This window comes from Kogia breviceps, chromosome 10 (genome assembly GCF_026419965.1).
Source record: "Kogia breviceps isolate mKogBre1 chromosome 10, mKogBre1 haplotype 1, whole genome shotgun sequence".
NCBI classification, from domain to species: Eukaryota; Metazoa; Chordata; class Mammalia; order Artiodactyla; family Physeteridae; genus Kogia; species Kogia breviceps.
The window spans coordinates 101,835,159-101,896,106 of NC_081319.1; the positions used below are offsets into that span (position 1 = coordinate 101,835,159).

General features: G+C 43.0%; 1 protein-coding gene across 5 annotated transcripts; it reads left to right on the plus strand.

Annotated features, from left to right (window-relative positions):
• Positions 1-33,605: 33,605 nt before the first annotated feature.
• On the plus strand, positions 33,606-60,403 carry EEF1E1 (eukaryotic translation elongation factor 1 epsilon 1). Of its 5 annotated transcripts, XM_067006784.1 has the most exons (5): positions 33,607-33,755; positions 37,633-37,833; positions 43,999-44,094; positions 51,125-51,206; positions 51,969-58,839. In XM_067006784.1, exons 1-5 carry the CDS (start codon positions 33,669-33,671, stop codon positions 51,995-51,997), a joined length of 495 nt encoding a protein of 164 aa, XP_066862885.1. In that variant the 5' UTR covers positions 33,607-33,668; the 3' UTR covers positions 51,998-58,839. The 5 variants fall into 5 exon arrangements, with proteins under 5 accessions (XP_066862884.1, XP_066862885.1, XP_058932739.1 ...); XM_067006783.1 differs by having other exon boundaries at positions 33,606-33,755; positions 51,125-58,839; XM_059076756.2 differs by lacking the exons at positions 51,125-51,206; positions 51,969-58,839 and adding an exon at positions 58,890-60,403 and having other exon boundaries at positions 33,612-33,755.
• The last annotated feature ends 545 nt before the right edge of the window (positions 60,404-60,948 follow it).

Below are 60,948 nucleotides of genomic sequence, written 5' to 3' on the forward strand. Positions count from 1 at the left end.
CAGTGTGGCCAAAAAAAAAAAAAAACAATGAATTTGCAGAATTTTTAGTAAGTGGAATCACGGGAATTAAGGAAAGTGAGCACTAGAAAAATCAAAATGAACAGACCATTCTACAAAGAAAAGCCAGAATCAAGTTTTAAAGAATGTGACATGGGAGCTTGGAGCACCGTGGAAACGTTTTCCATGTGATTGTGGCGGTGGTTACATGAATTTATTGATATGTTAAAATTCATAGAACAATCACCGAAAAGGAGTCAGTAAATTTTTTTCTCAGCAGCGCAGAGCCCATGTTTCATTTAATTATTTCTGTCTTTTGTTCATTTTCTCTCAGTTTTAGAATTCACATCCTAGGCTCTCCACTGGCCACTAGAGTGATACTTGTACTTTTAGAGGATGAGAAAAATAGCTAATATCCATCGTCAAGTGTTAAACAAACACCAAACAACATCTTTAAGCAACTGAAAGAACGTTCCTCTAAATTAAGCACGTGATAACGACATTCCACTCTTGGTCTCCCCTGGTTCCACTACTGATCTCTTCCAAGTTTTCAGAGAAGCGAGCACCCAAGAAACATTAACCACCAGACAAAGACAAGCATCTCTCTGTTCCAGAATATGCCTCTCGTCAGCTCTCCCTAGGATATATCAGACCTACATTTAATATACCTGTGACAATAGCAAAGCACCTCCAGGTTATGATGTGAAAGGTATAAGTCAGAAATCATTCCAGCTTTATTTATTGTGCTGTCATTTACTGTCGTGTGGTAAAGCCCAAAGAATCTAATTCCCTTTGCTACTGGGATTGTAGCCGCGTGTCTTTTTTATGCAGATTTCATCTTTGAAAGATGCTTCAGCAGGCTCTCATTGTCACCCGGTGTCACTGATCTGGTCTCCCCACTGTCTGAGTTCTCACATGAAAACAAGTGAATTCAACCCAAGACGTCTTACTGTGACCCTGTCATCTCATTTGGTGTCTGCCTGAGATAAATCGAAATACAGTGTTTTTTATGTGAATCTGTTTACATCTATCCTTTATTACATACATTTTTAAACTTACTTGTGTTATTCACATGTTGACATCAGTGCCATTCCAGCCCACATGAGGCAAGAGGAAAAATGAATAACACTGATCCTGTTTAAAATTTTCATATTTTGTTCATCGTGGATTTTTTCGCATTAATTCACATTTTAAAAAATATTGCCTCAGAACATTATTTGTCTTAATTACTGAGTGTTTTGGCAGCTCCTTACATTTGCAGCTGAGGAGAATGCCTCGCTCTCCTCAACCTGGTCCCAGTATAAAAAATTTAAATGGAAAGTAATGGAACCACCTTAAGAAAAAATTCACGAGACTGAAAAATATAACTTATTGATTCTGCCATTCAGAATTGTGTTTTGCCAACTGTATTCATTTCCTAAGGCTGCCATTACAAAGTGTTACAACCTAAGTGGCTTAAAAACAACAGAAATCTGGAGGCCGGGAGTCTGAAATCAAGGTGTCGTCATCACCACGCTCTCTCTGAAGGCACTGTAGAGCGAGTCCTTCCTTGTCTTTTCCTGGCTTCTAGTGGGGCCGGCAATGTCGGGCGTTCCTGGGCCTGCAGCTGCATCATTTCACGTTCTGCCTCTGGCATCACGTGGCTTCTCCCTCTGTGTCTTCCCAACATCTTTTTAGGAGGACACCAGGCATATCAAGGTCCTACCCTTCCCCAGTATGACCTCAGCTTACTGAGCCAGTGGGGCTTAAGCCTTCAACACGTCTTTTTGGAGGACGTAATTCAACTCCTAATACCGACCGAAACAGGTGAAAACCCTTCTTTGAAGAGTTGGCCTGCCAGCATACCAAGCTGCTTGCATGGGCTTTGTGTGGGGTATGGCCATGTGTTGGTGACAAGGAAAGGTCTCTCTAGCCACCTGATGACCCCAGCCTGCTCTCTCAATCACTCAATACCTTCCCTTCAGGGCCCTCCTACTCACCTCCTCCTCCTCCTCTGCTCCTACCTGTTGCCTGTTAACACCTGTCCTCTCTCACTCTGTTCTTATCTCCAGCACAGCTTCCTAACCTCCTGCCTCTTCTCAGTTCCACTGCATATCCATCTGCCCCGTGGATGAAAAGCCTGTGGCCTCAATAGCCCACCATTCTTTGACCAGCTCCATCCTGTTCTCATTCAGTTAATCTGAGCCTCCTACTCAACTCATCTGCCTAAACTTTGCTGAAGTTGGGTTGTGGAAACCTCGTGTGAGATTCTCATGCCTTATATCCATCTTCTGATGGCTTGTTTTCCTACTTCCACGGGGAAAATTTCCAAAACTCCTAATGCGAGCTACCATCAGACTCAAGATCCCACGAGAGTTGCAGGGAGCAGGACAAGAGAGAGGGTTAAGACTTAGAAATTCAGCATCTGCGCTTCAGCCCCACACCCTGGCTTTCCATTCTTCCCGGACAGCCACCACCTTTGAGCAGTAAACCATTTGTTTAATCACTTTGCTTTTTCCTGACTGCTGGCAATGAAATGCTGCACTCTCTAAAATAATTTCCTGACTATTTGCTAAGATTCATCTCTGACATTTCATTAAATATGATCATTTAACTGTACAAGTACAAATGCATTTTTAATTTAGCTTACTGCAGATATTACAGATGTGGGGAAATGAATTCACATTGCTCTAGGACAAATATATCATTCATACATGCATGCGACAAAAGAACAAATTATTAAAAATTACTGAAACTTCCACGAAGATTTATATTTAACTTTCCCATTTTCAACCTCTGTGTGACTGTGGAAACAGATAGCATGTCACTTTGTCAGCCATGATTCTATGAAGAACGTGTGGGCGATCCCATAAGGATCTCGATCAATGGCCTTGTCTCTGTCATTGACACTCTGTGGCAGGAAAAGAGCTGCAGACGGTGTCAAGTGCAAAATCAGGAGGTTAGCAGACTTAAAACAGAAGCAGGAGGTAATGTTCCTGCCCTACAAAGGCAAAACAGCAATAGGATGTGTGTCTTCTCTGCCATGTGCTGTAAAGCCCATCATAACAAATGCCAAAGTTTTATTCAATAGGAAAGTGCTCAGATGTGAACTGACGTTCTTGAATGTCTTCTTGGGATCTACTGTCATTGAATTCAAAGCTGACTGAGGAAAGAACGAGCTTGGTTTGGGGCCTTGAGCTATGAAATCAAGAACTTACGAGTCATAAGCTAACACTTACTATCTCATAGGGTGTCAGGTGTTCCCACAGAATGTCCTTTTATTACTGTGGAAAGAAATAGGCTCCTTTTCAAAAATCCCTATGATATGTTTTAGACAGAGGACAAAAGCAAAATAATAGAGGTTTGAAGCAGTTCCCTAGAAGAAAATTTATCCCCAAAGTGGAAGTGAGAAGCTTGTTATTTCCAGATATCAAGAAACTAAAAGAACTCAAATATCCTTCACATTTAAGACACCAATATAATAAAAATAGTAGTGTCCAAGACATCTACTAATTACTTTCCAAGTCATCTACTAGTGATAAGATTTGAGGTTTGGAAGGGACCTCGGGCATCATGTGGGTTATACCGGATTCAGTTCGTGTACAAACGAGAAAAACGAGGCTCAAATAATTCGCATAGACGCATACGAAATTGGTGGCCAAACCCAAACTAAAAGCCAGGGCACCCAATTTCTGGTCATCGCGTGATCCTCAAGGAATTTCTAAAGGCCAGGTAGGCAGGGAATGTAAGCCTCCCCGCTATGAGGATATTAGCAAGCTGAGCAATTAGCCATCAGCTGAATGACCTGCGGCTCACCTGACACGGGCAGGGATATGAAGGGTTAAGTGATCATAGGGCGTCAGAGGAATTTGCCTCATCAGACCCGTGGGGAAAAAAAAAAATCTAATCTCACAGACCTCTGCACTCCCGGTTTAAGCACTCTGTTAGCTGATGTCTCTGATGGTTAATTTTAAGTGTCGATTTAATTTGGGGGCATCCAATATGCCACGGGGTGCCCAAGTGTTCGGTCAAACATTATTCCGGGTGTGTTTGTGAATGTGTTTCCGATGAGATTAACATTTGATTCAGTAGACTGAGTAGAGCAGGTTGCCCTCTCTGAGGTGGGTGGGTCTCATCCAATCAGGCGGCAGCCTGAAGAGACAGAAAGGTTGACCCTCCTCTGAGTTACAGGGAATTCCTCCTGCCTGGCTGCCTTTGAACCAGGACTTTGGCTTCTTCCTGCCTTCAGACTCAAAGTGAAATATGGGCTCTTCCTTCAGTCTCAGCCTAGAACTTCATCATTGGCTCTCCTGGGTCTCCAGCTTGGCAACGGCAGATTTTAGGACTTATTCCTATAATCCCATGAGCCAATCCCTTATGATAAATCTCTTTCTCTGTGGAGAACCCATTGGTTCCATCTCTCTGGAGAAACAACAAAGTCCCTGTAATCTTTTTTTTTTTTTTTAAATATTTATTGATTGATTTGGCTGTGCCGGTCTTTAGTTGCGGCATGCGGGATCTTTAGTTACAGCATGCAGGATCTTTAGTTGTGACATGTGAGATCTAGTTCCCTGACCAGGGATCGAACCTGGGCCCCCTGAATTGGGAGTGTGGAGTCTTAGCCACTAGACCACCAGGGGAGAACCCTGGCATCTTTAAATTTCACGTCTTTTATAATTGCTTTTTTTCACATCTTTACTGGAGTATAATTGCTTTACAATGGTGTGTTAGTTTCTGCTTTATAATTGCTTTCTTCAAATTTCCAACTCTGGAGAAACTTTAACTCAGGCAAACATTGCAGACACCCAAAGCCCAAAAGCGGTTTGGGAAATAGAAAGCTTGCATGCCAGAGTTATTGGATGATGGTTCTAAAACTGATGCCACATAAAAATCTTCTCATTGTGTCACAAGAAGAAGACTGTCATTTCCAGGCTCAGTTTACTGTGAAGCTGACCGTCGCAATCAACTTCTTTTCCCAACAGAGGTGGTTTTGAAATATCACATTGAGTGATCACACCACTTGCAGGTTGCCTGGCACTGCTCTGGTCACTCACATTTCATTTGGACTTTCTCTCTTCTGATGAACCAAACGCCTTTCTCCCTCACCAAGCTGTGAAGGGGGATGTTTCTAGGCACAGTGTGTTAAAATACAGTTGGGGAGAGGTGGTGGCCCCCAAGTTCTCTTACTTTTGAGTGGTGGCAGCATTGCTTTGCTGCGTGATGAAGCAATTAGGCCAGCCAATAAGAGCTCAAATTTCTGTGATCCAGGCTTGTAAAATCCCACCATTTACAAGCATTATTATTCTGCTTCTGTTACAAGTGATGGCATTGAGTGAGGCTGTATGCCTGTGAGGACGCTGCTCATCCACATTGAGGGGGAACAAGGGGTGTCTAAGCATCCCATAGTGATAAGTGAGATTATCATTGACAAAGTTGTGGGTTTTTTTTTTTTTTTTTTTTTGCGATACACGGGCCTCTCACCACTGTGGCCTCTCCCGTTGCAGAGCACAGGCTCCGGACGCGCAGGCCCAGCGGCCACGGCTCACGGGCCCAGCCGCTCCACGGCACGTGGGATCCTCCCGGACCGGGGCACAAACCCGCGTCCCCTGCATCGGCAGGCGGACTCGCAACCACTGCGCCACCAGGGAAGCCCAAAGTTGTGGTTTTTTTTTTTTTTTTTTTTTTTTTTTCGGTACGCGGGCCTCTCACTGCCGTGGCCTCTCCCGTTGCGGAGCGCAGGCTCCGGACGCGCAGGCCCAGCGGCCACGGCCCACGGGCCCAGCCACTCCGCGACACGCGGGATCCTCCCGGACCAGGGCACGAACCCGCGTCCCCTGCATCGGCAGGCGGACTCGCAACCACTGCGCCACCAGGGAAGCCCAAAGTTGTGGGTTTTTTAACCACAGGAGCTAACATGCCATTTGTCAAAAGCCGAACCATGATCTGCTAATTCAAAGAGATTTTGCATGCAGTGTGCCAAAACATCAAGAGAATAATTCTGTCTCAGCAAACAGCTGGACCCTGGACAGACGTGGACATCTCTCCTATCATCAGTGTTTGCTTTCCAACTTTGTAGTGTGCAAGTCTGCCCCTGAGGCCAGCATTTCAAACCCATCGTGGTGAGGTTTTGCATCACACCTTCAATGTAAGAAGTCTAGGGGCAGGCTCTTTCGTCTTCTATGAGAACAATAGCGTTGCCTCCGTTACTTCTAGGGTACAGAGGAAACTTGGACCCTCTGCTAGTTCCAACAAATATTTGCCTTCTTATCATGAGTGGTAAGGAAGGACCAGCTGTCCTCTGAGGGAGGCGGGAAGGATGGAGATGATTTGTTCACCTGAAATAAGACACAGCTGTGGCCTCCTACAGCAATGACCCAAGGAGAAGTACCGGTAGGCTTAGCTTGACTACATCCCTATCCTCTCCTCCTAGAGAGTTTCAGTGCCAACCTCGCTCAGCAGTGAACAAGCCTCAAGTAAAAGGAATGCCTGCGGTTTTTCAGCCTTTAGGCAGTTTGATCCAAAACTGCCACATTTACTCAGCTGCATCCCATTCCATATATTGACAGCTCCACACCTCCACTCATTCATCAGTTACCCTCTCAGGCCCGCCCCTCTTCTCCAAGCGTACAGTTCAGTGCGGCTATCATACCAGCCCTTAGACGTCTGATCTCCTGTCTCCCCCATCCCTGAGCCACGACAGGTAATGACCTCACTGTTTAGAATCGACTCCCCCACCCGTGTACTATGCTTATAGGTAGCTCCTTCCAGAAGCGAGTCACCCCTCGGACAGTAGATGTGAGTGGTCACACAGCGGAAGGCAGTGGGCTCTCGGAAGGAGGAAAGTGAGTTTCCCATCCAAGCATAAATCCACACGAGGTTTCCCCACCCATTTAAGCAGTCAGACCAACGTGAAAATGTACAGAGTCAGCAGAGCTCATCGCTATGGGCTCAGCCTCCCCCTTCTGTGCTCCCTTTCCTCCCCCAGAGCCCTGCCTCTCCCCATCCCTCTTGCAGGAACCAAACCCTCACCGCCTTTCCGCCGATCCTCCAACTTTCTAGCCGCTTTTGCTTTCGGGAAGGGGTGTACTATCAATTCTCCACCCCGCAATGCGACAGCAAGTTGTGTTGTCTCTAATGACCAGACAGTTTTCATTGCCCAGTAGGTGCATAGCCCCACCGAATGAGAAAAGCAGGGGGGAGAACAGAGCCCACCACGCTGAGTCCAGAAACCTGCACATGGGTTCCGCCACGTGTACCAGCTCTGCAACTTTCCCTCGAGGATGTCAGTTTCCTCTAACACATCAGCACTGGATTGGGTGGTACCTAAGGGATCTGCCATTGCTGTGTGCCCACGGACTTAAATCTGCATAGTATTTTCTACTTTTCAACATACTTTCATTCACGCATTCAACATATATTATCTCAACTTTAGCTTCAAAACAGCCTGTGGGGGCTTCCCCGGTGGCGCAGTGGTTGAGAGTCAGCCTGCCGATGCGGGGGACGCGGGTTCGTGCCCCGGTCCGGGAAGATCCCACATGCCGCGGAGCGGCTGGGCCCGTGAGCCGTGGCCACTGAGCCTGCGCGTCCAGAGCCTGTGCTCCGCAACGGGAGAGGCCACAGCAGTGAGAGGCCTGCGTACCGCAAAATAAATAAATAAATAAATAAAATGTCAGAAAGGTAAGAGGTAACTGTTTTCTTTTCAGGAAAGAAAAATAAGAACAATGACAATAATAATAATAAATAATCCAATTCCGATTTGGATCTCAGTTTTCCTCAAAGCTTTGTTTTTTGCGTTGAAGCAGAGTTGACTGACGATGTTGTGTTAGTTTCTGGTATACAGCAAAGGGATTCATTTACACATACATATAGATTTTCTTTTTCAGATTCTTTTCCATTATAGGTTATTAAAGGCATTGACCCTAGTTCCCGGTGCTATACAATAGGACCTCGTTGTTTAGGTAAAAGGTAACAACTAAATGTTATTGCTGGGCCACAAATAAGAGATGTGTCCACTGAGTTCTACAGTGTGTCGGTACTTACGGTAGACAGAAATCACCAGGAGAAGAAAAATTTTTCACTCATCCCGATCAAGTCAAATACCTTGTCATGTATCCAGGGCTACTTTTGAGCACCAAAGACATGACCGGCTCAGTCTTCTCATGACTGTTGTCCAGGAATCAGCCAAACAAAATAATCCTACTTTCATAACAATGACTAAGATACTTTTAATACAGGTGTTAGTACAGCTGAAATGCCCTAGCAAGCAAGACATCTGTTTTCCTTTTCTAAAGTAATTCCTAATATGGTGTCCCAACGCTTCCCTAATTCTCTCTCTGACAAACTGGAGGAGGAGGTAAGAACATTCTTCTGACCTGCTCTGGAAGAAGTACACAGGATTTGTAGCTTTCCTTCACGTCTCATATTGTTTTAAGAAGTGTTATATGTAATAGCAATGTTTCAATTATTTCTGCAATCCAAGCTCTTATTTATTCTTCTCCCCAAATTTCATAGTTGAGTTTAACATATGTGTGAATCTTAGTTGCCTTAAGTTGAATGACTTAGGGAGGCAAAGACTGTGTACATTTAATTCCATTTTTATGGTATTCTCATGCCACGTCACATACACACAGGTACCTAATGGCGGTGGAAACAGGGAGGAGGCTCGTGAAGAGGATGTTGATGAAGCTAATGCAGGTGATGATGGAGATAATGAGGAGGAGGATAGTGAGGACGAAAAGGCTGACAAGGTTCATGGTGATGAATGATCAGTTCTTCCTCTCCGACGTCTTCCATAAGCCACTTTTCTATGGCTTTCAAATGTCTTTCCTCCTCGGTGACACCAAGTTTCTCTAAAAGGCTTTAACGGGCCCTTCAGGATGATTTGGGATGAAAGGAAAGGAGACGTTTTCCATAGCTCAGAAAAACTCTTGCATTATCACAAGGAAGTTTGGCAAAATCAAACATCAGGTGGGGTCAAGGAGAAATTGCAGAAGAAGGATAAATCGTAACAAGCCTCAGAGGACCTCCTCTGAGTAGAAGGACCTTTAAAATAGAACAGAGACATACATGTAAGAAAGTCAGGTTTTGCCAGTAAATGTTTGAAATCTGAGGAGATGCTAAAGACACCGTCCGACAACGATGCTCTTGGCCTGAGAAGGCAGGGCTGGGCTACCTCTTCCCATCAGGCCGGCCAGAGCTGATTAGCCGTGACAGGCAGCTCTGAATAATTGCTCTAATTGCTTCAGTGAGCCCTTTACCTCGTCCTAAGAAAGGAATCATGCCTCAGCCAGCTGCAGAGGCCAGACACCCCTAACCTGACATCTCTAACAAAGATGCGTTTATTTCCATGGAAGCATTATTTGATGTTGTTCATCAGAAGCAGAGATGCGAGAGTTCAACCGAGACCTCAAAGTTGGCCGTAGATAAGGGCCTTGTTAAATGGCTCGGGAGTTTGTATTTGCAGGTTGACTTGATGTGATGACCAGTTAGTGGAGACTGATAATCCCAAGAAGGGCAAAAATATGTCACCCTGAATTGGGTTGTGGATTCCACTCTCCCAAAGAGCAGGAGATAATGAGGGCAGTGTGTCATCAAAACTTTTCATGTCAACTGTAGAACACATCCTCTCTAAATAGGAAACTGTCAGATCCACTTAAAGCCACGAGCAACAGGGACCTCTTTCCAGCCTATACCTTCTCGTTGGAGATGCCAGCTTACTTTAGAGGGCTAAGTGGTGAGAGGCTTCACTTGAGTCTTGGTCTCCTATGCATTTGTTTGTTTTGCTACAAAATGAAACATAAACGATAAAACTTCTCAACCCTTGAGGAAATTTTCTGTGGCCTTCCCTAATACTTGAGCATTTTTGCCTCACTACTCAGATAATTTCTACAGAGGACAAAATTATTTATTCTGAGTCTAAGCAATGTGTTACCCTAACTGTCCATCTAATGGAAAGGAATTTTCATGGAAGGAAGCATTGCGTAAAAATGTCTGTAATGTGTTAGAGACTACGGGAGCTCAAAGAGGTCAATCAAAGTAATCTTTTAGTGTAATGAGATCACCCGTCCATTCACCAAAGTGCAGACTTCTCTTCATTATGGAATTTAGCATATCTTGTTCAAGATAATTATTTTTGTACCAGTGCCACCACAGGAATTTGAGGTCCAAGAGGGCTGGAACCAGTTTGCTCACTGTATAATCCTAGTGCCTATCCTAGTACCTGGCAATTAGTTAAATTAACAATTAACTAAAGTTGTGCTTTTGAATTTCCTTATTACATTGATACCATTCCTTTACTCTTTTTTATTCTCTTTCTTTCTCCCTTCCTTTTTCCATTCTTCATTCACTCTATTGCATTTATTATGAGACTAACGTGAGATTTTCCTTGAGTATGTCAAAGAAAAAAAGTGAAAGAGAATGGATATTTATTGAGGGACTTACTATACGTTTGGTGGGTGCTAATATTTTCCACACAGTATCTATTTCAGCACTCACAAAAAATACTGAGAGGCAGCTAATATTACCCCAGTTGAGTTACGAGGGCTCAAAAAAGTAGGGACTTTCCCCCATGCCTATTCAAACTCCAAATTGCATAAGCTTTTCCCTATACCAAACTGCAAGAAAAATAACAGGAAAGTTGGGGCTTCCATGGCAGCACAGTGGTTGAGAGTCCGCCTGCCGATGCGGAGGACACGGGTTCGTGCCCCGGTCCGGGAAGATCCCACATGCCGCGGAGCTGCTGAGCCTGCGCGTCCAGAGCCTGTGCTCCGCAACGGGAGAGGCCACAGCAGTGAGAGGCCTGCGTACCGAAAAAAAAAAAACAACAACAACAAAAAACCAAACCTTCCCTCAAAGCCATGAGGGAGTTTGGGTCTTTTGAGCATGAGCTGCCCCTTCTCCTTGCATGGCTTCGTGCAGTGAACTCTGTAGTCTCCTTTATCACAACCTGGTGTCAGTAGATTGGCTTTGCTGTGTGTCCAGCGAGCGGACCCAAATCCAGGTTGGGTAACACACACTTGCACGGGGCTGTGTGTTCACTGCGGCGGGCAAGACAAGTTTGCTTCCCCGTTGAGCGTGGTCAGGTCTCAGATCCCGCTGGAGCATTTGGGTGACAATCTGACAGTTACCTCAAGAAAAGGACATTAAAAAACATAAAGTGACGTGAAGCCATTGCATTTTTTTCTCCAGCACAGAAAGACTGCCTGGAAACCCTCTGCAGCTGCGAGACGCAACAGTAACATGAGCCTGTGCTTCTACATAAGCCAATACCTTTTCATGGGGATTTTACTCCAGTCAGCGCCCCGTCCTCTGACTTCCACGCTGTGTCACGTGGAGAACGCACGATGTCATAAGCCACTCCAACAGGGAATCTGATGAATTGATGGCAAGATATGCTGCCTTTGGAAGGTAGCCGTTGGCTGTATTCATCTATGGATGAGAACCGTAGGCAAATTCCATTAACGTTTGAAATGATATTAATGTACCTTCTGTGCATATACACTGAGTGGCTAAAGCTGACGGAGTTCAGCAAGAAGCAAGAAAGTTGGGCCCCTCACTTATAATTCATATGCCAGGACCATGCAGGGTTTTCATTATTTTTTATGTATAGATCCAGTATTCATAAACTGCTTCAAACAGATTGGCAATAATAAATAAACAAACAAATTAAATATCTAAAAATTTGGGAAGTGGAAAGCAAGCTCTCTAGGGGAAAACATGCTTCTCTATGATATGGGAAAGATGATTCTTTGGGGGCTATGTTTCCATTTCATACTTAACCGTAAACCTCCCTCTAAAGAACTTAAAGAAACCATTCAATCTCCCTTATAAATCTAGGTAATTATAAGTAACATGGAGCAGTAAATGTCATTCCTCTAATTGACTTGTTTACTTACTGGGACTAGTGTTGTTCGCAGGAGAGACAACTAAGCCTTTCTCCTTAGCGTAAAGAGTCATGATCCAAAATCCTCTTTTCTGACTCTTTCAGCATCAGATGTTTTGGCCTCTTTTGTGTCTGCCGTCTCTATTTTTCTGATCAAAGTACCAGTTGTGCAGACCTTGCTTTATAAACTTACAATTACTGCCATCATAGGAACTACACCCATATCACATGATCAAAGCCCATTTCTTTAGCTGCTGCTTCCTTCAATAACTATTCCATCAGCATTCTAGAGACAAAACAACATAGCATGTTACTATGTATAAACTAGATAACTAATGAGAACCTGCTGTATAGCACAGGGAACTCTACTCAGTGCTCTGTGCTGACCTAAATGGAAAGGAAATCCAGAAAAAGAGGGGATCTGTGTATACGTACAGCTGATTCCCTTTGCTGTAAAGTAGAAACTAACACGACATTGTAATGCAACTATACTCCAATAAAAATTAATTTTAAAAAATAAAATAAAATAAATTTTTTTTTTAAAACAGCATAGCATGAGGATGCATGCAAAGGAACAGAAGAGCGCGAAATATCAATAAGAAGGAAGCATTTTATAATCACTCCCGAGAACCAACTCATATAAGATACTAATGAGTAACATGCAGGGAATTTTAACTAACAGGTATCCAGATCATACTGATACAAATAGATGCCAGAATCTAAATATTACAGCTCCTTAAATAGGACAAATATATTGATACATTGCTACTTTATTTATTTATTTATTTATTTTTTGCGGTACGCGGGCCTCTCTCTGCTGTGGCCTCTCTCGTTGCGGAGCACAGGCTCCGGACGCGCAGGCTCAGTGGCCATGGCTCACGGGCCCAGCCACTCCGCAGCATGTGGGATCTTCCCGGACCGGGGCACGAACCCGTGTCCCCTGCATCGGCAGGCAGACTGTCAACCACTGCGCCACCAGGGAAGCCCCATTGCTACTTTAAAAAGAAAAAAGATTTTGTTTGCTTGAGTTTTGCAGACTTTTACTGAACTTTCTGTTCAGTGTCATGAAATGTCATAATTGTGTCATCCAAGCTCCTGTAAACTGGATTCAGCGATTCCCACTCACATATTGCACAAAACTTGTAATCAGATCAGCTCAAGTTGATAAACATCTTAAAGCAAATTGTCCCGGTGCTAAATTCATCTCTATCTATTTCTTGCAAAGCAATGAATTAATGCATCTTGCTGGGGGATCCTTAACATGTCTCCCACTGAGCTGAATGAGGATGAGATTAAAAGTTGTAGAAGGGAGACTGATGGGGCCACATACAAGACGAGGTCTGAGAGGGAAGTTCCCAGGGACAGGTCTCTGTCTGGAGAAAGCCATCTCTCCTTTCTCTCCTGGCTGCCTCCTCATCCTCAGTTTTCTTATCTTACCTAAAAGCCTGGGAAGCATCCATTTCCACCCAGAAGTCACCTGGATGCCAAAAAACCAAATTAATTACTGTTTTCAGGTTTTCCATTTCTATGGAAAGTTGAAATATTTTTAAATCCCATGTTTGGTATAATATTATTTTATGACACAATAGACATATTCATCAGACCAGGTTATGCTGGGTAACAAACTATCCCCCAAACCTCATATCACATGTGCCTTCTGATCATTTTTATTGTCCAAAACATGTCACATGAACATGGGGAAATTATGATTCCATCCCCAGAAGGGCTGTGCACATTTGTGTACAATAATAAGATCTACAACAGTGATGGACAACTTGACAAAATTTTAAATGTATGCGTTTTAATCTTTAAGTTACTAACTCATTGAGATTTTTTTTTTGGCATCATAATTTATTTTTTAATGGAGTGTGGGTAGGAAAGTCCATAGAACATACAGAATTTCTCATTAAGTTAAAATAGAATGCCTTTGAGATAAAATTTTACTGTATATTAGCGATTTCTATTCTTTAAGAAAAGAAAAGCAAGTCTGCATAATGATCTTGGATGCCCACTTATGGCATAAAAAAAGGATTTTGCGGTGCTAGCCGTATCTTTCTTCTAACAAATACCTAGACGACTAAAACAGACCCCTCTGACCCATCCTCTGCAGGACAGCTGAGTCACCTGCTCAAAAGGCAATCTGACTGGATCCTTCCTGTGCTTACAGACTTCCGGTGGTTTCCCATTGACTGGCTGCAGTTACCATGGTTACTGTGGTTTCTCCAGCCCTTCTGATGTGGTCCCAGCTTCCTCCTCAGCCTCATCTTTTGATGCTTCCAGCTCCACCTAAGCACACCTTACCTCTACCTTTAGTTTCTCAAATAAGCCTGCCGTTGGGCCTCTCACATGCTGTTCTTCGCCTGAAACACATACTCCTCCTTTCCACCCCCAACCCTCAAAACCCTCTCTGCCTTGGCCTGGCCGACTCCATCCTTCAGGTTGTAGTTTGAGAGAAACTTTTCACAGGAAGCCTTTCTCAGGAACCGGAGGCTGGGTTCAGAGCCTCTGGTTCACATACCTCTAGCAGTCGGTAATAAGTGCCCTACCACGGCCCTTACTACACTTTAGGCTAATTGCTTGTTTAATTGTTTCGCTCCTTCAACAGACTCTTAGGTGAAAGTACTGAGAGAACCAATGGCCCATGCAGGTCTGGGGTCAGTTCAAAGAGATCTCAGAATTCAGGGACCACAGCATCCCCCAGGGAGCACAGACCCGAGACCCATGGGGGACCTACCATACTTCAGCAGATCCCTCTCAAGGTAAAAAGTGACCAAGGAGCGGACATCTCAGCCCCCAAGAGGATTCATGAGCTTTTCCCTTCATTCAGATGCCATCCTGAGCACAGTCAGTGGGAGTCCATCAAAGGTCACTGTCTGAAGGGCCGCACCATCTTGGCCTTCTTCATATACACCCCCAGCACCAAGCACAGACCTGGCGCGGGGTCCCCTGTAACTCTTTGTTAAACGTCTGACCGTGTGAATACATATCAGGTGACAACGGTTAAACCCCTATGAAATATGCAGGGCAGGTATCATTTGGCCAAGGAGGAAACTGAGCAGGAAAGAAGGGATTGCCCCAAAGTCACAAAGGACAAAAACACGGGTGCTCCTGGTTCCTCCCGCAAACCAATTCTGTCCAGCTGGGTGCCTCTCTTAACAGACTGAATGTTTATATCCTCACAAAATTCTTATGCTGAAGCTCTAACCCCCAATGAGATGGTATTTAGAGGTGGGGCCCTTGGGAGATAATTAGGTTTAGATGAGATCATGAAAGTGGCGTTCCCATGATAGAATTAATGACCAGAACTAACTCTCTCTCTCCATCTCTCTGTCTGTCTGTCTCTCTCTCTCTTTCTCTCCCTGCCATGTGAGGAGCCTTTTCCAAGCCAGGGAAAGGACCCTCCTTACCAGAAAGTAACCAAACCTGCAGCGTTTAGACTTCCCAGCCTCCAGAACTGCGAAAAATAAATGTCTGTTGTTTAAGCCCCCCACCTGGGCTTCCCTGCTGGCGCAGCGGTTGAGAGTCCGCCTGCCGATGCAGGGGACGCGGGTTCGTGTCCCGGTTCGGGAAGATCCCACGTGCCGCGGAGCGGCTGGGCCCGTGAGCCGTGGCCGCTGAGCCTGAGCGTCCGGAGCCTGTGCTCCGCAACGGGAGAGGCCACGACAGTGAGAGGTCCGCGTACCTGAAAAACAAACAAGCAAACAATAAGCCACCCCCCTATGGTATTTCGTTATAGCAGCCTGAGCTAACTAATACAGCCTTCAAGTTTACCTTTAATTTACTTGAGCTGTTTATCACCACATGATATAGCACCATATTTCATAGAATCTAAAACACTATCTATTGGCAACATGCACCTGTATTTTGTGTATCATTTTTGTGTATCATTTTTGTATCACTAAGGGGAAAACTACTTCCAATTCCACTGGGACACAATGCTTCCTTACCACATACAAAATCATTTTTTGCTCATTAACAGAGCTTTTTTAGACAGAATTAGGCATAGATTTCATCATGGATCCCCTTTGCCCAAACATTTTTAAGAAGTGAAATATATCAGTTAAGATTTTCCTAAAACTGGGACTTCCCAGGTGGCGCAGTGGTTTAGAGTCTGCCTGCCGATGCAGGGGACACGGGTTTGAGCCCTGATCCGGGAAGATCCCACATGCCGCGGAGCAACTAAGCCTGTGCGCCACAACTTCTGAGCCTGCTCTCTACAGCCCGCGAGCCACAACTACTGAAGCCCACGTGCCACAACTACTGAAGCCTGTGCACCTAGAGCCCATGGTCCAAAACAAGAGAAGCCACCGCCGTGAGACGCCTGCGCACTGCAATGAAGAGTAGCCCCCGCTCGCCGCAACGAGAGAAACCCTGCATGCAGCAATGAAGACCCAACACAGCCAAAACAAAAACCAGAAAAAAAAAAGAAGAGTTACTGTGAACTGATTTTTCTTCCTTTTATTTATCTGTACTTTCTAAATTTTTAACATGAATTTTTAACATGATATTATTATGTCATTAATTTTATAATAAAAGTATAATATCTGTACATTTGCTTTATTTTTATGTAGTCAAAGCCTAAAGCTATCCATACTGCAGAGGAAAAGCCAAATAATTCAATTATCTTTGCATTAACCCTATTTTCAATAATTTAACTTTTAAAGTGTCTTGATATAAGGTTTCTTAAAAATGCTATCTATAGCCTGAGGACTCATGGAAGGAGACCCCACATTCAGGTACTTTGGGATCCACCAAAATCTGTCTCTGCAGCCGAGACCTGGGCCCTGGCTCTTGTGGGCTTGGGCAGACTTTGCTCTCCCAGGCTCCGTGGTCTTCTGGGAGGCTCCCTGGACATCCCCCAATTCTCTATCATCTCATGGTTCTGAAGAGGGGAACTACAGGCCATCAGTGAGTCTATCCCATGCTATTCAAAAAGGCATAGGAAGCTAAGGAAATTGGGGGATATATTTCAGTCAAATAAATCAGCATCCCAGACTGCTCAGCTTCAATCTAGACCAGGGAGGGGGTGGAAGGGGTGTTATGGGCTGAATCATGTCCCCTTCCAAATCACAGGTCGAAGTCCTAACCCCCAGAGCCTCTGAATGTGACTGCATTTGGAGGTAAGATCTTGAAAGGTGATTAAATTAAAATGAGGCCTTTAGGGTGGGTCCTAATCCAATCTGACTAGTGTCCTTATAAGAAAATGAAATTTAGACGTAAAGGCAGACACCAGGGCTGCACACATGCACAGAGGGACGGCCATGTGAGGACACAGGGAGAGGACGACTATCTACAAGCTGAGGAGGAGAGAAGTCTCAGAAGGAAACAATCCTGCCGACACCTTCCAACACCTTGATCTTGAACTTCCAGCCTCCGGAACTGTGAGACAATAACTTTCTGTTGCGTAAGGAACCCAGTATGATATTCTGCTATGGAAGCCGGAGCAGACCAATGCAGGGTACACAGTTAGTGACCCCGTGTCAGCAGGACTCTTCTTTTAACACTTTGTTGTTTGTTTTTAGCAACTTTGTGCACTTTTATGACTCCAGATAAACTGCTTTGTATGTACATATATGTTTTTTAATTGAAGTATAGTTGATTTGCAACGTTTCTTGTTAATACAACCTGAAGCTCAGGAAGTTTCATCTGTGGCCTCTGAGAGCCTGTGCATGATAGCAAGTGGTGGCATAAGTGCCTTCTACCTACAGATGGTTCGCAAGGTTCTCTTTTAGCTCTTACTCTTAAACCCCCCCCCCGGCCCGCCCCCATACCACACCTCCAGGATTTGCTAAAACTTTGTGACCAAGAGACTGATTTGAAATCTCAAGTCCAGCTGGGACTCTGCGATGGCCCAAACAGATCAAGAGTAGGCACAGAAAAGGATACAGGGAATAAGAGATCTAGAAAATACAGCACCCAGTTAATCCCATTTATAGATACTGTAGTTCTAAGTTAGCTGTACCTAAGGAAATGGAAGTGAAAGCGTATAGCACTGGAAAAGGAAACTGACGGATTGTTAGCCTGACTCTCACCATTTGCCAAACAGAGATAATAGATTCATTATCTCGAGTCCCGCCCCGCCCCCATCCTTAACAGTGTGGGTTTGATTGCCCTCTTGCCTACAGGTAATTCTCCATCAAAATTAAATCTGTCAGCTAGTTCTCAATTTTATAAACTACACAGGCGGGGGGAGAGAGGAGGCTGGGAGGAGGCTGGCGTTGGGTCTGAGGGAGGTTGCCTCTCCGCAGGCTGCCAGGCTGCTGATCCAAAGTCCCTCCGAACCAAGCGTTTGGAAATACGCTCGCATTCACGGTCCCATAGTGACATCAGCTGGTCAGTTCCCGAACAACAGCCTAGCCAGGGAGGAACAGGCTCCAAGAATCACTGGGTAAATGTATCTTTTCAGCAGCTGCACAGTAGCTAGATTTTCAAAGTCTTTTACAATGATTCTTCCAAATATGTAATATCGATCGCTGGCGGTAAGTACAAATGGAGAAGTAAGCTTTCAGAAATGGGAGTTTAGAACCTTCCAGTGGCAACAAGTATGATCATCAACCCAAGTAAAGTATATGAATTTTGTAGATCATGAATGGATTTTAATTTGGAAATATAAGGTCGAAACCAAACACAGTCTGAGATGGATTCCCGGACAATATTAAGACATAAAGTGACTGTTTTTGGAGAGTTACAGCTATTATGCCAATTAGCCCGGGCCCAGCATGAAGTACAAGACAACTAACAATTCAGGAGAGTGGGCATAAGAAAACACAGTCAAGTCTATCTCAGTTAGACCTCTTTTACTGGGTTACCAGAAGGAGGGCTTTGGAGAGGACTTGTGGCACGGTGCTGACAGTTCCTTCACCCTGTGGTTTGCTCTTTTTTTTTTAACGATACAGGAGGTTCTGTGGTTGGAGCCAAACAAGAATGCAGGTATACGGGCTTCCCTGGTGGCGCAGTGGTTGAGAGCCCGCCTGCCGATGCAGGGGACACGGGTTCGTGCCCCGGTCCGGGAAGATCCCACGTGCCGCAGAGCAGCTGGGCCCGTGAGCCGTGGCCGCTGAGCCTGCGCATCCGGAGCCTGCGCTCCGCGACGGGAGAGGCCACAACAGTGAGAGGCCCGCGGAACGCAAAAAAAAAAAAAAAATGCAGGTATAGAAGATTAAGAAGCGGGTGAAGAAGGCTACGAACATCGTGCCTCTAATTCACAGTGGGAAGCAGAGATGAAGAAGTCTTCTTGGGATCCACAGAGCACAGTTTGAGAGCAACTGTCTGTACCCTCACGGTGCTCGGGAGGGCCAAATATTAAACGAGACGATCTAGGCACTCGGGAAATGATTTCTTTCTTAATTCCAGGTAAACTCATTTTAAAGGTAAAGGAAATATTAATATATTGGTAAGGAAGGAATAAGAAGGTTGATTTAAACTGAAGAAGCCTTAAAAATTTAGATATTAGAATTAGATATTGGCTGTGGGAATGTATTATCGTAAAAACACAACCAATTACTCAGTATTTCAAGTCGATTTTCTCACGTAGAGGAGCTCTTAAGTGTAACTGCTGCCCACAATAACAAGGATCTCTTCCTCATTATCCGTATCAGCTGTAGGTCAGCAGGTGTTCTATGTGCCGTGTTCGTTCGGATTCAGGCTGAAGAAATGCCCCGCGTGTGGGGCACGGTAATCCTGTGGCAAAGAAAAGAGCTAAGACCAAACCATTCGATGGCTCTTAAAGCTTCCGCTCACATTTCATTGACCAAAATAAGTCAAACGTCCACCCCTGACGTCAGTGGGGTAGAGAAGTATAATCCTCACGTAGGGAGGCCCTGCAAGCCCCATGGCTACAGACAGGGCTAAATAATGCTCTTATAGAGAAGGCAGAAAAACAGCCAGGGACAACAATACAATCGACCAGTCCACTAAACTCCCAGGAACGGGCACAACGTCTTGTACAAAGTAGATGCTCAATAAATGCTTAAAATAGCGTGTGACATGACCATGTTGACCATGAATTCACACTAAATGTAGATCAGTTCGTCTTTCCTGGTGCAGAGTTTTTTTCCTTGGAGCGTTAACACAGTGACTTCCACTTTGCTACCGTAAATATCCTACTAAGAATGAATCTCACCTACATCATGTTGAGCCAAAAAAGCCAGATGCCAAAAAGTACTAACAGGTGAAAAAGGATAAAGAAATTGCGGTGCATCCACCCAGAGGCCTACCACCAGCACTAACAAGGAATGACCTACTGCTACACACAACAGCATGGGTGCGTCTCAAAATAATTATGGGGAATGAAAGACAAAGAAAAGAGTACACTCTGTCTGATTCCATTTATATAAAATTCTAGGAAATGCAAACTAATCCGTGGTGACAGAAAGTGGTGGCCTGGGGAGAGGAGAGGTAGCGTTGGGGGATAGGGTAGATAAGGGAACTTTGAAGGCGATGAACATGTTAATTATCTCGATTGTGGTCATGGTTTCATGGGTGTATTCATCTGTCAAAACCCATCAAATTGTACACTCCAAATATACGCAATCTACTGTATGTCAATTATGCCTCAATAACGCATAGAAAGTAGTTTTTAAAGCATGCTTACCGGGCTTCCCTGTTGGCGCGGTGGTTAGGAATCTGCCTGCCGAGGCAGGGGACACGGGTTCGAGCCCCGGTCCCGGAAGATCCCACGTGCCGCGGAGCCACTCAGCTCATGCGCCACGACTACTGAGCCTGCGCCCTAGAGTCTGTGAGCCACAACTACTGAGCCCGCGTGCTGCTACTACTGAAGCCTAGGTACCCTAGAGCCCGTGCTGCGCAACGAGAAGCCATCGCAATGAGAAGCCCGCACCGCAACGAAGAGTTGCCCCAACTCGCCGCAACTAGAGAAAGCCCGCGCGCAGCAACGAAGACCCAGTGCCGCCAAAAATAAGTAAATAAAATAAATAAAATTTTTTTAAAGCGTGCTTACCCCATAATTTATATGAAGTTCAACAACAGGCAAAACCAATCTCTGGTGGTTACTCTTGGGCTAGGTCCTGACTGGAAAGATCACAAAGGATTCAGGTGATGTTGCCCTCGAGCTGGATGCAGGTCAGAGTTACACAGGTGTGTTCTATTGGTGCAATTTCACTGAGATGTATGTTTATGCTGGATGAGCTCTTCTGTAGGCAAGTCATATTGCGATAAAGTTGTTAAATGTGCCGCTATTTTTTAAATGCATACTGATCATCTCAACAGTGTTAAAGAAAGCCATCCTCATAAACAATTTATGACAGAAAAATAATAGTTGTGTGATTGCCTTATTTATCACCTCCTTTGGAAATTCGAGGGCTGTGAGTGGATTTTTGTCCTGCAAGTCTCCATGCCTGAGGACAGACCACAGAGCCTAGAGACCCGTAGGCTTGTAGACCCTGGAAGGGATCCGTCACAGGGACAATGCAGGCAAGTGTCGACACAGTCACCATGAGACCAGTGTCTGTCCCCAAAAATGTGCCAATGATGGTGGCTCCCGCCCTCTTCCGTGTCCCTAATTCTAATTACTCTTACCTTCATTGTCTTCCTAGGCAGGGATGCAGGGAGATGCCACATATACGCACAAGGGGTTCACATGTACCCAAGAGCAAGCCAGCTATGCCGAAGCCCCACCGATGGGATAACACGATCGCAGACAGCTGAGCGAAGACAAGAAATGAAAATTCCTAGACACTTTTATGAACCCATCTTTTTCACTATTTAATATATTTTTAAAAAAAGAAAACCTTATTCCCACTGACTGATTACTTTAAGGAATAAATATAATGTGCTGTCAATGGTTGGATGGTTGAAGGGGATTCTCTTTCCCTTGCTGGCAGGCATGGTCTTACATAAAAACAAATCAAAGTTTCAACAACCCTCTGCCCCCCAAAAAGGAGAGAAAATCAGTCTGAGTTTCAAATGGCTTTGATCTTTGTGTTTATTTTATAAACTACTACCTGGTCCCTATGAATGTCCCTATGGATAAAAAACGAATCCAAGTGTCTCAAATTGTGTGTTTAAGTAATTTTAAAAGACAAATTTTCAAAATGCCATTGATCTATGGTAAAAAAAAAACTATTACTCTCTTCTCATGCATAAAACTTTCAGATTCCCCACGAGGCTCCATCTAATAAAAGAAAAGTGAAAGTAACCATAACCACTTATGATCACTATATAAAATGTGAAAAAAAGAAGACTAAAGGAATGAACTGAAAATCCAATTCCGCATCAAACAGCCACTCTACCCCGTGCTGTGCTACAAACGACATAGATTAATAGAGACCTGAGTTGGGTACGAGAAAGCGGGGTGCTGCCCTAACTAAATCCTAGAACATATGCCAGTTTTCAGGACAGAGTGTTGGTAGAAGGCCTGAGGGCCTTCGAGAGGCTTTTGCAAGAACCTTGGTGATGGCCTCCAGGAGGCTGTTGGTGAGCTTAAAGGAAAAGAAAAATGTTCTAGGAAACTAGAGGAAAGGGGACGATCGTGATGCCGTAGCCGAAAATGTAGTAACACTCTTGTTGTGGGAATGTGGAAATAGAAAACGTACTTCTCAAAGAGATAATCTAGCTAAGGAGACTTCCAAGCATAGTATGGAAGGTGCCACTGGCCTCTATTTGCTGCTACAGAAAAGGTGAGTAGAGAAATAAACCCAATAAACTAAAGAACTTCTAGATATAAAGGAACCAGGACTCGCTAGGCTCAAAAATAAAACTCTTTCTCATTCCCAGACTTTCCAGGTAGCAAACAGTGCTAAGATTAAGAAATACCTTTCGGACAAAGATCAAATCCAAAGTATGTCAGGAAAATATGGTCTAAAAATGAAGCCAAAGGTGTGATTGTAAAAGCTTTTGTTAAGATCTCAGAAGGCGGCACCCATTTCAAAAAGAAAAAAAAAAGGGGGGCTTCCCTGGTGGCGCAGTGGTTGAGAGTCCGCCTGCCGATGCAGGGGACGCGGGTTCGTGCCCCGGTCCGGGAAGATCCCACGTGCCGCGGAGCAACTAAGCCCGTGAGCCATGGCCGCTAGGCCTGCGCGTCCGGAGCCTGTGCTCCGCAACGGGAGAGGCCACAACAGTGAGAGGCCCGCATACCAAAAAAAAAAAAAAAAAAAAGTCTAAGGGTCTAAAGCCTTAACAGTCTAAAAAGTCTAAACAGTCTAAAGCCACTGTTCCTTGGCTGCTTTACAGGGAATCTAAGGTGCAGAAGGGTTTATTCAAGAGATTTCAAGTGTTTCTTTTAGCTAATGGAATGGATTTCAAATCAGTTCACCGAATAACCTGTGAATTTTTTAAGTTACATTAGATTGAATTGAGAGCATAGACGTACAACATGCAATGCTGCCTTTGAATGCTCAAATTTCTATGGTTAGAAACCAGAGAGAGAAATTATTCAAACACGGGCCACATTTTAGAGAAAAGGAAGAGGCTGTTTCAGAGGGTGGAGCCAGAGCTGCAGTGAATCTTTCCCAGGCGTTCGAATTGAGCCCTAATCATGGAACTGCCAACACGTGCCCAGCTGGACTTTGGAATGTTACAAACCTGCAAGCTGTGTGCCTTCACCTTTTTTAAACAGAAATGTCTATAATGGTTATCCCATGCCTATCCCATCGTTGGGTGTTGGCTAAGTGGGGTTCAGATAACTTAGTTCACAGGTCTTTCTGTCAAAAGGAACACTTCTCAATGAGTTGTTCCAGAAGAATAATGTTAAAAATCCTCATCTTCAGCAAGAGGGAGGGGATATGGGAACATATGTATATGTATAACTGATTCACTTTGTTGTAAAGGAGAAACTAACACACTATTGTAAAACAGTTATACTCAAATAAAGATGTTTAAAAAAAAATCCTCATCTTCACCTGGACCAGATTTAAATGACAGGATACTGGACATTGACTTGGAGCCTAGTGTCATAATGGGATGATGCTTCCGGGCAAGTATAGTTTCCGTGTAGGAAGGACTTGCATTGCTGTGACCAGAATGCAATCTATGGAGACTCCAGCAGATTGCATTTTCCAAAAATAACTGCAGCAATAGTTTTAGTCCCACATGGTCTTCAGAACCTTGCAACTACTCTTCAAGAGGTAGAATGTGATGAGAGTGATACTGTGAGACTTCCAAGGCTTGGTAATTTTAGAAGGAAATTTTTCAAAATATCATTGATCTGTATGAAAGCTACAACTCTCTTCTGATTCATAAAGCTTTATTTCCCCACTAATCCCCACCAGAAAAGTGAAAAAATTAAAACAACCATAATAATCTATGGCCATCACTTGAAATGGGAAAAAGACAAAAATAAAGAACTAAAAGTCCAATTCAGAACTAGATCTCCACCATTTATCTGGCACTGGATAAGATGGGGTGTGCACAGATACATGAGAAGCAATCTCTGTCCTCATGCAGTTTGTCTGATGGTGGCGTGGGGAGAACAGAATGTCAGCCTTTAGTAGAACACAGTGGAAGGAGAACTATAAAAGATGGCTGCATAAAATTCTTTAGATCTGAAATCGGAATGCAAATAATTCATTTGTGGAGAAGATAAAAATTAGTTCCAGAGAGATTATATTTGAATTAAGTGTTGAAGGATGGGTAGGAATTTCCCAGGTAGGCAAAAGTCATTCAAATAAAGGCATTAAAATAATTAGGTCTAGGTTTCGCTATGTGTGTGACACAAAAACACAGTCAGTTCTAGGTTTTGCTATGTGTGTAACTGGCTTAACAAAACAGATTTTTTATTTCTCTCTCACACAGAGGCATCCAGAGCTGGTAGAGCAACTCTGTAATCATCAGTGAGTCAGTCTTCTTCTATCTTGTTTATCTGCCATCCTCGATGTGTGGCTTCCTCCTCATGGTACAAGATGGTTGTTGCAGCCCAAGCCATCACATCCACATTCCAGCTGCAGAAGGAGAAAGGTCAGAGAATGGTGAGCTCCTTCATATGACACTTTAACTTCAATCCTGCTAACCAGAACTTGGCCTCACCTAGATGCATGAGAGACTGGGAAATGTAGTCTTTATTCTGGACAGTCATGAGCCTGTGTAACAATCAAAGGTTCTATTACTAAGGAAGAAGAGAGGAACAAATACTGGAAGATACTAGGAGTCCCTGCCACAGCTGTGGAGGTATTAAAGTGTATGACCCATGGAAGGAGCTGGGAGAAATTCAGCATCTTAAGAGCATAGAGAGTGTATATAGTGAGAAAGTGAAATAGTACATGGGCAGATGGGTGGTGAGGACCACTCGATGCTGAGCCCCTGGCCAAGTTAGGGAATTTTAGGATGTTCTCTACACATTAAGGAGTCACATGGAGATGGTTAAGCAGATAAATGGCACGATTAGCGCATTGTTTTTGGAAGATAACTCTGGCAGCAGTGAGGTGATGGCTCTCAACCTAAAACACAGCAAATAGAGGTAGTCCAGGTGGAGTCGATGTCCATCACATGTGGCCAGCTGGCATCTCTGAACACCCTCCCTGAATTTCGGTAATTTCCCAAATTTTGAGTTCTACGTTCTCAAGGTGGAAGCTGGAAACTCTCAACCCAGATCCCCCTGGAGCTCTACGACCTGGATTCCACTTATCAGCTACCTAAGCCTTGGGTTCAGAGCAAGCAACCTGAGCAGGCAGCTGTGCTGGGCACCCAGTCTTCTGCTAAGTGCAGGAGTAGAGGATCTGGATCTCCTAGGAGCAGAGGTGATGGAGTTTCAGCGTCTAATCCTGAGCAGTGTAGAAGCGAAATGGCATGCAGTGGAATTTCCAAAGTGAATTCTGCTTTGGACAAACGCCCCTAACCAATATCATAGTTTCCTGATAAAAGGGAAAGACTCAGTTAGTTGGCAAGTGATTGTTTTCCTTTTGCCCTTCCTTCCTACTTGGAATGCAGATGCAATGGAGATATGGCAGCCACCTTTCAACCATGAGGACAAGGGCAATATGTTGGAATAACAGAACAGGAAAACAGAAAGAGCCTGGGCTTTTGGGAGGCATGGTAGGGTCGCTGTGTACTTCCGTCAACTGCTTGCAGACAGAGACTTCTTCTTATATGAGAGACTGAAACCCTGAAGAGAAATGGGCTGGTTGCAAGATGATAAATAGTCACTACTTTGCTGCCTTCGTTTTAGGGGATACTTGAGAGAGGGTGAGTCTATGTTGAACCAGAGAGAGAATGCCCTCCCTCCAAAGGGAGCAACAGCTGCTCAACTCCAGACACGTGTCCCCAAGCAGGAAAGGATGCTGAGTGTTGCCAGATTTTCCTGTTCTTAAAGGAAAGCCAGAAATCTGGATTTCTATGTAAAATTTCTTGATTTTAAATGTTGGCAGCTGATTCAAGTTTTTGAAACTGTGTAGTTCAACATCGTGCTGGATAAACAAACACATCTGTAGACTGAGGCAGATTCACTGGCTGCAAATTTGTGGCCCTGTTGTTTCAACTATACAGCTTACACTAGGATGAAAGTTTGGCCTTAGGAAATGGATAATTGTATTTGCTTTATCAACGACTCATCAAAAAAAAATGGAGAATAATGACGTGTAGTGGCCAACCTGGTGAGCACTGAAATTGGAGCCTTGGTGTCTCCCTTGAACTACTCCCTGGAATTAGCGATGCAAAGCCAAAATGTACTGTCTTCCTGGAGCCCTTCCCCCTGGACTGGTGTTCTAGACTGAATAACTCAGCCTCGGGGAAATATACTGGTCAGAAGAGAGGGACCAATCTCAGTGAATATAGGATGGGGTTTTCTGGAAGGTCGACGGACAGACACGTCATGGAAGTTTAAAAAAGAGGGGCACCTTCGCGAAATTGTATAAATGTGCGGAGGGAAGAAATGAGATGAAGATCTGGGAATATTCATGAGGGTATCCTGAGCATCCTTCTGGGATAGGGACCAGTTCTTGAACTAAATGAAACAGTCAAATTTGGAACATAACGTTAGGCTTCTTTCTCTTGTAATTCCCTGTAGTTGCCTTGACCCTTCAGGAGGTGTACAAGAAAACAAAGAAAGAGGGCAGAAATGAATGTGCAGCCTCTCAGAGCCAGGAGGCAGCTGCCGTCTTCAGGGAGCGTGCAGCGTCCCCTCCCGGCTCCCTGGACTGGACTGATGTTGTCCATGGGAGCTCCTATCTGTGCACAGCAGTCCCCTGCAAAGTCCTCAGCAGCTGGTCAGCCAAAATGCCACTGCCCAGGCAAAAGAAAAAATCTTTACCCCTCCACAGGCACAAGGAGAGCAAGCGACACTTATCAAGGAATTGTAACCAGCATAGGAATGAATAATAGTTGTCCACACCAAAGCTGGCAGAAGAGATGAAGAGGGTCAGTGGCCAAGAGGACAGCTCAGGAGGGGCACACATCAAAATCTTCTCTTTCAATTTATACGGAGAGAATGGCCCTTCAAGACAGGGAGGCTTAACGTTACCTATAAAATGGAATCGTGGGACCTCAGGCATTATGCAGTCCATCAGTTTCCACATCCATTTTTCACAGTAGCACTTCTCTTCAAAAGAAATTTTATAATTGTTGAAACTGGGTGACCATTAATAGGGATTTATTATATTCTTCTCTCTGCCTGTGTGTTTGTTTGAAATTTTCCTTGCGAACTCCTTTTAAAGAAAGAGTGCACTGAAATTTAAAATACGAAACAAATTGAATGCATGCAGTTTAAACAGCACCAAATTATTCTGTCAATATTCTGCATACTTGCTAAGAATCATTGCCTAGGAATTCTTGGCAGGTGATCTGTCATTGCTTAAATACCTACGATGACAAGGAGTGCACTCACTTTGGACAGAGTTGGATGGCTCTGCTTGTGAGAAATAATGTTGAAATTGATCCAAAATAGGACCCCTTATAACTTCAAATGAGAATCAGACAATTCCTCCACTAAGAAAGTATATTTATCCTTTTTGTTTTATTCAGTGTGGTTGCAAATAATCCCCCCCCCCAAACTGACACAGTTCGGTATTCAGTAGCACAGCCGCATATGCTACAAAGTCTGCTAGAGAGCTGCTAAGGGCTATGTTTCCATCCTCTGGGTTCAAAAAGATGTGAGCAAAATACTTAAGTAAAATTAAGATACCTACAGGCAAAACCTGACAAAGTGCTTCACACTGTGCTACATAATAGATTGAGATCCTTTTTTTTAATATCATGGCACTCCATATCTTCACCTACCTGTCAGCTTCACATCATTTGTTATTAATTTAACACCAGAGAGCCTGGAAAGAGCTTCAAGCTAGTGAGAGCCCACAAATCAGGAGCAAAGACAGCAAACCTCCTTGGAGGTTCTTGTTCACAAACTAACGGAGTTTAACAAATGCCCCTCAGTTTGGAGGATGCTTGATATGAAATCAAACGAAGTAGAAAGACGAGTTTCAGTTGCCTAATTTAAACCAAAAACTGGGAATAATATATAGGCAGCCAGGTAATCTATGGAATCCTAAGCAGCACTGGAAGATCAATTCTTCTCTTTCTGATTTTCTTTAGCATGTCAATTGCATGGACCTATTCCCAGCATCCTCTGATTCTAAGACAGGGACATCCGTGGGCATCTCAACAGGACGAGTTGGAGGAAAACAGTGTCTGGTTTGCAGACTGATTTTTACAGCAGTGCTTCCTCACTAAGAACCTCATCTGGCTTTCCACTGAAGCTCTGTATAAAACACGCTCACCCCTATACTAATCAAAGTCCAGTCTCAGATGAGTAAGCTTCATTCCGATACATGTCCAAATGCCATCAAAAAAGAGTTAAAGCAAAACGACACTTGAGCGTCAAGCACATGAAGAAGACGTCCCTCTACTAAATTTCCAGATCAAATCCCATCTACTTAGGCCGGTATGCATACATACCCATGTCTGTCAAAAGCCAAGGAAAAAATCCAAAGAATGGCACTGACCGTAATGTGACAGCAACTGACTACGATGCTCACCAAACTTATTTCCTCTTCTTCCAGCGGCAACCAGGATGCTTGCAGGAAACAGAATCCAACTCTGATTATTCAAGAGACTTTAAATGAAAGGACTACGTACAGAGGCACGGAAAGGATTGAGAAAACCCAAAAGGGTTGCTGAGGCGCGCAGGAACTAGCAAGAAGAGAAAAGTACGACAAGCCCGAGCTTACCAAGGACTCTCAGCTAACACAGGCTGTCTTCTCATCATCCCACAAATACGAGAGGGACTCCCTCTCAGGTAACAGGTTGGCTGTCTCAGCTGGTGCCACTTCTTCAGGCACCGAGAGAACTTGAAAGAAAGTCTGTCACCCGCACACAAGGGACTCTGGGGAGAGAAGAATAGGTTCAGGCGCGTCGGGAAGGGCAAGCAAAGAGCAGAGCGTGAGCTCGGTCTTCCTCGTGCCTGGGGGCTAGAAGAGGGCTCGCATGGCCAGGCTGGGATTGTGAGTTTCAAACTTCCTTCCGGTTTTAAGAGCTCAGGAAGTGTATGGGGTTTTCTTCGGTAAAGTAGCAGGTTTCAGGGAGGTAGAGCGGCAGTGGTGGAAGCCTAAATGCTATCAACTGTCTAACATCAGAAACAGAGAACAGACTTGTGGTTGCCAAGGGGGTGGGGGAGCGCTGAACTGGGAGTTGGGGGTGATGCAAACTATTACATATAGAACAGATAAACAACAAGGTCCTACTGTAGAGCACAGGGAACGATATTCCATATCCTGGGATAAACCGTAATGGAAAAGAATATTTAAAAAAATTATAGGGGCTTCCCTGGTGGCGCAGAGGTTGAGAGTCCGCCTGCCGATGCAGGGGACACGGGTTCGTGCCCCGGTCCGGGAAGATCCCACGTGCCACGGAGCGGCTGGGCCCGTGAGCCGTGGCCGCTGCGCCTGCGCGTCCGGAGCCTGTGCTCCGCAACGGGAGAGGCCACGACAGTGAGAGGCCCGCGTACCGCAAAAAAAAAAACTATATATGTGTATAACTGAGTCCGTTTGCTGCACAGCAGAAATTAACACAGCATTTTAAATCAACTATACTTCAATTAAAAAAACCTTTTTTATACATCAAAAACAGGGTTAGATTCTATTGCACAGCCAAATAAAGGAAGGGAACAAGGTATAAAATCTCCACACGCAGGAATCCCCTGGCTGGCCATTGGTTAGGACTCTGCGCTTCCTTCCACTGCCGGGGGCACAGGTTCTATCCCTGGTCTGGTCGGGGAGCTACGATCCCACAAGACGTGCAGCAGTGACTGAGAAATCCTCCAATAATGAGGACGATGAGGAGGCGGATGCAATGAGATGATAAACGGCCACTTTCTGAGCCCAGAGCTGGTGGTTCAGGAAATCGGTGAACGAGGGATTGGGGGACTGGGGCAAGGAAGTGATTTCTCCTTTAGTAAATTTTTCCTTCTAGTAGTTTTCGGAGTCATTTTCATTTGCACAGACCTACCCACCAGATATGGATTCTCTGCTTTGGGGATTTTCACATTTGCTTTAAGGCAGAGCGCTACCACATCCGCGCAGCGTGCGTCTTGGTCACTGTGACCCACTGACCATTCATCTTCTCCTTCAACCAATGAAGTGGTCAAGGGTCCACTCTGTTCAGTCCCTCGTGCCAAGTGCTGATGACTCAGGAATAAACAGGATGCCGTCCACGTCCTCAGCAAGCTTGCGGTGGGCACAGAGGGACAAGAAGGCAGTTTCAATACAGTGGAGCACTTCTCGTGCGGGGAGCACTCCCAAGGCTGCTGGGAGAGCTCAGGCTCAGCCCCAAGAGAGGACCTGGGGTGGCGTGGGGGGGGGGTGTCTGGGGAAGGAGCATAAGAGTTACTATAGTGAGTTCAGTGCAGACACGTTGAGTTTGAGGCGCCTCAGAGACTTTGGAGTAAAGACTTTTTTTTTTGCAGTACGCGGGCCTCTCACTGTTGTGGCCTCTCCCGTTGCGGAGCACAGGCTCCGGACGCGCAGGCGCAGCGGCCACGGCTCACGGGCCCAGCCGCTCCGCGGCACGTGGGATCTTCCCGGACCGGGGCACAAACCCGCGTTCCCTGCATCGGCAGGCGGACTCTCAACCACTGCGCCACCGGGGAAGCCCAAGACTTTATTTTTTATGTGAATTATAGTTGATTTACAATGTTGTGTTAGTTTCTGGTGTAGAGCAAAGTGATTCAGTTATATATACATTCTTTTTCATGTTCTTTTCCATTATAGCATATTATAAGATTATTTAATATCGTTCCCTGTGCTGTACAGTAGGACCTTATTGTTTATCTGTTTTATGTGTAGTAGTGTGTATCTGTTAAGCCCAAACTCCTAATTTATCCCTCCCCCTCCTTTCCCCTTTGATAACCATAACTTTGTTTTCTGAGTCTATTGCTGTTTTGTAAATTAGTTCACTTGTATCATTTTTTTAGATTCCACATTTAAGTGATATCGTATGATATTTGTCTCTCTGTCTGACATACTTCACTTAGTATAATACTCTCTGGGTCCATTCATGTTGCTGCAAATGGCGTTATTGCATTCGTTTTTATGGCTGAGTAATATCCCGTTGTATATATGTGCCACATCTTCTTTATCCATTCATCTGTCGATGGACACTTAGGTTGCTTCCATGTCTTGTCTATTGTAAATAGTGCTGCAGTGAACATTGGGGTGCATTTATCTTTTCAATATCTTTAAAATCACCAGGGGGCATTTTTTAATACCAATGCCTGTTCCACCCCAGACAAAATAAATCAGGATCTCCAAGGAGTATGGCATGACCTCTGCATTTTTTAAAACTTCCAGGTGATTCATGCACAGATCTATTAGCTATGTAGATTTGGGCAAGTTAACTTAATATCCCTGGCATATAAAATGGAGTGTGGTAGACATCTCTCACTGTCATGCCTGACCATCAACATTTTTCTTATTTAACAGTTTTTGTTGTCATTGTTGTTGTTGTTAGAATTAGGCTTGAAAAAGAAAGATTCATACATTGTAATTGATTGATATGTCATTATAACTCTTAACATTCATCAGTTCCACCTCCCCTCTGTCTTTTCTTTTTTCTTTGCAAGTTACCTATTGAAGTGATCAGATCATTTGCGCTATAGAGTTTTCTGTGGTCTAGAATTTGCTGATTGCATCTCCATGGTGTCACTTAACATGTTCCTCTTTTCTGCTATTATTTCCTCTGAAGTGGTTTTGGTAAATCAAAAGGCTTAATCAGATTCAGACTCAATTGGCAAGACCACCTCCCAGGTGATGGTTGTACCTCTCTCAGAAGCTCCCTCTGTCTCTCTGCCTCTATTTGTGTGATGTGAAGTTATTGATAATCATTGCCTGGATCCATTATTTCACTGGGGGATGCAAAACAATGCTATGCTATTGTTTCATCTTCATTTATTAGCTGGAACATTTCTATAAAGAGAAACTTGGCCCTCATCACTATTTGGTTTCCCTGAGATAGAGTATCTATAGGATAATCAAGAAAAAAATGTAACTTTGTTTCCTTTATTTTAACACTTTTCAAAATAATGAATTGGTAAAGACCAATGACCCATGAAAGTTGTTCTGATTTTGTTCTTGTTCAAAAAATAAATAACAATGTAAAAACCTTCAGGACTTGAAGGGAAGAAAGAAATGTATAACTACTTTAAAACAAACAACTTTCTTTTAAATTATAAAATCTATCTATAATATTTCAAGTCGAAGTGCATAAATTAAAAAGTGATATTCCACCCATATATCCAATCTTACTCTCCCAGAGTTATCAATTTTACCATTGGGTGCATGTCCTTTCTGATACTTTATACTGGAATTCAAATCAAATCTCAGGTTAGGTGATTTAGGTCAAAGCTTATCTTAAATATAATGCCCATTGGAATTAGATAACTGTACAGATGTTTTTAAATATTTTATTGCAAGCAAAACACGTAAATAGATGAGTGAATTCTCTCAGAGGACTGGCCTTTTTGGAAGGAGTGAAATAGTTATTCAACTCTTTGTATAAGGAAAATAAACAGATAATTAATGCACAACAATCCACTTATACTGGAATACCCCTTTGTCTTTTGTTTATGTCGATTTGGCCAAATTTTCTTTTCTTTACATTTATGTCTGCTGCCATAATTAACTCTTTACGTATTTTAGGGTAGGGAAGGTGTCACACAGCGACAGCATTCCCCACTAAACTATATCTCTGACTTAGTGGTGAACTACCTTGTGTTTCCTTTCCATTTCTCTCAGACTAATACACACGTTGTTTTTTCATTCTTCATTGTGGAAATTATTTTTCATAAAACTTTTGGAAATATTCTAAGTTCATCATATACTACCCATTTTCTACTTTGAAGATGTTAGAATGTCTTAGGGAGAAAGCGTTTTGTGCATTGTTTATTTATATACCAAAAGCTACATAAATTGTATCACTATCACACATAAATTAAACATAAATATACATAAAACACATAAATATATATACATAAATTATATCTCTATTATATCTTTTGGTATTGCAAATAAAGATCATTAAAACTAGTAATGGCTGAGTGGGCTATACAAATTACTTGACACTATCTAACGTACCCAGTGTTCTTTGATAATCTTTAAATTCAGAATTCTACTGCTACCCCTGAGCTGGAGCGCTGAGGTTTGCTAGTTCCTTCTCCACCTGTCACACCACCCCCGACCCGCTTTCGCCCCCGCCCCTCTTTCGCCCCCGCCCCCGCCCCTCACTTAGCCCCGCCTCTGCACACAGGCGCACCTTCCACGCCCCCCTCCGTTCAGCCAGTAGCCGGTGACGTTTGTGAGAGTAGGACGTCCCTCTCAGCCAATGCAGGAGACCCTTGCTGACCCGGTCCCGCCCCTGCCGAGAGCTCGGCCGGAAGATGGCGGCGGCCGCTGAGTTGACGCTGCTGGAGAAGTGTCTGGGGCTGAGTAAAGGGAACAAGTACAGCGCTCAGGGCGAGCGCCAGGTGAGAAGCCGAGGCAGCGCGGAGGGGGAGAGGTGGACGGGAGCGCGGCCTGCTGAGCCGGGGTGGGACCGAGCCGGCGGGCGGAGGCGGCGGAGCGAGGTTGCCGCGCGTCTCCTCCCTACAACGTGTCTGCGCCGCCGGCTCTCCTCCTGCGGCCCTGGCTCCCAGAGGGAGGAGGGGGCATCTGCTCCTCTCGGGCTTGGCCTGAACTTTTCCTCCTGCGAAATTGTCATCATCGTCCCATCCTGGGAAAGCAAGGGGGTCCTCAGAGAGCCCTCGGGTAGACCGAGCTGGAGGCCCCGCGTGTGCGTTCAGTGACAGCATTTGCTGTAACAGTACCTTTCATTCAGAATTACGCAGCGACTGCGGAGAGCAAACGGGGTGCCGAGTACACCGTGCTAGGCCGGGGGATACGGAGGTGGTCGAGGCGGACATGCCCCTCCCCTCAGGAAGCTTGATTTTTAGCTGGGTGGACAAACATTGCAGCTGTGTTAGTTACAGTACTGAAAAGTGCTGCATTGCAGCGTAGACGTGTGAGAGATCACGTAGTGGGTCCTGGCGCAATCTGGGAGATTCGGTTTTTCTGAGGCCTTGTGAGGTCAAGGTCAGTGTGCAGCGTGCAGAGATCGAGGGGGGAAGTTCCGCTGTTGGAGGTTAACTGGTGGGGTGTAAGGACTCAGATTTCTGAGGGCTTTGAAGGACGTTTGTGTTTTATTAGGTGGGTGGTAGCGGTGGAGGAATCAATGTATATTAGAGGAAAATGTAGGAAGACAACTTCGGATTATATACGTTTTTTGCCCCTTTGAGATTTTTTTTCTAGTTGATACTTGGTTTTTGTTGTGACTTTTTCTGTTCTTCATTTGGTCCATCTTAAAATCTTGTCTCCAGAGCAGTCGTATTGTCGTTTTTACACGTAACTTAGATTGAAGTCTGGAAAGGATAACATGACTTGCCTGAGACCAGCCCCACCGATGGGTGCAGGGTAGGCATTGGAGCCAGAGTGGCCGAGTGTGGCCAGCTTGTGCTTTTGCCTCTGTACTCCTGCTGACTCCTCCCCTTCTGCCCCTACTCCCTGGTTTGGTTTCTATTTCTGAGGGAACGTTGCCAAACATGAATCTGGCCTTCAGGGAGCTTATGATCCAGTATGAGAAGTAGTCCTCGACAGTTCATGTTAATCAGAACAGAAGAGCTGCTAAATGGAGGAAAGCGTTGCTGAGGAGTGTGGAAGAGAAAGTTAATTCTGACTCTAAAAATGAGTTTGTAAACTACATGAAAAGCTGGCGTTTAAAGTGTGTAAGACCAGTAAATTACGAAAGATTGGGTAATTGGGGGTAACAAGTAGAGCAATACGACGGACGGTGCAACGCAAAGTAAACCCAGAGTTGTAGTTCGAGGCCTCATTGTGAGGGCTGTGGGGTTCAGAGTGTGGTTTCTTATTTTACTTTAGTGAAACCTTTCTTTTTCTTTTTCTTTCTTTTTTTTTTAAGCAGAGGACAGCTATTGAAGGTTTTCGTTGATGTGTTTGGGGAAAGGGATGAGGATATATGGTAAGATTTATTCATTTGGGGGGGAAGACAAGTGACAGCAGTAGCCAGCAATAAGGCATTCTCTGCAATATTACCGATAATAAAAATTTGAAAACAATCCAGGAATCCAGCTCTAGGAGAATGGTTATGAAATTATGTACATCAGCACATTTGGAACATTATTTATGTAGCCATTGAAAGTGATCGCTTTGAAGACTATGGAACCTTAGGGTGAATGTGAAGTGGTATGTGTCCCGTGATTGCAGCTGCATGAGGTGTTGTCTGCTTAGGCTGCGCAAAGGAAAGAGAATGAACTCTCCAGCCAGATGGACTTTATTGAAACCCTGACTCTGCCGTTACAAACCTGGTGACCTTGGTTCTTTATCTGTAAACGGAGGAGGAAATGACTTACCTGTCTTAGAAGATATAATGATTAGATGAGAAAGTAACTGGAAAGTTTTTGAGTGCCTGTGATAGGATTGTGGATAATTTATTTTTCCAAATAATTTTCTAGAATTGTCATTTTACCCCCAGAGTCAGCAGTTGTGAGTCCTTTTCTTTCCTCTTTCTTTCTCTCTTTTCTCCCTCTCCCACCTTTTTTCTCCCTCCCTCCCTCTCTCCTTCCTGTCTGTCTTTCCTCCCTCCTTCCCTCCCTCCCCTCCTCTCCCCCAGCCTCTCTCTCTCTCTCCCCCTTCCTTCCTCCCTTCCTCCCTTCCTCCTTCCCTCCTTCCCTCACTCCCTTCCTCCTTCCCTCCCTCCCTCCCTCCCTCCCTCCCTCCCTCCCTTCCTCCTTCCTTCCCTCCCTCCCTCCCTCCCTTCCTTCCTTCCTCCCTCCTTCGCTCCCTCCCTTCCCCTTCCTAAAAGCACGCGCATCTCCGTGAGTGACCTGACATAGATGCACACGAACACAGTCAAGGAATGGAACATTGGCAGCATCCCCAGGGAGTTGCTGTTGTTTTCGTTTAATGCGTTTTTTAAAGGAGGTTATTGGTGATCTTAGAAGTAACGGTTTCATTTGAGGGTGAAGGCAAAAGTCAGAGTTCAAGGAGATAAGTAGTGAATGGAAAGTAGCCGGTGAGGAAGTGGAAAGCTGAGACTACCTCTGGTTGCTTCCTTTAACGTTTAGGAGGTAACCTTTGAATCTGTATCCATAAAATGTTAATCTCCCCGTATACTTCACATGGTCATTTTGACCTAGATGTAAGTGTGAAAGGGCCCTGAACAGTGAAAATCGCTATCCGAGTTCAGTATACTATTTGAACTGAACAGATGGCCGAAAAGAGCAGCCGTCTTCCAGGGGAAATATTCTCTTTTGGTTTCCTGAGGGTCATGTAGATTGTATACTTGTTGTTTATAATTGATCAGTCTCCCCATTAGTGATACCTTCCATTTTCTTTTAAATTTCTCAAAATGCTTCGTTTAGTTGCACATCAAGAACATTTAAATTAATTAGCAATTTCTTATAATCTGAGCCTTCAGATTGCTGTTACAGTAAGGGAAACTTAAAAAGTAGGATTGTTTTTCAGGTGATTACCTGAAACCCATACTTTATTATTAGACTTTTATAATCAGTAACCTCACTCTAAATGACTCCAAAATTGATGAATGTGCAATCCATGGCAAGGAAATCACCATCACATCCACACCTAGTTAATGAGATAACTATTTATATTAGATCACGTATCACTTAAACCAGGATAGAACTCATTTGGTGGTTCTAGCTGTATCAACATGAATTCAGTGTTCACTATAACTGTTTCTTACTTTTGTTGTTACAGAAGTTGGGTTTATTTAAGCATGTTCATTCACCTTGCTAAATAAGGTCTGAGTAGTCTTGATCAAAATTAATGTGGTATTATTAGCATTTCCATTTTCTCTTTTTGTACATATGTAATTATAATACAGAGGCATCATTACTAATTTTTGCAATGTTATTACCAGTTTCATAGCATCAAGCGTCTATTATCAAATGTAAATTATGAGGCTTCCCTGGTGGCGCAGTGGTTGAGAGTCCGCCTGCCGATACGGGGGACGCGGGTTCGTGCCCCGGTCCGGGAAGATCCCACATGCTGTGGAGCGTCTGGGCCAGTGAGCCGTGGCCTCTGAGCCTGCACATCCGGAGCCTGTGCTCCGCAACAGGAGAGGCCACAACAGTGAGAGGCCCAAGTACCGAAAAAAAAAAAAAAAAAAAAAAAGTAAATTATGTAACTCTTATTTTCCTGACTCATTTGTAGGTAATTTAATATCTTAAGGGTATTTGAAAAGTTTGGGATTTAGCGATTACTTAGAATTTACAGTCGTGATGGTATTTGTTTTTAAAATTTATCTGAAGAACTTTTTTTCTTTTTAAGATTCCAGTTCTTCAGACGAACAATGGTCCAAGTCTAACAGGATTGACTACCATAGCAGCTCACCTAGTCCAGCAGGCCAACAAGGAATATTTGCTGGGGAGCACCGCAGAGGAAAAAGCAGTGGTTCAGCAGTGGTTAGAATACAGGGTAACTCAAGTAGATGGACACGCCAATAAAGACGAAATCCGCACTGTTCTGAAGGTATCGCCACGTCTCTTGATAGGTTGAAATGTGTGAACTCTTAATAACAGGGATGACTCTTCCCTGAGATTCAGTTACTGAAGTTGTTGGCTTTCTTTACTTGTTTCCTTCTGCTTCGTGTTAGTTTGTACCTGTTATTACCTTTGCCTGGAGCAGTCTCTGCCAGCCCCTCAGCTCAGACACCCCTTCCTCAGCTCGTTGTCCTTGGCAACTCTGTCTCAGACAGATGCACTTCCTTGTTCTAAATGCTTTTATTTCCTAACACAGCACCCTGTGCTTTTCCTTTGCAGCACTAATCATTAGTCAATAATAATAGCTTTGTATGATTTTTTAATATGATGGCTTGATATTCATTTCCCCCACTCAGCAGTCCTGATTCCCTAAGCAATAAAGTACTTTCTTAAAGCCAACGGGGAATCAAAATTTGGGGGATTGTAGTTTGTAAAAAACTGTCCATTTGATCTGAGAAAGCCCACATTTCCTGCCTTTGAGACTGATTGTTATGGGATTTGAATTTTCTTTCTAAAGAAGTCAAGTTAGAATTAAAGAATCTATTGATATAAAATATAAACCAAATATGGCTCCAGAATCACTAAGAATAAAAAATCTTTATAAATAAAATTATTTTTGTTAATTATATAAAAATAAAGCATTGTTTTGGGGGGTTTTTTGGTGTTTTTTTTTTTTTAAGCTTAAAATTTGAAGGAACCTTAGAGATTACCCAGACAACCACATGTCATTGTAGGAATCCCTTCTGTTTCCTAATTTTATTCCAATTATAATATAACTTGGTAATATAAGTTGTACAAGAAGATCTTATGGTACTGAAAGTTTTTCATTTATCCTTCTGGGAGAAATGGTTTAAACTGTATTCCTGACAGATACCATCAATAGAACTGGTAGAAAATACATTTCAGGTCTCTTTCCTTTATAGGTCTGTCCTGATCAACTACTCTTTTTTAATACCCACGAGTGGCAGCATTCCCAAAGAGAGGCAAGCGTGTCTTCCCTCTAAGTGAGTGGGAGCTTTCAGGCAAATAAACAGTAAATACAACTCTCTCTTACAGTTTTCCAAAAGAAAGCATTAGTAGTAAAGTACTTAATTCTGAAATATTTCATTGAAATGGGGTGTATAAGTTCAAAAGTTGTATTCAGAGATTCGGTATGAGGAGCTTAGAAGTATAAAACATTGTGTCTGGGATATGTCAGTACTATTATCTGAAATCTCAACTGGGAGAATCCAGCCGGCGATACGACCATCTTTGAAATGTACAAGGCACTGGATGACGTGGGTTGTCGCCCTTGCTCTGCCACTGTTTGCTCACCTGTCCCCACCTACAGTGATGAGTAGGATACGGTCCTAAGGGCTGATGATACAGTGACCCACTAGGCACAGCCCCTGCCCTTATAGAACTCAGACCAGTGGGGGAGACAGATGTTTGTGTGATTTGGGGCCAGATGAGAAAGGGTTGTTTACTGTTTTACTTTGCTTTTTGCTATTTCATGATAGTGTTTTTATTTTAAAGGCAATATCCGTTGTAGAACTTTAAGAAATATAAGTAAGCAGGGCTTCCCTGGTGGCGCAGTGGTTGCGAGTCCGCCTGCCGATGATGCGGGTTCGCGCTCGGGTCCGGGAGGATCCCACGTGCCGCGGAGCGGCTGGGCCCGTGAGCCGTGGCCGCTGAGCCTGCGCGTCCGGAGCCTGTGCTCCGCAACGGGAGAGGCCGCAGCAGTGAGAGGCCCGCGTACCGCAAAAAAAAAAAAAAAAAGAAATATAAGTAAGAAAATAAGAGAAATTTCAAACATTTGTAGTCCCACCATCAAGCGAGAACTGTTAACAACACTTACATTTGGTCCTCAGATATTGAATTATTGACTCCCTTTTGTGCTCTTCACATGCTTTTTCTTTTCTCATATATATGTGTGTTGTATTTTAAAAACGGGCCACTCTTGGACACTGTAACTTGTTTTTTTTTTTTGCTCACTGACAGTATGTTGGGAGCATCTTTTCAAGTCTGTAAATACTCGCTTATACGGCCTCTGATAACCTGTTAGTACTCCGTCCTATAGCTGTGCCGAGATTTAGTCTGTCCTCATGTAGTGTTGGATTGTTGCTGAATATTTTCACACATTCCCTTTGGTTTCCTTAGGCAAATCCCTACAAGGGAAATGGTTGGGCCAAAGCTGTGTATGTCTTTAAGGCTGTGTTGCTCCTCTGCCTTCCAGAAAAGTGTACTGACAGTGGCTTCTTCCACAAAACCCTTGCTGCCCTGGATGTTACCCCTTTTCCTCCTTTACCACCCCAATTTCATAACCAGAACAAACCAAAAAGTGATCTCTTTGTTGACTTTGCACTTTTTTCCTTGACATTGTTAATGCCGTGGCATTTCTTCATAATGCTTATGAGCGTCTTCATTATTTTAAAAAATTTGCTTACATATATTCTTTGCCTGTTTTTATACTGGGCTATTTCTGTTTTTATTACTTATTTTTTAAAATTTTGCTACTAAGGATATTGTGAAAGGATTTCATTTGCTTGCTAAAGTTCCATTTCAGAGTTAAAACCACAATGGCTCATAATTAAGGTATTGTGTAATTTCAGAAAGCAGGCATTATGATACACTAACATTTGGATCTAGATGGAGGATATATAATTGTTTATTATACTGCTTTTTCAATATTATTAGAAGGTTTAATAATAGGTAGTTAAGAGGAAAAAGAAAAATCAGGTAGAACTCTATAGAGGGAAATATTTTTTAAAGTTTGCCAATGGCATCAGAAAGACTTGTTTAAAAAAAATGTAATGAACATCAGCCATCAGTTCTGTTCCATGAATATTTTGAATGTGTGAAATTCTGTTTTGAATTTCAGAATTTAATTTCTGAACATTTTGATTTATATCACTAATCAGAAAGATATTACCTATTCATAGTTTTTGAAATTCCATTTCAAAGTCTTTGTAACTAAAGAGTATAAGCTTAAAAGGGTCTTTATAACTAAAATATAGATATGGATTCTATTTTAAGAATATATATACTATACAAAGCAGTGTTGAATTATTGTTTCAGACCTTTTTTAAAATGCTTCCTAACACTAATTGTAGATATATTTATTTTATTCTTATGCTTTATCAGACTTGTTTCATTTGAAGACATTTGAAGAAAAACCATCTCCATTAAGCAGATTACTATAGAATTTAAGTGGTAGCCTGTAATATACCAGTGTATTTTACCCTCTCTACCCAATTTTGTTTTGATTCTTATGCATTTGCTTCCCTGTTTATGTCCATGTTCCTTTATGTCATCATCTGTACCACCCCTAACAGTCCCATATTCATATACCGTTTTGAAAATTACTGTCTGTAAGTAAAGGCGTGGGCAAACTCAAAGAAATCAGATTCAATTCAGCAAACATTTACCGATTACTGAACCACTATGTGCCAAGCATTTGGCATATGATTTGAGAATCAAAACAGACTTCTCTCTCTACAGCTTAAGAAATTTTTCTAGAATGAATGCTATTGACCTCTGGGGCAGTGTTTTATAACTAGTCTTTAGAGGAGCCTGTGAGAATATCTGATATTTATAAATCTTTCTCTGAAAGTGAGATGAATCTTTTGTCTCCTTTCATGTGAATGTAATTTAATGTAAATTCCTGTGCTGTTAAACTACATGTTAATTTCAAGAGGGACCCAAAATATGTATATATTTTCTTTTGTCTAGATTTTTTCTTTTCTCAGGAAACTAATTGATTTTATTTATGCTGGTCTATCAGACAATACTTCTGATTTAGATTAGGGTCCTTTAAATTTTTTATTTAATTTTTTAACATGTACTTAAATTTTTTTTTCCTTCAAAAGTGCCTCTCAGCTGTTTAGGGAGCTCAGTGCTTAACCTTTTAAAAATTGATGGTCATTGTCTGAGGAACAAATGACAGAGAACTTTCTGTAGCTTTAAATTGTGGTTAAAATTGGAGTCTTAGAAAAACTAGATATCCAATTGCAAACGAATGAAACTGGACTGTTACCTTACACAATATTTAAAAATTAACTCAAAATGGATCAAAGTCCTAAACATAAGATCAAAAACTGTAGAACTCTTAGAAGGAAACCTAGGGGGAAGACTTCATGTCATTTGATTTGGCACCGATTTCTTGGGTATAACACCAAAAACACAGGCATCAAAAGTAAAAATAGATAAATTGGCCTTCCTCAAAATGTGAGGCTTCTTTGCATCAATAGACACAATCAACAGAGTGAGAAGGCAACCCTGGAATGGGAGAAAAATATTTGCAAATCATATATCTGGTAATATCCAGAATATATGAAGAACTACAACTCAACAAGAACAAAAAACTAAGAACCCAGTTAAAAATGAACAAAGGACTCAGGTAGACATTTCTCCAGAGAAGATATAGGAAGCTAATAAACATATGAAAAGATGCTCAACATCACTAATCATTAGGGAAATGTAAATCAAAACCACAATGAGATACCACCTCATATCCATTAGGTTGACTGCTACCAAAAATAAACACCAGAATAGCAAGTATTGGTGAGGATGTGCAGAAATTGGAAAAGTTGCACACTGTTGGCGGGAATGTAAAACGGTGCAGCTGCTGTGAAAAACAGTATATGGCGATTCATCAGAAGAGTTAAAATAAAATCATATTTACCGTATGATCCAGTAATTCCACTTACGGAAATACACCCCAAAGAATTTACGCTAGGTCTCAAAGAGATATTTGGACACCCGTGTTCATGCCAGTGTTAGTCACAGTAGCAGTTAGGTGGGATCAACCCAAGTGTCCGCTGACCGCTGAATGGATGGAGGGAATGTGGTCTGTACGTACAATGGAGTGTTACTCGGCCTTCAGGAAATTCTGACACATTTTACAACATGGATGAACCTTGAGGATATCATGCTCCGTGAAATAAGCCAGTCACAAGAGGACAAATAGTATATGATTCTACTGATATACACAACATATAAAATGTCAAATTCATAGAAACAGAAAGCAGAATGGTGATTGCCAGGGCCTGGGGGATGCGGGAAAGGGGGAGTTGTTTAATAAGTACAGAGCGTTAGTTTTCTGAGATGAAAAAATTCTGAAAATTGCATCACAGTGTGAATACCCTTAACGCTTACTGCATCATGCACCTAAAAATGGTTACGGTGGTAAATTAAAATTTGATTAATTTTGCGTGTTACGTGTATTTACCTCAATTAAAGAGTTAAAAATATACATATGTTAAAATACAACAATAATTATAATAATTATTAACAACATTACTATAATTAATATTGATTATATATTAATAAATAATTTATAAGATCAATATTATAATAGTATTGATATATTCATTAATATAGTTGATATTGATTATAATTATTGTAATTAATAATTATAATATTATAGTTATTACAATTATAATAAATTATAATTTTCTTAAAACATAGGAATTGTTGGGCTTCCCTGGTGGCGCAGTGGTTGAGAGTCCGCCTGCCAATGCAGGGGACACGGGTTTGATCCCTGGTCCGGGAAGATCCCACGTGCCGCAGAGCAACTAAGCCTGTGTGCCACAACTACTGATCCTGCGCTCTAGAGCCCGTTAGCCACAACTACTGAGCCCGTGTGCCACAACTACTAAAGCTGGCGCGCCTAGAGCCCGTGCTCCGCAACCTCAATGAGAAGCCCATGCACCACAACTAGAGAAAGCGCACACGAAGCAATGATGACCCAACGCAGCCAAAAATAAATAAATAAAATAAATAAATGTAAAAAAAAATAGGAATTGTTGAGGAGCTTTTTATATTTTAATGGAAAAAATAAATCCAACATGAGCATGATTTACAAAATGCCCCCCCCCAAAAAAAATTGGAGTCTTTGAAAGGATCAGAGATGGCTGTAAATATCATTTTCTAATGTTTTCTTATTTCTTTAAAATAAGGCTAATAATATTTATCATATTTTTTAAAATGAGTTGATTGTTATGTGATTTGTGATTTTGAATGAATTCAAATCTATTATTGTCAAAGATTAAATTTATTAAATTAAATGTCAGTATTGTGTTTTCTAATAGCCTTCTAAATGTTTCAAGTCAAATGTATAGTTAACTTTATTGTTACTGTTTTTTAAATTAATATTTTTAAATTTTTTCCCTAGGATCTTAATTCATATCTTGAAGATAAAGTCTACCTTACAGGATATAACTTCACATTAGCAGATATCCTCTTATACTATGGACTTCATCGCTTTATTGTGAGTATTTGAATAGTTTTTGGTGTTTTTGTCTGTGATGTTCAGAATGACTTGTTTTGTCTTGAATTTAAATCGAATTTGAATTTTCAACTTATCACATGAAAATGAAAGGAATTATGTTTATACAAGGTACCTTATGCAAATATTCCTTCCATGGTTCCATCACACATAGGAGCTTCCTGTTCCTTGACCTGCTTGATTCCCGTTCTTGTTCCTGTTCTTCTTTGGGGCTCCTTCTCTTGCCACCCTTTGTACTCGCTTGTCATCCTCACCTGGACCCCACCGTCCCCTTTCTGCTCCAGCTCTACACCTCGATTTCAGTACCGCACCTTCTGTGCCATCTCTTACCCTAGCTCTTAATCTTACTCCCTAGCTCCATCATTATCCGAAGTAACTCAATTCCTTCCCTCTTTCCAAACCTGGGCACTTTCCTCCCCATCCAGCCTAGATCCCCTTTGTGTAACTCAAATCCCCAACTCTTGGTCAGTGCAAATACATGCCTTCAGTCCTGTCTCCCCGCTGAGCTATATCAGAGAAATCACACACAGGCTGTCATTAAGAAGATGAGCAATTTCTCCCCTCTAATTAAAAAAAAAAAAAGATGACAAGGAAGTGTAACTCTTGCAAACCAACGTGTATATTTACCTTCTTCCCTCTCTGGCTTATACAGGTCACGCGGTAGGGAAAGGAGATACTCTGAGAAGGAGGGAGCTTGTGTGGAATTTCTTGGCCAGCAGAGTGGCAGGGTCCTCCCGCACAGCTCTTGTGGCACTGGCTGCCAAGCTGTTTCACTGTGAGTCCAGGTACCCACAGGGGCGTATGGTTTTCAAGCAGGTTAGAAGAGTTTCGTTCAATGCCGCGTGTGAAAACTAGACTTCCGAGGAGTTCCCTGGCGGCCTAGTGGTTAGGATTCCAGGCTTACACTGCCATGGCCCGGGTTCAATCCCTGGTCAGGGAACTAAGATCCCATAAGCCACGCAGCTCAGCCAAAAAAAGTAGATAAAATAAAACTTAAAAAAAAATTAGGCTTCTGTTAACAACATTCAATGATCTCTGCCTATTTATATTCCCTATTTTGACATGTGTATCCTTTTTATATTCAGTGATTACAGCATTATGATTGAGTATCCCATGGTTATTGTTTTCAAAACAAAATTGAGTGAAATGATACGTAAATCACTGTTCACCCTCCCTTTGGGTTCATAAAATGAGTCCATAACCAAAGCAGCTCTCCCACCCTGGTCCACATGCAGGCAGATTATGTCAGAGAAGTAAACACCTTCTCAAGGAATGGGCCTCACAGATGAAACCTGTGCTGTGATAGCGTTGCCCTGTAGTGTTAAATGACATTCCTGTTGAGTGAAGTATAAATATACCCAGGTGAGAAAAAAAGTGATTACTAGGTGTGAAGTTCAGGCAGAGCAGACGGGAGGTTCCGATCGGCTTCCTGCTCGTGTTCATCAGACAGTTCTGGCGCTTTGTTTGCCGTGGCAGTGCGTTTATTTTTGTCCTCATACGTTCCTTCATTTACTCGTTCACGTTATTAAGTACTTAATATGTAGTCAGCGCAATCAGCGCAGTATACAAAACAGCAGTCAGGGAACCTTCAAGGCATCAAATAGTCCTGCTGTATTTTGTTTCAGCGTGAGCCCGATTTTCGCGGTGGCTGAGTTACTCCGAGATCTGGTCCATCTTAATTCCCTCTGAGGAGTATTACATTGTTCTTCCTTTGTTAAACTGCCAGTTACTGTGGCCGTTTATTGTCACCCCAGTGACTCATTGCTTGCTTAAAGTGATCTCTTCAGTAGATAGCAGTCCCTATGAACAGACTGTTACTCAAGATTATTAAAATCCTTTGTAAAGTTATGTGCTGCTTGACTATGAGATTGTTATCAACGAGATACATTTGTTTCCAAATTTGGAGCACCAGTGGAGGTGTCATTCTTTTAGGAAGAAAGGAAAAGTAAAAAGAGCTGCAGCACAGTCCAGGAACGCTGGCCGTAAAGAATGTCCCAGAGGCAGCATGGTGCCAGCTGGAAAGGTAGCAAACCAGCATTTCACCCTGGTCTGGAATGGGTCACTCAGAGAGTTTCTCACATGTCTTCATGGAAAATTAGTGACTAAGAATGTTATCTGTTTGGCTTTAAAGTTCAAACTAGTGGTAGAGTGCCAATATAAATAAGAAGGAATGATTAGGTAGAAGAGCCAGGCATCACTGTAGACTCACTGGCATTCTGACCAGTAAGAAGCAGGAAATGGTAACTAGAACAATCGCAGTGTGTTTCCTGTTGTAAAAAAAAAAAAGAAGAAGAAGAAGAAAATAGTCCATTAGAAAGGAATGATGGAAAACCAGTTTTAAGTAAAATATTTGATGGGGATCCCATCCCAAAAGTTCTAAAAAAAAATGTAAGTTTGGTGAGGGTAAAATCTTTCTGTTTTTGTTTGTTTCTCTGTTTACAGTAGTTCAGAAATAGAATGTCTACCAAAAAAGTAGTGGCGGTAACAAAGCGAGGTCAGTCATAATTTTCTGACTCAAGGGGCAAGCTGCAAAGTTTAAACCAGAAGGTTAAGCATAACCTGATCCTTCTGAAGAAGGGCTGCATTTCTAGCAAAATGTTCTGAGGGAACGTGAACAAATTTACATTGTCTAAAATAGATCATCTAGTTAAAAATTATTGGAATAAATTAGGAATGTTAGAAGAAACTTGAGAAGTTCCTGGAATAACAGTTATTTTGTGCTGTGGTTCTGTTGTAATCCTTACACTAGAGACCAAAAAAGTGAAATTTTTAAGGTGAAGAATATCGATTTTGCCGGGTGTTGTAGTTTGCTGCTGTTGTGATCGGCTGCTGGCAGCATATGCTAGTCCCGGTGACACCAACCGCTGTTCTGAAGGGTAAATAGTAAATAGACACTCTGCCCCTTTCCCCTGTGTCAAAATCTGAGTGAACAACTTGATCCAACAAGCGTCAGTACTTGATTGTTTGGAAATGCTTTCTTGGTGCATTTTAATTCATTCTGAAAAATAACATCTCACAAAACGGCTGAGTAGAGACTTTTTAAAATGAAAGTTATGAAATTAGTCAAATTTGTGAGCAGTCAGATTGGATTCATCATGTATTTCAACAGCTGACATGAAATCAAGTTGGAGTAATACTTGCTACTTTTTGCTTTAACTGTCAGTAAAGAGGTTTGTTGAAGTCGGTTTTGAATTTTATTTACGTATGTAAATATGTATGTATGTATTTATGTATGAAGGGAGGGAAGGAAGGAGGAAGGAAGGAAGGAAAACTCACCCCCATTTCCTGTTAGAGTTGCAGCTATGTTTACTAGCAGTTGAACTTTTAAAAAAACTTGTATTTTCTTTAGAAGTCAGTGGTGAAGTTCACCTATGGTAAAGATTTAGAAAAAGAACAACAAGTTAGCTGTTTTACAAAATGTGTTTTACCTTTTGAAATATGGACTGATACTCGGTTTATTCCGCAATGGTTGTTTAAGTGCCTTCTATGTACAGCACACAAGATAGTTAGGAATAATATAAATCTTTACATGTGAAACCATGAATTCTCTTTTAATAAAAAGTAACTTTTACACTAAAAAAAAGACATTCTTGACCAGTTTTCTTGACTAATGTGTTAATTTTTTAATCTGCTTGCCATGGCCTAACTTTGTTATAGGTGAACAGTTATAGTCACAGGTTTCTGATAACTGGGTGCAACCCTCCACCCCCTTAAACAAGATGAGTATATTTTTGTAATTTGCTGTAGTAGCTTGCTTAAATTTTACATAACAGTAGCATTGAGACCCCCCGCTAGTAAACTGGCCCAACAGAGATAGACATTGGACACCAAAGATGTTAACAGATCAGATGTTGATACAGTTGTATCCTAATGTCTTAAAGGAAGGCAGGAAGGCAGGATGACTTCTGTCACTTTCTCTGTTCAGACTGCATTATAGTAAATGTGAAATGAAAATACAAGTTCAATTAAACATTTATTGAGAAAATGCTATATGTCTACCTTTTACTTTTATTGCTAATAATATTTTCTATTCTGTAATAATTATTAGATACCAGAGTGATTTGTCCTTCAGTGTTGTTGACCTGGTGACTCAGCAGAGTGTTTGCCTGTAGGCACAAGTATATGCTAAATTCTGAACAGCCGTAGGGCATCCATAGCGCCTTCCAACAAGCAGACCGCTAGTGGGTTTGAAGTACGTGGGGGTGACTGAGATTTTTGGTGTGCGTGAACATTCCTCGTCAGTTTTATGGAGACTTATGTTAAACAGATGAATTCACAACAGCAGAAGGAACTACACTGATCTTACCTGGTCCGTGGCCGTCCTACTGGCTTCTCCTTACCTGACACCTCTTCATGATTCTAATCCAAGATTTGGCGCAAAGAAAAGGCTTCAAGTCACCTACTTTGGGATCTGAGCCCAGTGAAATGATAGGCACCCACTGTTTTGATTGCATCTTTCCCTAACCAAATATCTGGGCATCCTTGTAGCTTGACAGTAAATTCTGTGAACCGCTACATCCTCTAGAGTGCAGCTTTATTGCAAACAGAATTCAGAAGGTCTGTTGTTCATCTGAGACATACACCCCAGAAATAGCCCTTCCTTCGTGTATTAAGCAGTAATCCCCTAACATTAAATGAGTCATTGTCTTCTTCAGTAAAATTTTCCCCCAGAGTTTAGTAGAAAGAAGCAGTTGTCTACACATACATATACACCAGCCATCTACAAATATATATATATATATATAGGTATGTATTTGAGTTTACACTGTATTCCCTTGTTAAGTATGTTAGATGCCAGTAAACCTTTCTTATTTTAGGTTTGCAAAAATTATTGGAGAAAGAACCATGTCTTAGTCTCTCAGAAGCTATTCTCTTCCTTTCTTCTATTTTCCTTTACAATAAAGTAAAAAAACAAACTTTAGTCCTCCAGAGCCTGTGTTAATGTACATTTTTCATCTGTTGAAAACTTCAGATTTCGCCCCTAAGCACATCTGGTTTTGAACTGAACGTGAAATCGTTAAACAAATGGTGGCCTCGTCCAAGTGGCTGAAATGGTTCACTCCTATCTGAATATGTTGGCTTTGAGAACTGTGGGGTGTTTTTTTTTTTTCCCCCAATTTCTATCTCCTACTCAAATGGTATTAATTAATAGTTGCACTTATGTAATGTCTGTGTTGTGTGTGTGTTTTTAATCTCTACTTAGGTTGACCTGACAGTTCAAGAAAAGGAGAAATATCTTAACGTGTCTCGCTGGTTTTGTCACATTCAGCATTATCCAGGCATCAGGCAACATCTGTCTAGTGTTGTCTTCATCAAGAACAGACTATATACTAATTCCCACTAGAAGCCATCTGTGCTGTACAGAAGAGCGATTAAGATATTTTAAATGGAAAGTGTATTCTGGACCAGAGGACTGACATGAATCGATAGGCAGCCATTCTGTATTCGTTGAAGTTGGTAGAGTTTTTAAAGTATAAACTTGTGTCCCAACATTTTATTTGTTCTTTAGTTGAAATTTTGCAGTTTTTTTTTTTTAATGTAAAACTTCAAGTGCTGTCAAAACTTGAGTTGAGATCAAGGTATCAATTATCTTGTTTTTAGAGATGAAATTTATTTTAATAAAAGTTGCAGATCAGTGGCTTAATCTTAAAAAAAAATAGTCATTCCGATGGTTGACATATTTGGCTACTTGTTGACCTCTTTCATCTTATAAATTATTAATTTTCCCCTTCTGAATATTTATAGTAGTTTGTTTTTTAAGAACTAGGGTAAATTGTACCAAGGAGACAAAAAGGGAAGACAGATGGATTTGTTTTCGAATATTAATGTGAGCCAGTAAACGTGGTTGAAAAAGTCATTTTTGTTTGTTTCTTTCCTGTAGTCAGTATTCATTGAGGTGAAACTACTGCACTGCCCTAGAGGGAAGTGGAATAAAATACGTTCCCTCAAATTAATGGTTCTTTTGTTGTCTTTGGGCTCATTGGAATATGCAGTAGCTAAAAAGCAATGGGAAATTCCCACTATCCCACTAATTTTGGACTTGGCAACTACTAGATTTTTCTAAACTAAAAGCCAACATAGGAAGGCTGCCGTTGACATTCTGTGTAGAGAACGAAGACTCGTACTGTATTAAAACAACCTAAACAGTTTGTAACTCTTAGTGGCTGAGTAAATAAATAATCAGTGACTGAGAGCTAAAGAGCTTATATTGACAAATAATAGGAAAAGTTGTCTTTGAGCACTTCACTGTTAATGCTCTGTAACATTTTGCTGCTGACTCTGAGTCTCAGTAGAGTACAATTCAAAGCTCAAGTGCAAAGAGCGGAGACTTGGGAAGTGTCCATCCCTTTGGCCCAGTCCTGCTTTGATCACATACTAGCTGAATGCATGACCTAAAGCAAATCAGTTAACCGTATTTTCTTAATCTCTAAACATAAAAATAAAATGTAAAAGTAAAGATAACTCTAAATGTTGAGGATTTGTGGAGACAAACATATGTGAAGAAGCCTAACATACAGCCTATGGCTGCCAGGAAAGGTTTCTCTTTGTAAGAGGCCCCCCACTCCTCCTGCTTTCGTTCTTCACGTTACTGAGTCAAGAGATTTAATAGGCCAAGAGTATTGAGTATATTGTAATAGATCAAGACAATGTTTACAGGATTGGATTTCACCGTTCATTGCTAATGGGAGCATTTTTAATTTTTACAAAGTAGCCTTTATATTAGAAACTGTGGACTTGTATTTGCATGTTGGGAGCCCAAAGGGCTCAAGTTCCCCTTGGGAGTCAGTACGCGTGCCCCAGAGGCAGGCCCAGTCTGACTTCTCACGCGTGCCGCTGCCCCAGCCGGGTCTGCTGTAAGGCTTCCACCTTAAATGCCACTGCTGCAAACTACTCCCTCCCCTAACACTTCTCTGGTCTCCCCTGGACCGGGGAGGTAAGCAGGATAGACAGGATAGGCAAGAGATGGGCTAGCCAGTCCTCCCGCCCCAACCGTTTCACTCTTTTCCTTCAGTGTAGGTCAGCTGTGAGGAAGCAGGGGACGGAGGAGACCGGAGACCTCTTTGCCAGATGCATCCTCGTCCCACTTCCACCTGGTGAGCCTTTTTTTTTTTTTTTTTTTTTTGGCCACGCCCCGTGGCGTGCTGGGTCTTAGTTCCCTGACTAGGGATTGAACCCGGGCCCACGGCAGTGAAAGCGCCGTGTCCTAACCACTGGACCACCAGGGAAGTCCCCCTTGTGAATCTTATATCTGCTAGTCAGTTCTTCGTTGCAGAGCATATCATTGCTTCAATAGGTTATCACCTACCACGTGCCAGGATGATCTTGGAAGTTGCAGGGGTGGCAGAAAGAAAATCCTGGCTCCCGTAGGCAAAGGTTAGATAAAGGTGAGATGTTCTCAGCGTCTAAATCGAAACGATTCGTTTCCCCTTAGAAAGGCTGCAGGGCGTCCTGGGTCATTTCCGTCAGGTACTTCTCTACCTGAAATGCCCTTTCTTTCTCACTTGATGACCTCTTCAGTATATTCAGCTTTGTCGTGTCCTGGAAGTCAGTCCACGCTGACCGACCCACCACCCCATGCCTCCCATCTGGCACTGACGTCACTGTGCTATTTTTCATCCCTAGTCTCTTCCACCAGATGTTTAATTCCTTGGGAGCAGAGCCTGTCTTTTCGCAGCTGTCCAAACAATAACTGACACATAACAGTAAATGCTCGAGGTGTGTTGAAAGAATGTAATATTAAGTCCATTTTGAGCTAACCAAGAAAAGTGTAAGTGTGAATTGCGATTAGGTACAGGTGTATAGCAGAAAAACCAAATAACGTTAAACTGGGTTGTTTTTTCCTTATGTGAAAGAAGACAGTCCACAGTTGGCATTAGGCATCTAGCTGCTGCTTCATACTGAGCAAGTAGTTTTCTTTCTCAAGTTCAACTCATGGTCCGAGATGGCTATTGGCTCTAGACTTCAAGTCCATGATTAAGACCTAAGGAAGGAGGCCAAGAGAAAGGGCGAGAAGACTCCTCTCCCAACTGAGTCAGTCCACTTGGAGGACCTTTCCGGGAAGCCCTATTCAGCAAAATCTATTTACATGTCTTTGGCCATCCAGCTGGGAGAAGGGCCAGAAATGTAGTCCTTTTGCACACACATCGCCAGCCGGAACAAAAGCTGTGCTTGAATGAGGAAGAAGGAAGAAAGGGATACAGCTATGTAGGCAGCTAGCTATCTCTATCACGGTAAGTAGTGTTTAAATGGGAAAATACTTTCTGAATGCCAAATAATCCAGTTGTAAAAGAATTTTTGTGAGTAAATTGTTGACATTCCATGGGTCATCAGTTTGCAAAGAATTCGAATACCATAGAATCAATACTTTTCACTGATCAAGGTTTTCGAGGTTCACAAGCTATTTTAGAATCCTGTAACACTGAGTTGTGAGGATCTGTTAATGCACTTGCAATAACAGCACTAACAGCTAACACTTACTGAGCGTTCGGTATGTGTTCGGCACCACTCTAAGTGTTTTAAGTGAATTCACTCCTTTCCTTCTTATCCCCTTCGGCCAGATAATGAAACTGAGGCACCGATTGGTTAAGGAACTTCCCCGGGTCACAGCATCCAGGGGTTGGGATTCAGTCGAGTGTCTGGCTCAAACTCAGTCTGTAAGCACCCGTGTGCCTGGCAAGTTCTGCTTAACCAACTTGTGGAATTCGTTTTTGCCAACCTTAGAAAAAGCTGCCCTAGGCATTGGATAAAACAAAAGTGTACATGACTTTGAGAATAAATTAGATGTTTCCACAATTCTGGATATACTAAAAATGCCTGACTTGTACACTTTAAATGGGTAAATTTTGTGATATGTGAATTATAGCTTAATAAAGCAGGCTTTTGTTGTTGTTTTTGGCTGTACCACGTGGCCTGTGGGATCTTAGTTCCCCAACCAGGGATCCAACCCACGCCCCTGCATTGGAAGCACGGAGTCTTAACCACTGGACCGCAAAGGAAGTCCTAAGGCAGCTTGCTTGCTTGCTTTCTTCTTCCTTCCTTCCTTCCTTTCTCTCTCTCTCTCTCTGTCTCCCTCCCTCCTTCCCTGCCTCTCTCTCTCTCTCTCTCTCTCTCTCTCTCTCTCTTTCTTTCTGAGTCAAATACATTAGCCTCACCGTATATTAATTACGAGACCTTGGATAAGTCACTGCATGTGAAATTCCTCTTACGAAACAGAAGTGAAGATGACTGATCTCATTTAATTTGCAATAAGAAGGTATAAAAATTACCTAGCACAGTGCCTGGCGCACAGAAAGTGATCAGTGAAGGACAAACTGCTATGGAAGGTTGTAGAATCATAACCCACAATTTCATAAAGTCAAATTCTTAACTAATCCACAAGCCTCTTCCCACTGGCCATCGCTGAGGCACCTGCTCAACAAAAGCAGATAAGATAACTAGGCAGAGCATCTTGTGGTTTTAATATTTATTTGTTTATTTACTTTGGCTGCGCCAGTCTTAGTTGCAGCATGCAGGATCTAGTTCCCTGATCAGGGATCGAATCCGGGCCCCCTGCATTGGGAGCACGGAGTCTTACCCACTGGACCGCTGGGGAAGTACCCATCTTGTGATTTTTTTGGTAAAACAATCCATTGTATTACTCACCAGCTTAAAAATCTCTGGTCCTCACATCTTTCAAGCCATTGAAAAAAGGGAGCATACTATTTTTCTTTTTTTTTTTCCCTAAAAGATCAACAAAACTCCTCCAAAATAAAGTGCATGCCGTTCCTTCTGAAAAGTAGATACCCCTTTCCACCATTTCCTTTCTGTAATTCCCAGAAGCCTAGAGCACTCATCATTCAATAATCCCTCTAGGGCTTCCCTGGTGGCTCAGTGGTTAAGAATCCGCCTGCCAATGCAGGGGACACGGGTTCGAGCCCTGGTCTGGGAAGATCCCACATGCCACGGAGCAACTAGGCCCGTGTGCCACAACTACTGAACCTGCGCTCTAGAGCCCGCGAGCCATAACTACTGAAGCCTGCGTGCCTACAGCCCATGCTCTGCAACAAGAGAAGCCACTGCAGTGAGAAACCCACTCGCCACAACTAGAGAAAGCCCACGCACAGCAACGAAGACCCAATACAGCCAAAACTAAAATAAATTTTTTAAAAATTAGTAAATTTAATAATCCCTCTGCATTCAATATCTTGTAATAACCTATAATGAAAAAGAATATATGTATATGTATAACTGAATCACTTTGTTGTACACCAGAATCTAACAACATGGTAAATCAACTACACTTCAATTTAAAAAAAAAAAACCCTCAAATATTTCTTTAGCACCTACCATGTGTCGACAGTCGACTAGGCCCTGTGGACGACACAGGTGCACACTTGCCCTCATAGGGTTTCCAATCCAATGGTCTGTAAACAGATTCCTGAAACAGCAGGTAAAGCATCCTTGGGGAGGCAGCCAGCTGCTCAGCATTCTTGGAAAGTAAATAAAAATAATCAGATACCATTTACTGAGTGTCTGTACTCTGTACAGTGTCTGGGCTCTGTACCAGACACTTTACAACCTTCTCACTATCTCATATTACTTTAGGAGGTAGGGCAGAGGCAGAGACTAACCCACATGCTGACCACCCAGTTAGACCATGGCTGGAGTGAATGGGAACTGCACAACTGCGGAACTGGAGGACATCACCCGTCACCATTTTATGCACTGGGGTTCGACTTGACGGCCCTGACTAGATACCGGCCCGGTCTCCCTACGCCCTGTGCAACTTTCAAGAACAGGTCAAAAATTCCAAGTAGGGAAGGATCATTCTTCAGTTGAGGATCCACAAATTTTCAACGAATTACAATAAATAATGGTTTTAAACCAAATAGATGGGAATTCCCCAGGGTCCAATGGTGAGGACACTGCAGTGGAGGGCCTGGGTTCAATCCCTGGTTGGGGAACTAAGATCCCACAAGCCATGGCGCTGCCCTCAAAATAAAAATCAATAAGTACACAAACCAAATAGAAATAATAGAACTGGAAGCAATATCAAAAGGCCATTTGTGGGACTTCCCTGGTGGCCCAGTGGTCAAGACTGCACGCTTCCAGTGCAGGGGGTGTGGGTTCGATCCCTGGTCAGGGAACTAGGTCCCGCATGCATACTGCAACTAAGACCCTGCACAGCCAAATAAATAAATATATATATATATTAAAAAGGCCATTTGTCTTTCGGCCCACTTATACCCAAAGCATCCAAGATGTCATGAAGTGATTTGTGGAGTTCCATCACAAGATGGTAGAAAAAGTGACCTAACTTAAACTCTCCTCCATCCCCATCCGGATTCAGCATAACATTACTGCATGGAGGTTTTTAACAGATGTGTGGGCATCCTCGTTTTTACTCCCTGTTAAGCATATAGGTCCCCCATTGGCTCCCCCAAGTTCAACCTGAATCTGTAGTCACCACAGTCTGTAATGGGCACATTAGGTTTACCACAGGGACAAGGCAGGAAGGTAGGAGTGGAAAGAATGGGCAGATCCCCCACTGCTGGTGCGTCGTGTGAGAGCCCTGCTGAAAGTCCTTCCAGAGCAGCTCCAAGACGTGTTGATGAAAATTTAAGCAGAGATATTGTTAGGAAAGAATAGAACTCTATTGCACTCAGGTACACGTACATCACACCGAGAGATAAAATACACAACGCTTGACAAGGAGTCAAATTAGAATGATTGTGAAGTACAGCTTTTTCATTTATGTGTGTTTTTTCTATCATTTCACTTCATTCCTTTAAAAAAAAAGTCAGATGTTACACAAACTTTAATATTAATCTAGCTTTGGCAGAGATGTGGTGGTTTTGTGGATTCGAGCATTTAGCTTTATAGCTCCAGAGAACGATATTTCTTCTTTCTCTCCATAATGAGATAACCTGCTCCTACCCATTACCAGGGCACTAAATTTGAAATTCTCCGTACACCTGAGTAGGCTGCTACATATCTGGCCATCTTAATTTTACTCTTGATTTATTGAAGCTGAATTACATTCCCAACTCTTCCTGGAGCTCTGGGTGAATTTTATTGAAAAAACAGTGGGGAGAAATTTGCTATCATATATCGCTCTTGCTGGCCAGAGCTTTTCGATACACAAGGGGTTCTATCCGCTCCATGTCTTGTATGCTGGATTTATAACACCGAAGCCCAGCTCTAGGGTTACATACAGGCATATCCGAGATGAGATGGGAATTTGATTTTGTAATCATGATTACTTGTTGCTGGAGCCCACATTCCTGCAGGCTCTTCCTTTATTCTCCCTGCCGCCGCTGAATAAAACGAATTCCAACTGCTACCTTATCTAGCAAAACTCATCTTTCACTTACGAGAGAGGCCAAGAGAAGGGAGACAGGAAGTCAGGAGAATTTGAGATGTTGGCCATTTTTGCTATTATGTCTCAAGGGTTTCTTCTTCCATTATCGTGATTCCTTTAGGAATATTCTCGTCTTTTACACTTCCGTTTCTTTGTGGGGAGAGTGAAAGCGTCACATCTCTTCCAGCCCGGCGAGTTTATTTGATGGCTCATCTGTGCTGTCTGTTCCACTTCAGAGAGGCTGGGCGCCTAGGGCTAGCCAGTTGTATTGGAGATCCCGCGGACTGGGCTTGCCATCTGTGCTAAGGGTCATCTGTCCTCGCGGTCTTGCCATGGATAATTTTTGCCTTCCCGAACATCATCTGCTTGAGAAATTTGTGCCTGGCAGGCCTGTCTGTCCAAGTTAAGCTTGAAATACAGTAGCCACACAACTAACCCGACAAAGCATCGCTCTAAACAGCAAGGCCCCAGGCCTGCTTTGACCAAGACCAGAAGCTTCCAGCCATCTGATTACAAATTCCAAAGTTTCTTTGGTGCAGTCCGTGAACCAGTCTGTTCATGCAAGGTGGGTTATCCTTCCTCCACTTCCCCAGTTTTCCCCGTCTCCTGCAACCCCCCCACCCCCCCACACATACACAACACACACACAGATACGCACACACAACACACACAAAACACACAACACACACACACAGATACGCACACATACAACACACACACAACACACACACAACACAGATACACACACACCCTTATCTTAAAAACCAGTAGAAACGCTTAACCCTCTGGTTGACCTTACCACTTCCTGACTGTTTGGCATTTGACTTGAGCCCTGAGACTTAGATGAAAGAAATGTAGAGTTGACTGTCATTGTCAGAAGTTTGAGGCGTGTGTGCGTGTGACAGGCATTACATGAAAGCGGTGGTTCTCAGGCTTGAGCATGAGTGGTTATCACCTGAGGCTTCTCAAAACACAGATTGCTGGGTCCCCGTTGGAGTTTCTGATTCAAGAGGTCTGGTGTGGTGACCGCACCATGAGAACCATTATTAGAACCATTATACTACACCTGTCCGAAGCCTGGGTGACAGTCAGACACAGAGCAGCTGCACTCATCCAAAAACTCTTGCTCCTGTCTTTTTGCACAGCTAAGTCCAGTTTTCTGGAGGTGGGCCTAGCCCGGTGATGGAGCATCCTGAGTTCTGATTGGTTGGCTCTGTCCCAGGAGTTTCTCTCTGTAGCAGCTCTCGTGGTAAAGCACTGCCTGTTCTCCAAGTGATGGAGCTACACCGGAAGCAGCTCTAAGGAGTGCAAGCAGGATTCAGTCCAGGAAGGATCAGTCCAGGACTGTAAAGTCGCTGCCAATGCCAATACCCAGCGCGTTATTTCATACCACACAGCCTCTGGGCTTAGCGTGCCAGAGGCATTTCCAAAACTTCATATGATTAACACACAGTAATATTTAGTATTTTACCCCAAAAGACTGTCTAATCTTTTCCCCTCCTTTATTTTCATCAGTTTCTTCCATTTTTAATTGTTTAACCCACTTCAAAAATAGGTTAGACAAAAAAGGATAAACAGTAACGCCAATAGAAAATATCCAGAGGAAATCTCATGAAGTGGTTTTGATAAAATAAAATAAAATTAGGGACCCACTCCCGCAGCTATGCTTAACCTTGATGGGCTTATACTAAGAAATGAGTTTTAATTTTGTTCTCAAGAGGCATGTAATTAAATATACATTTTATTTTTATTTTCTAATGTTTATAAGGTTCAATAAGGAGTTAGCAAATAATTTTCCCTGAAGTCAGAAATTTACTTCTTCTAAATTACCATTGTTTCTGTGTTTTAGATGCCTTAACTCTCAAGAAGCACAATAATTGGCCAAATACCTTTGCCATTTCATGGTTTAGAAGTGTCAGATACTGAGAGTCTCTAAAAAAAGATCAAGCATAGAGCGCTGTGCAGGGGAGAACAGCTACTCTTAAAACAGGAGAAGTGCTTTGTGTATGATTCCATTTAGGTGATGTTTTTGAAATGACAACGATTTAGAAATGGAGGATACATCATAGGTTGCCAGGGGATGGCGTAGGGCAGGGAGGAAGGTAGATGTGGTTACAAAAGGGTGCCAGGGGGGCTCTTTATGGCTCTGGAGCTGTGCAATATCTTGACTGTGCTGACAGGTACATAAACCTACACATGTGATAAAATTATACAGAACATAATACACACACACAATGAGTACAGGTAAAACTAGGGAAATCTAAATAAGATTGATGAACTGTATCAATGTCAATATCTTGGTTATGATATTCACATTTACAGAATGTTACCAGCGGAGGGAAATCAGGCAAAGTGTATGACGAATCTCTGTATTATGTCTTACAACTGTATGAGAATCTACAATTATCTCAATAAAAGTTTTATTTAAATAATACAGGAAACGTCTCATCAATCCAGAGACAACTAGAGAAAACACAAGCCCTTCAGGGAGATGACAGAGTCCTTTTTGTCCTCAAAACTCTGAGATTCCCTGGGTCAAAGAGCAAGGACACAGAGCAGCCTGGACCCCAGCCCAAGGTATCTGGCGTGAGGGCTCTGCCACTGGAACTTTTCTTTCAGTTGCTCTTTGCTGTCTGAGCTGCGGTTTAAAGATTTCTCTAAAAGAGGAGAAAGAAACAGAGGTATACTCTGGACCTGACCATCCCAGAGAACAACGCAACGCAGTACTGGGCGGAACAAAACAGTCAAACAGCTGGACCGTGTATCTTCGGGCTGTAAGCAACAGAATGGCAGGAAAGTCATTGCATAGGGATGTAATATTGTCCCCTCTGGTACATGTCGCCTCCGTGAGGGGAGGAAAAGGCTGGCTCAGTGCTATATCCCAGCCCTTAGCGCTACGCTTGGCACACGGAAAGTGCTCCATCCACAGTTGTTAAACGTGTTTGAATGAGGAAATGAAAAGGCCACTTAGAGGTAGTATGGCTTCCCTCTTCCTTCTCTCCAGATCACCCTCCCCTACTTTCTCTTTATCCGCCACCTACACTTAAACACGTTCGCAGGGACCAGGTTGTGTCTGCCCCAGACCAGCTGGGCATTTAGCCTCTCTATGTCTCAGCCACCTCACCTGTCAAATGAGGAGAGTAATAATGCTTCCAGCTTCAGAGGACGGCCACGAACCCTCACTGGATCAGCGTGTGTGGAGCGCTTACATTCGCTGGCCTGTCATAAGTGCCGTGTAAGTGTTTGTTCAATTGCAGCAAGTTCTGACACTGATCCCAGAGTTAGCCCAGGCCTCATAGACTCCAGAAGGCTCCACAAGCTCTGGCGGTTCCCAGGCCACCTGAGCTTCTGTCCAGCTGTCTACAAATGTCAGGAGGTCTCACTTTAGCCTTTCAGGTTCAATAATTCACTAGAATGACTCACAGAACTCAGGAAAGTGCTGTACTTATGATTACAATTTTATTGTAAATCATACAAATCAAGACCAGCCAAATGAATAGATGCAGAGGGCGAGGTCTGGGAGGGTCCCAAACACTAAGCTTCTGCGTCCTCAGTTTGCCTCACCCTCTTGGCACATTGAAGTATGGCCACCCACCAGGAAGGTCACCCGGGCTGTCCAGAAGGTTTCTACATGGTTGACATATCATTGCCCACGTGACTGAACTCCAGCCCGCTCTCCTCACCAGAAGTCAAGCTGATGTTACATGGCTCAAAGCCTCAACCCTTTAATCACATGGTGGTCTTTCATGCATGGCCAGCCCCTATCCTGAAACCATCCCCGGACCCTAAGAGTAAGCGCTTTAGCATAACCTCCGGCCCACCAAGAATAACAAAGCCACTCCCATCACTTGGGAAATTCCAAGGATTTAGAGGTTATCTTCCAGGAGCCAGGGACAAGGATCAGCCAAGTTCTTTATTGTACAACAAAAATAAAGTTGGTTCAATTCATTGAACAGGCAGAAGGGGCAAGGAAAACATTCCAGGAAGGGGGTGTCTAAAAAGAAAGAGGCAGAAATAATGTCTGGCACAGTCATGACGCAGTGGAGAGACCACGTCCCTACTCCCCCCCCCGCAGCTGATGGAGCTCTGCTGGTTTAGAATGCACCAGCCTTGAAGTCCATAGACCAGGGCTCTGACCGAGGTTCTGCTATTTTTTTTTTTTTTTTTTTTTTTTTGCTGTATGCGGGCCTCTCACTGCTGTGGCCTCTCCCGCTGCGGAGCACAGGCTCCGGACGCGCAGGCCCAGCGGCCATGGCTCACGGGCGTAGCCGCTCCGCGGCATGTGGGATCCTCCCGGACCAGGGCACGAACCCGTGACCCCCGCATCGGCAGGCGGACTCTCAACCACTGCGCCACCAGGGAAGCCCGAGGTTCTGCTATTTGATCACTACGGTACCATCTTGTGGGAGTACATTCACAGATCATTGTAAGTCACGTGAAATCCTTTCTATAAGAGGTGGGCATAATTTACACACACACACACACACACGCACCTA

Excerpts from the sequence above, each read along its gene's own strand:
- EEF1E1 (XM_067006783.1), top strand. The coding sequence starts at position 33,669 with ATGGCGGCGGCCGCTGAGTTGACGCTGCTGGAGAAGTGTCTGGGGCTG. Across the intron at positions 33,756-37,632 it reads GCGCTCAGGGCGAGCGCCAG|ATTCCAGTTCTTCAGACGAA; the intron begins GTGAGAAGCCGA and ends TTTCTTTTTAAG. Across the intron at positions 44,095-51,124 it reads ATGGACTTCATCGCTTTATT|TGTAGGTCAGCTGTGAGGAA; the intron begins GTGAGTATTTGA and ends CTTTTCCTTCAG.